General features: G+C 41.1%; 1 protein-coding gene across 1 annotated transcript; it reads right to left on the reverse strand.

Moving 5' to 3' along the window:
- Positions 1–4,330: 4,330 nt before the first annotated feature.
- Positions 4,331–50,418, reverse strand: LOC149297928 (serine/threonine-protein kinase 10-like). Its single transcript, XM_089488052.1, has 19 exons — positions 50,263–50,418; positions 36,936–37,100; positions 23,612–23,660; positions 22,892–23,041; positions 19,628–19,700; positions 19,309–19,503; positions 18,502–18,583; positions 17,492–17,623; positions 16,670–17,215; positions 9,557–9,687; positions 9,192–9,315; positions 8,720–8,899; positions 8,459–8,551; positions 7,594–7,723; positions 7,098–7,222; positions 5,905–6,093; positions 5,021–5,146; positions 4,597–4,710; positions 4,331–4,468 (listed from the first exon to the last, which is right to left on the reverse strand). The coding sequence occupies exons 1-19, from the start codon at positions 50,416–50,418 to the stop codon at positions 4,331–4,333; spliced, it is 2,898 nt and encodes a 965-aa protein (XP_089344178.1).
- Positions 50,419–58,920: the final 8,502 nt, after the last annotated feature.

Genomic DNA, 58,920 nt, shown 5'->3' on the forward strand with positions numbered 1-58,920 from the left:
ACCTGGATCTCTTGCTGCATGGCACGAGTGGCATTTTGCTGCTCCTCTCTGAGCATTCGATGAGCTTCAGCTTGAGCTAATGCAGCTTGCCTGATCATAGCCTCTGTGTTTTCTTTTTGGGCTAGCACCAGTTGCTGTAGTGCAGCGATATTCTCCTGCTGTATAGTATTAGTCTCAGCTGCCCTTTTGTTAGTTTCTTGCTGCACTGTGGTGCACTGGATAAGTGCTTTAATGACATCCTCCATTTTCTTTAGTCTCTTTTGCACCTTACCGACTTGTTCGTGTGTTACCCGCAATCTCCACCATATGTGACACAATACCCCTTCACTTTGGAACTCTGTCCGGGAATCTTTACTTATACACAGTCTACCAGGCTGCAGAGACGACTCAGACACGAGGAGGGTAAAATAAAAAGGCTGGGCCTGTTTTATTTTGTCACCACAGGCATTACAGAAAATAAATAAATCAAAACAAAAAGCCTTGCTCTCGTGAGCACTAACTAGTACAGGATTCTTAACCTAACTACAGTTGGGCGGCTTATCTGTTCCAACAAACAAAATTGCATGTAATATTGGCAGCACTCAGTATTTTAGCAGCTCTCTCCCTCTCTCTCAGGGAGCCAAATGATCTCTCTCTCTCTTGCTCTGAGATCCGGAGGCTACTTAACTGCCTCTCCCATTAATTAGTAGATACAGGTGAGTGTTTAGGAGAGTAACCGTGAATCTCCGGACTGGATTTCCACCTGCTGGTCTTCTGCTGCTCACAAACTGTGGAGTGGAGCACTGGCCCGCCCTACTCTCCAAATGCTCCACCCCAGGGACCCAAAATACACAAATAACAAATATCAATAATTACATTCTTAACAATACATCTCCCTGGGGCTAGTAGAAACTATTGTGGGTAACCACCCTGCAAAATATAAGGGGATATATAAACTCCCTCCATTATCATCCCCTGCTTTCTGTCACAATATATATAAATAATTAGTACACTAAAAAAATATATACTTTCCTCAGAAAGGATGAGGGAGCGGAAAGGCTGTCCGCGGGCTGCAGCAGGAAGAGGGGAGGAGCAATCGGAGAAAAACTATTCAGCTCCCACTTTGCGGTCGGGGAGTAATACTAAAGTACATGCCGGACCGGAGGCTGCCTGATGGCCCTGATTGTTGCAGCCACGGTCCTGACAGCCTGCGGCTCGCGGATTGCTGCTACAATGTGTAAGGCAGCCCCAGGAAAGTGAAATTTTCCCGGTATACCTCCAGCCCGGCCCTGACCCTCTGCGACCCACCGAAGACAGTGTCACGACCCATGAGTTGAGAACCACTGGTCTAGAGGGAGTTTAAACTAAAATAAACTGTATTGAGGGTTTATATTATGGCTTAAGCCTTTCTAGTCCCATTTCATCTGTGTTGTACAGTCCCTTTCAGAGGAGGTATTTTTTCTGTTCTCTGAGGGAGATCAAAGGTATTTGATCCATGCATGCACAAGAGACAGGTTATCTTGAAACAGGTCAAATCCAATCTGGATTAAAAATGTGAATTTAAATCAGCTCTTCAATCAAATCTACCCATCACATTTTAATAACATATCGCTGGTATGCCCACCATAATTTTAGCGAATCTGTTGCAAACACGCATCAAGCGAATTTAGTAGTATAACAACAAGATTCCACACTGATAAACTCAGACCTATTAACATATAGACTTTGCATGGATGGTGATTCAGGACATGTATTCATGTAAAGGTGCTATGCAGATATAAACATTGTCCACAGTGCATGGTGGAGGGGAAGACACCCCTTCAATTGTTCTGGCTTTGCATGTTTGCATAGGCCTTGTTGGGACCACTTAGAAAAAAAGAAAGTACCTACACAAAGGGTGCATTTGAAGATGCTTGGTACCTAATGTGTTATGAGTTATTGAAGATGTTTGGAATGTAATGTGTTGTGTAAAAGGATGTTCTCCAAGAACCACTGGTGAGGGAGAGCAGGATATGGTACATGACTGTCCCACATTCATCCACAACCTGCTAAGGGACAATCTTTTTTTATGGATAGTCTAGAAGAGGACTAGTCTCACTCCCCCTCTTCCACCCTGTGTATACCCCCAGTCCAGACCCCCGTCATACGCCACTCCATGGATGAATTTTACAGAAACTAAAATAAGTTTCCAGTTAAACCCCTTCTCTAGACAAGAGGGTCACTGATCCTCTGATTAAGTCTGGGTTGCTTGCTTCCACCCAAGGACTTGATGTCCACAGTGAACCAGCAGAGATGGCTTCTTATGGTATGCAAACATTACTGCATACGTGTAGAGCGTGTGAGTATATATTTAATGCACCAAAAACAGGGCTCTGACCAACCTTAGTTTATGAACAGTGTATATTTGCAAATGACTGGTCATCTCAAGTGACATGTAAGTTGCATGATTATAGGCCCTGTTGGTCACAAGCAAGTGTACGTAAGTATGCTACATACACAGACTGCAGTATGAATTTCTAAAATTAGGAATTGGATTTAACTAAATGTCTCCAAAACAATTAAACTAACAGAAAATACGCCACCTATAGTTAGATGTAATAAATTAATCCCATTATACTTAAAACTGTGGGGCAAAAGTCCCACCGTAAATCAGTGCATTAAATGTAAAAGAGCTTTAAAATGAACTAGAGCACACTCTACTGGTCACAAATACAATAAAAAAAATACATTGCATCTTTAACGAGCTTTTGCTGTAAAATACTGGTAACGTTAAAGGTAAAATTGAGAAGCACAAACAAACTATGGCAAAAATATTACAATTTAATCAAAATTATTATTATAATAATGATGTGAAGTAATCTGCAGTAGAAATCTTACATGAATATTCATAAGGACATCTTAGCATTTAGGGAAATAAAAAAATAAAAAAAAAAGGTTCTCAAAGGAACGCAGAGAAAATTAAGTAGGGGATGGTAGAGAGCTCCAACTTATGACACGGTAGAAACATACACCGACAAGAAAGAAAATATACAACTGTCTTATTTCACAAGTTACTTTATTAGAATCTTATTTACATTATACCGTGTTTTAACCCAAACGCAACCCTTATCAAATAATAGACTCTCTGTACACAATGTGGCGCAAACCATCTTTTATCAAAATATCATTGTCATAAAGACATCATATTTCACAAATATACTCTAGATTTGTTTTTTCTAGTTTACAGCGCTGTTAACACTTTGGGTCAATAAAAAGGAATGAAGATAGAAAGTACATAGTGCACCTTGGTGAAGCTACAGTGATTACAAGGTTAAACCTTGTTTTAAACATAAATGTGATGTTATAATTTAATGTTTACAAATAAAAATCTATGACTATATAGAGATAGAGATATATATATATATATATATATATATATATATATATACTCTACAGCTTGAACGCAAACATAAGGGTTAGGTCCAACTGCAGTAAAATGCCTTTCCAACGTCCTCATTGTACCTTGGGGGTGTCATAAATATAAAAAAAAGAAAAATGTACTTTCCATGGCGATGTCTAATAATATCAGTTAACACCAAGAAAAAAAAAATTCAAAGAAAGCAATCAATGAGAATGAAATTATGACATGGGATTATCATTGAAGGCACAAGTAAATGTTATATCGTAGAATGCATATCAATGCTGCGTAGAGTGGCTCACGCCACGTTAACCAAGATGTTATAGTATTGTCCAGCCTTGGTTGGTTAAGCTTCCTACAGCAAAAATGTAATGAACGTGGCCCTTGAAATACAGACTGGCCAGCAGTCCACTCACATTAAATTGTTAGGCAAAAGTGCTCTTATTTATGTCATAAAATAAAATGTTACATCTTATTATTAGACGTGCTCTGCATTAGAATGTCATATTAAAAAAAAAGGTCTATATATTGCTTGGTCCCTTCTAGTTTTTTTTTTTTATTATTTTTACAATTGTTTCTTTATACCAAGGCAAATAACGACAAGTCAGAATTGAAACAATGTACCAACCATTCACTCCGTACTTAGATGTTTCTAGTGGGGGGTTTCTGCATGGGGGGAGCATAGTGTATGGGGCTTGGGAAACATGTGTGTGCATTTTAATATGAAATGGCCCAATTGTGTGTTTCCAGTGTTACTTTAGTGTGCCAAGGATATAATGCCTCCAAGGGGACCTAGAATGAAGACACAAAATCTTATTTCGTTTATAAAGCTTAAAGAATAGAATATTGTTAAATCATATCGTTATTTTATAACTGATTTTCACATTTTGGAAATTACAGAAATAACAGAATTCTGTTAAACAACGTTTGGTTTGTTCACTGGTCGGCCAAAGCCTACGACGCCTCAGCAGAAGTGTAAGGATAGAATTTGGCAGGCTTGTGAGGAGACGTTGTTTGCGCTCCTGCTTCTTCACTCATTCTGAAGAACATCTCCTGTTCCTGCTTCTTCTGTTCTAGATCTTCCTCTAAAGCCTGTAGGAAACATAAAACATATTTTTATCATACACAAAACACTTGTAGTAAAAGCCTTTACCAAAAGATAAGTAAAGACTTAATCTATTTATTAGAATGGCACCTTTTAATCAGCCTACTTTGCATACCTTCTTGCGGGGCCTAAGCTTCTCCCGCCAGTCTCTCAGCATCTGACCATGGCTTTCATCCAAGGCCTTCAGCTTCTGGGTCTCATGTTCTACTAAGAGGTGACACTTCTCGTTCTATGAGCAAATAAACAAGCAGTAAAGACAACAGAGCTTTAAAATAATATTCAGGGTTTTAGTATAGCTGAGAAATATTAAATGCGATTTATTTTTTCATTATTTCATACAATAGACAGGAGGCCTGTAGACAGAGAAACCAACTGTATGACACAGATGTACAATTATAATGAGCTGTAAGCCGAGACTGCCAAGGAACACGGTACTCCAAAATAATAAAGCAGGGTCAAAAGCCTAGCTAGCAAGAGCATCCTGTCTCTAGAGGCAATCCCACCATAAACCCCATCATCCTTCACCATGACCATGTCACCTGAAGCTGCTGCAGTTCTCTGGCATTGCTCTCACACTCTGCCTGCATTTCCATCATCTGTTGCTCATGCTTCTGCTGCTGCAGCTGCCTCTCTGCTCTCTGACGCTTTTCCTCTTGCTGAGAAAACTGTAAAATAGAGGTGACACGGCTCATCAAGCAGGTGAAGAATATCTATGGTTATTAAATGCCCATTCACACAGTCGTAGCTAGCTCCTTTTACACCCGATGCAAGAATGGAAAATTGTACCCCCCAGCAATATTTTTTTTTATTTTTTTTTTACAGAGGTTGTTTCATTTACACTGCCCTTACACACTACCTTTACACACACCTGTCTATAAACCCACATACACGCTGGCTTTACACATACCTGCCCATTAACACACATATACGCATACACTGCCTATAAACACACATATACACACACGACTGCCCTTACACACACACACATACATACACATACACTGCCCTTACACACACCTGCCCATTAATACGCATATACACATCCATTGCCCTTTCACACAGGTTTAGACTTTACACACATCAGCTTACAAACATACAAATACCTACACTGCCCATAGACACACATATACACACAAACACTGCCCTTACACACACTTTTCCATTAACACATATATACACATACACTGCAGTATCTTACAAAAGTGAGTACACCCCTCACATTCTTGTAAATATTTTATTATATCTTTTCATGTGACAACACTGAAGAAATTACACTCTGCTACAAGTAGTGAGTGTACAGCCTGTAAAACACTGAGTTGGAGTTGCTAATCTCCACTCATGTATCTTATTGGAGATAAGAGTAATAAAAGATACAAGATGGGAGGTGACATTGCATTATCAATAGCTCAATCACAGCAATCACCTGTTTTATCTTCTCCCTCTGTTCAGCAGCATTGCCACTTGAACTGATATGAAGACTCTTCTTGTAAATGGTCATTCGCGTCTTCCCTTCGCTCCTCTGTATCTTAGGAAGCCTGGCCTTCTCTTGCTGCTGCCGTAGCCGGAGCTGCTCCAGCATGCGCTGGTTATAGCGCTGCATCTGTTCTTGCTCCTGGAAATTCAATACACATCACATTTTCTCTGAATTTATATTAACACAAAGTAACAGCCATCAGCATTTGTGACCTTTGTATATTAATATCTATAAGCCCTCTGCCACTCGTGCAGTTTAATAAAGCCTTAGTCGGAGATTTCCATTTCCATGTTTACACAACTCGCGGCACCTTCATTTATGTTTGGGGGAGAGCTCATTAGAAGAAGAAAAAAAAAAAAAAAAAAAAAAAAAAAACTTACTCATGAGCTTGAAATGATATCTAATTATGGATCCCTAGGTGGCTCGTCAACAAACCAATAGTGTCTCTCTAAGCACCGATTGTCTCTCTGAGCACTGATTGTCAACTTATGCATTGCTAAGGGATGGAAGACAAGAGTACCAGTTATAGAGTAGGTTCCCAACAAAGCTGACTTTCAAACAGCAGCTCAGACTGACGACATTCACTAAACCTTTTGAAGGTATGCACACCCCAGAATGTTTGTGATGGGAAGGGTTTTAACTTTTTTGTTTTCTAATCCCTTCTTTTTTGTACATATGATTGCTGGAAAGCAGTGGTTGGTGCACAGAAAGATCTATAGCCTTAAAGCGATTTGGGAGGTGGAGCTCATATTTACCTACAGCAATGGTACTCAAGATTGAGTACATTGTTGCTTGGCCTCTACAGTATTTCTAACCAGCTATTAGAACGCACCAAATAGCAGTTTACAAAACAAAAAAGCAAAATGGCCATTTCTGATCGAGTGACCTTTCAACCTTTAGTCTACAAAAGACTCTGTAAACCCACAGAAGTACTTGGGAAGTTCATGGGAATCATACTTCGGGTTAGTAGCAGTGGGCAACACACTGCAGGAGTTCCAAAGGTTTTATTGTGTAGAAAAATAGCATCATAATACATTCTTCTAATTCCTTGAGAAAAGCTCCATACATAGTGACAATTCATAATACTTAAGCTAAAAAATTGGAAGAATTACTCAACAAAGGAATTTGCACTCTCACTGTACCTTGTCGTGCTTTCGCAGGAGTTCATGACGTTGTAGGAAGTACTGATCCTTCAGCTGCTGCTTTATCAGCTGGTGTTTTTCATGTAGGTGACGCTCTTCCAAATCCCAGATGAATGCTTCTCTATCTGTGTGAAACACGGCAGCAATCAAGTGCCAGATTCGGTTCACAACATTGCAATTTAACTTGTAGAACTTGTAAATGTGGGCACTTTATAGGTAAAAACATATAAAACACACAGAGCAGGAATGTTTAAAGTCAACCCGTCATATTGCACAAATCCTGCACATCACAGCATTTATACATTTAATTTACACATCAGCCTAATCTTTACAGATAAATCTTATCTGTAAGACAGTGAAAGCAGACACCTTAGCTACTCCATAGATACAACAACCTCATAAAAGCATTAAACTAAACAGCTATAAAACATGACACATTAACTTCAAATAATACTAAAACAGCGGGGGACAATATGTCTGCTTCCCTTAACTTTACCTCTCAGAAGCTGCTGCTTCTTATTCAGAAACTCCCGCTCTTTGTTATATATCTCGATCTTATTCTCCATAATTATTGCCTTCATGGCCATGGCCAAATCTTCTTTCTGTTTGCGTAAAAACTGCTGTTCCTGCAATCAGAGAAACAAAATATCAGAACCATTTAGGTGATAAATCTATGCTACAAAAAAACCTATTTTCCTCAAATTGCATCATAGAAAGTGTTAAGACTTAACCAGGCCCAATTGTACCAGATTGCAAGGGAGAAGCAGTGCTGTGCATGGTACAAACCCATCCACTAAAACTGCCTATGTCACATTCTGCGTACCACCTGTATATGATGTCATATCCCGGCAATCTGCAGCAGCAGGTGATGCTGAGGACACAAGAGTGGATGTGCAAGTGGAAGGATCAACACTTTCTACTTGCAGTATTTATCCACAAGAATACAACATCCCTGATCAGACACTTTCTAAAGAATACTTTCATTAAAACAAAAGGTTTATAAAAAGGATACTGAATCGAGTAATCCTACCGTCTCTCTCATTCTTCTGCTGGTGGTAGTAGACTCAACACTATCTTCTACCACCTATAACATGTCTATAAATTGCAGCTATTCTACAAAAGAAGGTTTACCAGAAACAATTCAGCTTTCTGAGAAATGAACAAAGGAAGGAAATGTATGAGCCCCTTTGACTTTTATTAGCGGTTTTAATTAGAGCAATTAAAAAAAAGATCAGAAAGGACCAGGTTATGTATTGTTTGCACAGGCCAAATGGAACAATAGCTGTACTACCATTTTATTTTATATATTTTTTTTAACCGAATCGAGACAGGTGGGGCAGGACATTCTGTACAAGACTCACCTCTGTCTGCTTTTTCTGAGCAAATTCTTCCATTTTCAGCTTCATGCTTTCCCTACGTTGCTGCCTGGGCATCTTCTCTATGGCCATCTTCACCTATAAAATGCATCAGACAAAGGGTTAATGCAAGCTTGCATGTGGACTGGGTTGTTAGGAGTACATTTTACATTTCTGTCAGAAAAAAAAACCCCAGAATGAATTATATACTCTGACCAAATACGGTGGACCTTTTAGTGCATGTGAGACACAAAGGGCACCAATTACCTCCTTCTTTATGAGCTTGAGATGATCTTGGAACTTGGCATACTCCCGCTCTTGATCAGTTCGGATACGCTTGGCTTCATCCCGTCTCCGTATGGTGTGCTCTTGCTCCATTTTTTCAATCTGCTGCTTCTGTTGTCTCTCAAGGATTTCCAACTCTGTGTCATAGAACTTCTTCTTGGCCTGTACATGGGAGAACAGAAGACGCATATCGTAAACACACACACGCACCAACTCACAATTTAATAAAAGCTGCCAGGCTTAAGGCAAGAGATGTATAGGCCAAAGACAGTCTTCAAAATTTTGCTTTCCCTGAATTAAATAACTGAACTTTATTCATTGTAAGTTTGTCAGGGAGCAATTATTTCTCAACCTATAGTAACTAAATTTGTCAAGTTCACTTTTATAAAAAGAAAAATATTTGAGATTTCTCTATGACTTTACACAACGGCGAGTGTTACTGCCTCCAACGTACGCTCATTTCTTGTTCAAAGCGGCGAATCATGTGCTCCAGCTGCAAATGGTGTTTGGCGGTCAGCTGAACTTGGTTCCTGTGCGCCTCTTTCTGCAGCAGCCGCAACTCCCGCAGTTCCTGTCTCCTACAAGATACCAAATAACCAGACACGGAAACGTGAGTGGATGGAGCCCAGTCCCGTACAGAAACACATCTCATCGGGAATCCTATGACACATTCTTACACCACTCTCTATAACCCATAAGAACAATCTGTCTGAAATGTGCTTATGAATGAATCTGACTTGTCAGTCACACAGAAATAATTCTGTTCTGTCTTAATGAACGACTCTCTGATTAAAACAAATTCTGTTAGTAACATCATACCTCAAGAAGCGCATTTCTTCATCCTTTTTCTCGTCTTCACTTATGATTTTTGAGGTAGTAACGCTAACTTCCACTCCGTCCACGACAAACTTCCTTGTACGTTTCAAGGTTTTGTTTTGAAGTCGGGATTCCTGAGGCGAGGAGAAAGGACAATATATTATTACCTGCTGTTTGTTCTCCATCTCTTTCTAGTCAGTACAGCTTCTGAAAAACCACCAACCACCATTAGAGGGCGATCTTTATCAACAAATGAAATCAATTAGATGACTTCCACGTTGACCAGCCATCAGCGCTTTCTAAATAACACCTTATAAAATAAGGAAATACTGGAAATCAGAAAAAATGAGTGACCATTCAAGCCTTTGTAAACAAAAGACCCATAAGTTTGAGCTTTAAGCTTAAGAAATGCTTTTCCATCACCACAGTTTGAGCTCAGCAGCAAAACTTCTGTTAGAGTTCAGTTGAACACCGCAACCATCCATAGGTTCACTGGTAGAGCCCATGAGCTACAATTCCCTTCTCAGATACAGCCACATTAGTCTAAAATGTGCTCTCAGATTTTATATTTTTCCCATGTTGGCCTAATAAAAGGTGTAGGAGTCATCACATAAGCTTTTGGGACCCCCATGTCGCTTCTTCTTCACTCTAAAGAAGAGAGCTCCGAGGTCCAGAAAGCTTCTATGACTACATCTTTCTCTATGCTGACTGAATAAAAGTTATCAAGTAAGAACACCAACTTCTAAGGGCACTGTATATTTAACTAATTCTCATTTCACTTTTCTTAACCCCACTTTCTGCACCCAAATCGGGGTGATCGGCATCAGGGGCCATGTCTGGTCACTCCCTGTGGCGTCAACATCCGCCATACACTTTTAACCCCTTCGTGACAGGCTGATTTTACTTTTTGTACCCTTCGTGACAATTGCCGTTTTAACATTTCTGCGCTGCTCGTGTTTAGCTGTAATTTTCTTCTTTCCCGTTTACTGAACACACACACATTAGATATTGTTTTTTTCAGGACAAGAAGGGCTTTCTTTAGATGACATTGTTTTGATTGTATCATATTATTTACTATTAAAAAAAGTATAAAATATGGTGAAAAATGTAGAAAAAAAATGACTGTTTCTAACTTTTAGTTGAAAAATCTTTTACTCATCTATAAAAGGTAATGAAAAAACCTGCTAAATAGATTCTACTATTTGTCCTGAGTTTAGAAATACCCAATGTTTTTATGTTTTTTTGCTTTTTTCTACACATTATGGGGCAATAAGTACAGGTAGCCTTTTGCCATTTCAAAGCCATTTTTTCCAAATCTGGTAATTCTTCCCCCCATGTGCCATTTCGGGTATATTTGAAGCCGGCCAATGCAATTTACCCCATCAAATCATATATTTTTGAAAACTAGACAGCCCAGGGTATTCCAAATGCTAGTATTTTAACCCTTTCCAAGCACTAATTCTACCATCAGCCTTTGTCAAACTTTATGGTAGTTATTTTTTTGCATTTGTTTTTTCACACACATTTTACTTCAGGTATGAATAAACAGGTTCTGGTATATGGCACAATCATAAAACACCTCAATATGTGTTTAGCAACATCTCCTGAGTACAGTGATACCTCAAATGAATGATTTTGCCTGGCTGTTTGGGGGCAAAAGGGCCACATTTGGGGCATGCGCATTTTTCAATGTTGAACTTTGGCATTTAGGGATCCACTGCCCATGCCCTATTTGGTACATCTTTGAGCTGGGCCATTTCAGTGTGCCCAACAAAACCATATATTTTTGAAAACTAGACACCTCAGGGTATTTTAAATGCTGGTATTTTAACGCTTTGCATGCACACATTTTACCACCAGAATTTTTTCAAAGTTTGCAGTAGTATTTTTTTGTGTGTATTTTTCCCCCCACACACCTACTTTATGTATGAATTTACAGCTCCTGGTTTTTGCCGCTGTCACACGACACCCCAATATGTGTTCAGCAACATCTCCTGAGTACAGTGATACCCCACATGCATGGGTTTATCATTTTTTGGGGGAACTAAAAGGCCACATTTGGTACGTGTGCATTTTTCTAATTTGAAATTAGATGTGTGGCCATCCTTCCCCCCGTGTTATTTGGGACATTGTTGAACCCAGCCAATTCATTTTACCCCATCAAATCATAAATTATTTTTTTTTAAAGTAGACACCCATGGGCATTTAATATGCCAGTATTTTAACTCTTTCCATGCGAGAATTGTTTTAAGCTAATATGCTAATTTTAGGACTTGCTCACAAAAATATATTTTTTATATATATATATTTTATTTTTGCCTTTTTAAAAAAAAAAATGTAAACATTTTTTTCAACTTGAAGGTTCCCCTGAGGTAAGTGTTTGGTGTCGCTGGATGCCTCCTGAACGAGGCATTCCAGCGACACCATTTAAGTTTAGGAGGTGATCGTTGATCGCCTCCTAAACGCTTTTAAAACGGGCGTCCGCCGCCATTCAATGTATGGCGGATGTTGACGCCCGGGGAGGGGCCACACATGTTAACGACTTGATTTTCCATGACGTGCCCGGAACGGCAATTGTCATCAAGGGGTTAAAAGAGTTTATGATGCTATCAAAATAATGACATCTAAAAAAAGCCCTTATTATTCTGGAAAAAACAAATATATAACAACTTGTGTGGGTTCAGTAAACGGAGGGTACAAAAAATAAAATCAGCCATTGTCACGAAGGGGTCAACCCGAGGAAGAGATATCCCAACTTCTGTAGTTTATACAACTATTACATATAGAAAATGTCATTTCACCCCATTAGGCTGAAATAAAAATATTTTTTTTTTTACACATGTTGTTGGCCTGTACATAATTCCTGGACCACGGCTACTATGGAGAAGGGTGCAGGGTATTGCAGTTGCCGGGACAACTTGAGAGACTATTATTATATTAATAGAAAAGGTCCCAAATATGTCCTGGCATGGAAAAGATAAGCAACAATCATGAATGATCATAACGTTTTAGTAAATCGGATAGAAGAATCAGGAAGATGTAATATTGTGGAGAACGATGCCAGCACGCAAAAATCAATCATTAACAGGTGTAAACAGGACAAAAACGAACTAATGGCAAGACACCAAGGTATGTAGAACTAAACATTAAGGACATATTGAATATTTGCCCTCGTGACTAGTACACCGGGAATGATTCCGCACCCCCTACGCAAACAGAGTCAGGCTTCCCTCTCAAGATAAATAAATATAATGGGAAACAAGTGGTTTCGCAATATTTAAGCTCTTTCTAAACATTACAGGTTTCTGCGTACAGCTGCGGCACGTTCACAGGAAATCCTGTCGTGTCTCAGCTGCTGGTGCAACAGGTAGTTGAAGAGGCTATAAGATTCAGCAGCACCAGAACAAGTGGAAAAGCGCAGGCGGAAATGAATTGTTCATGTTTGGAGGAAACTGACACTTCTTGAGAAGTCCGTGGAACACAGCATTCACTTAAGCTCTGTGGCAACAGTGCCCTATCAACTAGTCACCTGCCCTGGAGGCCTCTATTTTCTTCTCAATGGAAGCTGTCGCTAAAGGGAACAGGGAGGAACAACAATGCAGAACCCTTTTCCCATGGTATACATATAACATGGGTTTTTAAACATATTTACTATAAACAAACAGTATTACATAGTTATGTTTTGTGCACTCAACTGTGAAACGTAGGGTTGAGGACCAAATTCAGTTGCCTATCAGATTTTACTAGACGGTACTTCTCTCCAAGCATTCTACATACAATTGTCTTCTTAAACCTGTTAGGTTAGCAGACCTCATGATGACAAACACTGACATGGCAACAGAAGGTGGATCAAGCCATCCGGCACCAAGAACAGCCTGTGCGTTTCATAGGTAGCTTCCCATTGTGTAGTGACAGGTCATGATGCAATAGCCTTAAATCTTTTTGACAGCTGGTAGTTCCTATTTAGCATCCTGAACCTCTTTACAAGAATTTTCCTCCATCTGCAAACCATTGTCCACGCTGTGAATATGCCACCCCTCGCCCTCGATCTATACCAGGCACTCCAGGCTGTGCTGTAGAAGAGTCGTTGGTATTTTGTTTTAAACATTAAAAGGAATCCGAATCTAAAAGGCTGCCCCGAAACACCCCAACGTCCAATAAAAATAATTGCCGTGATCACGCACAGGACCAAAGCACAGAGCTGATGTTTGCCAAATGGAAGGCATCCAGAACAGACTAAAGGGTGAGTGAAGAGGTTAAAGGGACTGTTAACTTAACCACGAGTGTTTAAAGACATTCTATCAGAAGCAAAGTGACCCCCTCTGTAGAATATGTAACATTATAACGGGGGCCTGGGATACTATAAAAATATGAGCATAGATAACCACAAAATGACCCAAGCACAGCATGGAGATACAGGGGGAGTTCATAAGACCAAGAAAGTAGTTAGTACACAGCTTCTAAAACAGCATCAAGTGAAGATTCTTCAAATATTAAAAAATATATTTGAAATATATCCTATTCTGAGTAAATGGCAAATCGTTAATAGAGTTGCACTGACCAAACATTTGCTATTGATTCATGCCGCAAGAGGTGTTACCAGCATTTCCTATATGAAACTTAAACAAAACATCACAATAAAAACATATATAGTTTAACCCCTTCGAGACAAAGGCTGATTTTACTTTTTGTACCCTTTGTGACAATGGCCTTTTTAACATTTCTGCGCTGCTTGTGTTTAGCTGTAATTTTCTTCTTTCCCGTTTACTGAACCCACACACATTAGATATTGTTTTTTTCAGGACAAGAAGGGCTTTCTTTAGATGACATTGTTTTGATTGTATCATATTATTTACTATTAAAAAAATTATAAAATATGGTGAAAAATTTAGAAAAAAATGACTGTTTCTAACTTTTAGTTGAAAAATCTTTTACTCATCTATAAAAGGTAATGAAAAAACCTGCTAAATAGATTCTACTATTTGTCCTGAGTTTAGAAATACCCAATGTTTTTATGTTTTTTTGCTTTTTTCTACCCATTATGGGGCAATAAGTACAGGTAGCGTTTTGCTATTTCAAAGCCATTTTTTCCAAATCTGGTAATTCTTCCCCCCATGTGCCATTTCGGGTATCTTTGAACCCGGCCAATGCAATTTACCCCATCAAGTCATATATTTTTGAAAACTAGACAGCCCAGGGTATTCCAAATGCTAGTATTTTAACTCTTTCCATGCACCATATCTACCACCAGTCTTTGTCAAACTTTATGGTAGTCATTTTTTTGCATTTGTTTTGTCATACACATTTTACTTCAGGTATGAATTAAAATGTTCTAGTTTATGTCACTATCACAAAACACCCCAATATGTGTTCAGCAACATCTCCTGAGCGCAGCGATACCCCACATGAATGATTTTGCCTGGCTGTTTGGGGGCAAAAGGGCCACATTTGGGGCATGCGCATTTTTCAATGTTGAACTTTGGCATTTGGGGATCCACTGCCCATGCCCTATTTGGTACATCTTTGAGCCGGGCCATTTCAGTGTGCCCAATAAACCCATATATTTTTGAAAACTAGACACCCCAGGGTATTTCAAATGCTAGTATTTTAACTCTTTCCATGCACCATATCTACCACCAGTCTTTGTCAAACTTTGTGGTAGTCATTTTTTTGCATTTGGTTTTCCACACACATTTTAATTCAGGTATGAATTAAAATGTTCTCGTATATGTCACTATCACAAAACACCCCAATATGTGTTCAGCAACATCTCCTGAGTACAGCGATACCTCACATGAATGATTTTGCCTGGCTGTTTTGGGGCAAAAGGGCCACATTTGGGGCATGCGCTTTTTTCAATGTTGAACTTTGGCATTTGGGATCCACTGCCCATGCCCTATTTGGTACATCTTTGAGCCGGGCCATTTCAGTGTGCCCAACAAAACCATATATTTTTCAAAACTAGACACCACAGGGTATTTTAAATGCTGGTATTTTAACTCTTTGCATGCACATATTTTACCACCAGCATTTTTTCAAAGTTTGCAGTAATATTTTTGTGTGTGTATTTTTCCCACACACACCTACTTTATGTATGAATTTACAGCTCCTGGTATATGCCGCTGTCACACGACACCCCATAATGTGTTCAGCAACATCTCCTGAGTGCAGTGATACCCCACATGCATGGGTGTGTCATTTTTGGGGGGAACTAAAAGGCCACATTTGGTACGTGTGCATTTTTCTAATTGGAAATTAGATGTGTGGCCATCCTTCCCCCCGTGTTAATTGGGACGTTGTTGAACCTGGCCCATTCAATTTACCCCATCAAATCATACATTTTTTAAAAGTAGACACCCCACGGGCATTTAATATGCCAGTATTTTAACTCTTTCCATGCGAGAATTGTTTTAAGCTAATATGCTAATTTTAGGACTTGCTCACAAAAATATATTTTTTATATATATTTTTTTTTTTATTATTTTTTTTTTAAAAAAAATTTAACATTTTATTTCAACTTGGAGGTTCCCCTGATAGTGACATCAGTGGGAAATGATTTTTACATTTTACTGTTTTTTTACTATTTTTTTCTAATTATTATTAATTTAATTTTATTTTTTAATTTATTTTTACTAATCACACTGTGATTAGAAAGCTGGGCTCCATTGACTTGCATGGTGAATGCAGTACCTGTATTCAACCTGCAAGTGGAGCCAAAGTTCTCTAGATGGTCTGGACCATCTAGCGAACTTTTAAAATTTGTGGTTCCTGTTACAGGACGGCGGCCATCTTCCTTGATGGCGAAGATTGCCGGCAGCTGCGGCTGTGACCGCTCTCCGGAGCGGTCACAGCCCATCAAAAGGTTAGTGTTTGGTGTCGCTGGATGCCTCCTGATCGAGGCATTCCAGCGACACCATTTAAGTTTAGGAGGCGATCGTCGATCGCCTCCTAAACGCTTTTAAAACGGGCGTCCGCCGCCATACAAAGTGGTTTTTGGTTTTTTTTGCGGAAGAAAAAAAAAATCCAACATTTTGTGATTATAGCCATTATGCACAAAAGTGCAAGGAACTAAAATCACTGATTTGTGACAAAATCAGCAACAGAAAACTTCCTTACCCTGACAGATAGAGAGCCGGTTTCTTTGTTGATAGAGAAATCAGCAGACAAATTCATGGTGAGGTCCATACTGTCGGAGGCAGAGTTACTGCCTGAATCCGAATCCCTCTTGGATCGTGTACTAAATGAACGTCCAGTTGCGTCAAAGCTTCCATTGGGAATTAGTTCCACAGAGAGACGGTCAGAGAAGCTGCTCTTTGGCCTGTGTCCTGTGACCGATGTGAGATCCTGACTGTATGGCCTGTTCTGGCTGGGCTTCTCTGCCATGGAGTCCCTCTTGTGGTCCAAGTTGTTAACGAGTGGGTTGACAATGATGATGTCAGGCTTATCATCAACAGGGGGTAGATTCTGTACACGGTCCTCCAGAGAGCTTTTTTCTATTTTATCTGATCCGCTGCTTGAACCTTGCTCATTCTGCTTCTCTGTGCTTGACACCTCTAAGTCTGTATGAGGTTTTATGCCATTCCTCACAGGTTTCTCAGGCACGTCCTTGGCTTTGTTGACCTCAAATGAGTATTTGCTATCATCCTTCTTATTTCTAGGTGGCTACAATATAAGGCAAAAATAAATTGTTACATACACACAAAAGACATTCATTAATAAAACACTAAACTAAAAAAATAAGCCCTGATTCCATGCAAAATAAAATACACTCATTTCAATATGGCCATGTCTAAAGATGACCCTGCTCAAAAAATAAAACCTACATTGCCACATTTTCACAAATTACAGGAAATAGGAAAACCCTGTTACAAAATATTCCTGTGTTACCAGGTATGTTATATTTTATTTTTCATAAAACAACTCCATGCATCAACTTACAGAAAGTGGATCTGGTGAGACCTCCTCTTCTACTTCCCCATTATCCTGGATTTCATCCAAAACATCTGCCTTGGCTTCTGCCACTAGATCTCGCAGTGGTTTGTTACTGGTGACTTTATTCACAAATGGATGCTGCAAACACAGACAGGAATGAATGAGATTTACAATCAGTGAGTTTTAAGAGTCTAAACACACATTACCTGAGCAAGATCACAAGAGTGATAATGTATACATATATATACATATACACAAACACACACATATGCACACATACATAGATACAAACAGAGGCATTATAGCAACAGGCTTCTCATATAGGTGTAGTACAGGCTTTGAGTGTTGTATTTTAATGTGGTTTTACAAACAGGATACTTGGTTGTTTATGTCTCTACTACTGCAAAATCGTAGTTAACTACCGCAACACATTAATTATTAATTTTGGCTGAAAAAGTATAGGTTATAACAAAATGCTTAGATGTATGTCATGCTCCAGGTGGCCAAATACTGCGATAGGAAGGCCAGTTACTCTATACACTACTATCAAGTATATTAGGGACCACAGAACTGGCCAGGAATCTACTCGATCTGCAAAAAACATACAGTGGATACAGATGATCGGTCTCAATATCATAAGCATTATACAGTAATGTGTAAAGGGTGCAGTTCCAGAAATGTAAACTATCCATGGAAGTGCCTACTGGGAGAGGCAAATGCTTGTGTGGCCATCGAACAGTATGCTCATTGGTACTGCTGGAAAAAAACAGCTGAAGCCATTATGACTTTTGATTAGCCAGAGCTTCAGAGTTCTTATAAAAAGGGAGTGAGAGACTGCTCATCTTGCAAGGTCAATGTATCATGTATTTCTGAAGCATTCTTTCTTGGACTCAACGAGGCAAAGATAAATGTTCCCTCTGGGTCAGGCACAGAACATTGAATGTTTATAATGACTGTACAATCTGTATGGCAATTTAAAAAATAAACCCCCATCAGATCCAAGAACATTTGCTCACCTCCAGAAGCTGCACAGAACTAGGCCTGGTCTCTGGGTTCTTGTCGAGCGCCTTCTTTAGGAAGTCTTTGAACTCGGGGGACCTATCAGTAACAAAACAGTATAATAGAAATGAAGCCCCATTTGTCCTTCACCTATTCGTTTGCCTAACATAAACGGCCATAATAAAATCCGCAACAAAATGTTGGGTCTCTACCTTTTTTATGCAGTACTTCTACAGTACTTCTTGTTTTTGTCTAATATTACCATTATAAGGTCTTATAAGCTTACTGATGTACAGGTCTTTTTATTTATGTATTATTCAGGCATATTAAAATAGAAACGTTAAAGGTCAAGTTTTAGTTAAATAATAAGGCATGAATGATATCTTCTGTTTTCCAAAATCAAGAAATGATTCTTGAAGGCGAAGTATTATTTCTCTGCTTGCCTTAATTTAGACCTTTTCCCAGTATTGTCATCTTATCTACAACAGCCTAATGATGGTTGACAGTACAGCAGGCCTGACCTGTTTTGTCTCTATAAGGGTTCCATTGTTTGTTGAACACACTATATTTTAGTTTCCTTTACCCGTGTTATTTTATGATACATATTTTTTTCTAAAGATATGGTGATAAGTATACAGGTTTTTATGATGGCAGAGCAGTAACAAAAAATAAACAGAAGAGCAGCCCATGTTTGGCCATTTTCTAGAGGATTTACAGTACATACAAAGGATAAGAATGAGAAATGGAAGATTTAGGTTTTTCATTATGGGTTTTTTGAAAGTGAGAAACAGGACTAACACAAAAACACTAATTCAACTCCTTACCACTTTGAAGGGGCAACAAGGGTTGGTGGCTCAGACTTGGCAATCTTGAGTAGAACACGCATGGGGTTAAGCTCATGGTGAGGTGGTTCTTTCTCAGCCATTTCAATAAGCGTTATTCCCAGGGACCAGATGTCCGCTTTATAGTCGTATGGAGCATCCTTCATGGTCTCGCACATTACCACTTCAGGGGCCATCCTGTTAACAAAAAACACATTCTACAGCATTTACATTTTTAATATAAAGACTGTACAAACTAATGGGATTAGACAGTTTACTTCATGCCAAGGAACGTATTTTAGGAAGGAGGTTGCACTTTTACCAGTAGGGAGTCCCGATGAAAGAGCTTCTTTTCTGCACCGTCCTCACATTTTTTGCAGAAACCCCAAAATCAGCTGAAAGAATAAAACAAATATGTTGATAAAACGGTGCCCTTGGCATAATACCTCATTCTGAAAAGCAGCCACTTGCCTATAGCTACGTGTAGTCACAGAGGAGGGTTCTCCTGCGGATGGCTTTGTTCCATACATTGGGGATTATTTACTAAAGGGAGAGTTGAAAGGATGGTTGTGGTTTCAGCTGCCTTTCTTCACTACTCTTTTTCAAAGGCCAACACTAGCAAGTTTCTCCAGCAAGATTATTTAATAAGTGATTTTGCTGATTTAACTGTACATTACACAGGGCCAGCCAAGCTCTCCCTGCACCAGAAGCTCTTCATGTTTGAGTAAGTCGGGTGTAGGGGTCCAGAAATCTGTTGCCAATAGATAAAAACAATCTTATAATAACTAAAGGACGTTCCATTAAACTCCAGACACAAAAGTGAAAATTGCATATGAAATCAGAATAATACATTTAGCAGAGCAGATCCCCACCAATTTACTTAATCCCACATCCTGGAATTGACCTATCTTGCTGTTCTGTAATCCAAGGGGGGCCCTCGATGAAGATGAACACAGAGGACAAAACTTTGAGGGCTACTAATTCTGCAAAAACACACCATCCCTAAAGAGAAGAATTCAACACCACACATGGCTCACTTAGCACAGCCTTGTGAGACTGGTAGGTCTAGAAGCTGCAGCCCAGGTGCTCTGCATTCTTCCTAAACCAATATCATACAGTGTAACGGTTGTTTTAAGCCTTTACTGTTAGATTACAACTAATTCCCCAAATGCTCCTATAACAAGAAGCTCTTTTATGAACCTGCTCTCTTCCCTATAAAATGTCTTATGGAGTGCTTTTTTCTTTTTTCTTTACAAGAGCCAGGCATTTATGATTCTTAGTGGTTTCTGACATTTTATGCTCTCCGCAAAAGAGTATGCCCGACGTGACTGATAAAAGGTATGTTCCTGTCTGAACAGAGCCTTCTTTTAGACAGCAAAGTGTGGGACTCAAGCTCATATGAATGAGTCCAGCTAAGGAAGAAAAGGCTGATTATAGATTTATAGCTAAAACTGCCTTTTTCTAGTACCTCTGTTGATGCAAGAAAACCAGAATTAAATAATATGCTCCATAGGAGCACACAGATTTTAACCATAGACACTGGGCAGGCCATGGATAGCTAACATGTAGCTGCCCAACATAACCCCATGACGCCCATTGGTATGCTCCTTTTTGATAAGGTTCTACCAGAGTTCTACAACAGCTCTAGAACAAATTGTTGGCTACCTTGATAACTGAATACAATACAACTGGGATACTACGATGCTGTACCAGTGACACAGTCATTTCAGTAGAACTCAAAATAGTTTCTCATGAATTTCTCATGCAACAAAGATGGGCTACATAATGCATAGATCGTCAATATCAATTGAGCCTACTAGATGAAACAGTGCTATTTTTCTAGAAGCTGTGATAGCTTATATAGCACAATGTGTGTGATCAGAGAGCACGTACTGCGTAGTCTGTTATTTAGCGCAGTGTTTTTTTATACCGAGAGAGACAGCTTTATGATGTTTCTTTAAGGCCTAAGAATGTTCACCAGGAAAGAGGCACAGTTCCATAAAATATCCTGCTTGCAGTATGCAGAAGCATTTGACACACTCCCATTTTAGGCAAACCCTTAGCACGCTTCCATAAATTAAGATTATGGAAGGTTTCGTCCGTGATCAACGAACAGTATCTGTACAATGTATATCCTTTTCCGATCCATCACTTAACGTACTCCAGATTTGATTATAGGAAGGAGGTCACACAGGCTGCAGAAACCAAGAATGTGTGCTGTAGTGTAAAAACGTTCAAGCCAAATTCATACCAAGTCAAGGTCATGGTCAAAAAGTCAGGAACATTGTCAGATAAAGAAAAACAGAGAATGTCACCCAACTTGTTCTGTAAATACAGTGTTGACAGACGTGCTGCTTGCTCGTAATCCAGTAAAAGAAAACACATAGAACTTGCTCTAAAAACAGGTACAGGAACATAACACCAACGCAGCATGAAAATACAATGACACAGGTACAGCTCCGTGAGAATAACCCAACGGGTAATAATCAAAGACAATTACTTTCAGTTATATACTACTTCTTATGCCCCGTTTACCCATTGTACAGCGCTGCTGAATATGATGCTGCTATATAAACACCTTACACAAACCTCCTCCACATTACGTTTTACGGCAACAATCTGAAAGCCTGTACGTAAATTAAAGAAAAATTTTAAGAAAGTGACATCCTATTTTAATTTTTTTTTCTCTCCAAATATAAAAGCTGTAATATTTCAGCTGCATTCTAGGCAGCAAAGTGCAGGCCAACTAAAATTCACAGGGTTAAAACTATTTAATAAAAAACAAACATATGTTTAGAATTCAGCTTGGCAGATATCTGTTTCAATTTCCATGGCATTTAAAAAAAAAATGAAATATTTAACATTCCCTAGCTCTAGATCTTTGTGTTAAATTCCTCCATATAAAAGTTTACTGCTGATTGCTTTACTTAAAACACAATTAATTACTAAACGAAGAACGTCTGGTGGCAGTTTGCCACAGTTTTAATGGAATCACACTATTATATGCTTTAGGTGGGAAAAAAAAATAAGTTTCCATTTACCACACAATTTGGCTTTTTTTTGTAATGGTATTATGTCAGCAGCAGCACAAAGAACATTGCGGCAGTTAATGCTGGCTTTGATCTGCATGGGGACATGGGAAACGACTGGAAAACCGTAAATATTGAAGGCACAGCTAAGTCAGTCCACGCTACCACAGGGCAGTATGTTGTAGACAATATTTATTAATAAAGTGACTTCATGCTAACTTTCTACATACAAATGCATTATGTTTACAAGAACATTGGCAAATAACTTGCCACAGCAGTAGACCAAATGTCTAGAAACACTCCTGACTACTCCCTTCACAAAGACTACGACAAACAAGAATACTAGATATATCTTGCAGATATGTAGGTCCTGATGGACATTAATAACTTTCCTCAGGGAAACCATGGTACCCTTTCACAGGAAGAGAGCACACCACCACACAACAGCCTTGATGGACACAAGATGCTTGATGAAGACATCCGCATTACACCAGCGTAATATAGTTTCTACCGATTGTCCCTACAAGAAGGATGAACCTTAGAAGAGAAATCTTCACCTAGCTTAATGTTCCCATCCTGTGTCAGCAGCACATTCCCAGCTTTCAAGTCACGGTGGATGATCTTCATACTGTGGAGATAGGCACAGGCTTCCAGCATCTGTTTGCAGATGGTCTGAACCTGAGGTTCTGTGAGTGCACGATCCAGTTCTGTCACCAAAAGAAATCATAAGACTAGCAAAATAACCTAACCAAATAAGAGCTGTGTCACATCCCTGGGTTTTATTTGGCTTCTGGAGGCTCTAATTTATATAAATAGATCAAACTGTAGCTCTAAGACCCTCATTGGCTACCTCAGAGGATATGGGGAGAAAGATATATAAAACTAAGTATTGTGTTGCTTATTTTATGTAAAATTCTTATTTTCATCACTCGCAAGCAGGTTAGTCTAATATTTTGGTTCAGGGCCCCTAAAAGCATACAGTTGGGATTGACCAGTGTCACAGTGGGGTCACGGGCCATTTGGGGAAGAAGTGCTATGCAGGACTTCTCTTCAAGTCGTTGAATATGTCAAGACGAAAAGATATTATGGATTTTGCAGGCTTGTCATACTTGTAACCTTTCAGCATGAGTATTTATGAGATAAGGAGATTGTTAAAACAAACTGTGCTTATATTGTGAAACAGTTAAAACTGAGTGGAATGCCGCTCATCAAATGTGCCAACTGCACTTACACAAAAAGACACAAAGACGGTTTACATAATATTATGTGTCACATACCGATCATTACAGCGTCCACGGCACCTCCTTGACAAAACTCTATCATAATCTGAAAGAAAAGAAAATGAAAACAAGCAGCGTTAGGCTCTTTTCTTATAAAGTACTAAGATTTTGTTGTTAAACCATTCAGCAATTGGTGAACAACATATCAAGGTTTATTTCTGTAAGGACAGAAAGAAGAAAGCCAAAATTCTGTCACAATGCCACTTAGTAGAAAGCGTAGTAGCCTGTACTTTCTACATGATGAATAGGATATATAAAACCACTGCTCAGGTCACTGGGTAGGACTTTCATCGAGTGTGAAGAACACTAAATGAGGTTGCCATGAAGAATAACAGGATAAGTCACTAAAATGTCATATATACCGTATTTGCCCGATTATAAGAGGAGGTTTTTTTTCCAGAGCAAATGCTCTGAAAAATACCCCTCGTCTTATAATCAGGGTCGTCTTATAATCAGACCTCAAATAGGTCTGACTATGAGACTAAGATCCAGATCCCCCGCAGCGATGCAGGGGACTTGGTTACGCCCCCCCAACTTACCGGTTCTTCTGAGCCCCCGGTGCTTATTCCGGGCAGCGTGTAGAGCTCTACATGCTGCCCGGACTAAGCACTGGGGAATCAGATGCAGGGGGCCTGGATCCTCCTGTGTTATGCCCCCCCCACACACACACACAACTTACCGGTGCTTCCGAGTCCCCGGTGCTTAGTCCGGGCAGCGTAGAGCTCTACACGCTGCCCGGACATAACAGCCCGGTATAACAGCAGATAAATATACACTCATACATACACACACATATAACAGTATATTTGGATTTCTGCCAAGATCTGGCTATTTTACACAATACACATGAATGTTGACCTGTCTTACAGACAATTCCTAACAGATCTATACATAGTGTGAACAAAGAACAATTCTAAGGAGGTGAGGGGGGCTTGGAGTGAAATATGTTGTATTAATTACTAGCAATGTCAATCTTTCCTAACATTTAAACTGTGTTCCCTTATAGCATCGGAATGATGTTCTTTAAGAAGACTGTATATTTTACCCCCTCGCGCAGCACAGGATGTCTACGTATGCAGCGTAGGCTCACTGCCTGCTTTCATGCTGCATCGCCTGCTACCATTGGGACGGCGTTGAGGGATGCAAGTGCTTCCTCAAGATAACTGTTTGGGTTCTTGAGAGGAAGTTACTTAATTTAACACCCACTCTGAAAGAATGAAAAACAAAATTGTCTTTGACCCATGCTGTACTTCCTATAACTTCTGAACTATACAGGAGATCTGGGGAAACTATTAAAGGCTCTAAAATTTACACTGCACACCTCGACTTTGTAAGGCCAGGCTTATCTGCCCTGATAATTACCTGCTTGCTGACAAAAGACCAATTATTTCAAGAGGTTGATGAAGTGGCACTTATGCCTTTGCCAGTATTCGCTGTGCTGTGTTAAACTGTTATGTTGGAACTGGTGCCATAAAGTTGGAATCATACAACTGTCTAAAACAGGGCTTGACAAATTTGTTGTGAATCTAGGCGCCAGGTAAAAAAGTTAGGAGCCAGGATTTTTTTAAACTAGCAGTTGGTTAGGAGTGATCGGATCATCATCAGCCCACTTACTAAACTCACAGCGTTTGACCTGGAAGCACCCTGGACTTTCAGGTCAGTGCTGTTTTTTTTATTATTATTAATTATTTTTTTTTTAACTCTTTCGATGCTTATGTTCCATTGGAGCACAGCATTGACTGATATTTAGTCCCCACAAGCTTGTGGGGGAAAATGTTAACCCCTGCAATGCCACGAATGTGTCATACACAAGTGTGGCATTGAAGGGGTTAACGCTGCACTGTCGCTCTCATGGAGCGATCAAGTAGCAGGGGGGTGTTGGGGCTGGTGTCCACACTCATGTGGAGACCAAAGAACCTTCTCCCCTGTCCCTGAAGCTGCCTCTGGCAGCTGGGACTCAATTGCTGGTCTATAGACCAGCCATTGCAGGGAGGGGAGTCTTTGATGACTGCTGTAGGCTTCCATGCCTACAGGAATCATCAAAGGGCTTGTGGGGGCTCGTTTTTGCTGTTGCTGGTCTGCCTGGGCTTCCAGGCAGACCACCAGCAGCAGAGCCCCGTACAAAACGGGAATTAACCCCTAAATGCCGCGATCGGGCAGCAGGGGGGTGTTGGGTCAGGTCCCCACACTTGTGTGGGGAACCAATCAACACACAACCCCCTTCCCTGAAGCTGCCTGTGGCAGCTGAAAACACGATTGCTGGTTTTGCAGCAACCGCGGTTTCAGCCTACAGGATCACTCCGTGGGAGTGATCTCAGGCTCGGGGGCGGGCTCTGAGTGGCTGTGCTGTCTGCCCAGACTCCTGGGCAGATAGCAGCAGCAGCGCCCCCGTGTGGTTACTCAGCCTCTTACATCCACATTTTTTTTATGGATGTAAGAGGCTGACAAAACCTAGGCGCCAGGACAAAATTCTCTGTCGCCATGGCGACCTGGCGCCTGGGATTTGTCGAGCCCTGGTCTAAAATGTCTTTGTATGTTGCAGAATTATCATTACACTTCACTGGAACTAAGGGGGCAAAACCCTGAAAAACAGCCCCAGACCTCCTCCACCAAACTTTACACAAGGCACTTTGCATTATGGTTAGTATCGTTCTCCTGAGATCCTCCAAACCGAAACTCACTTCACTCCCAAATGAATTTGGCTCTCACCCAGCTGTGTGTTCAGCCAAACATACCTCCATGCATATGATATACTTACCTCCACGCCAACGCTGGTGCAGCAATCTCTGCCATGGAGGGTATATTCAGACCTATATTTACATGCACGGGATTTGCTTGCATTAAAATCCATGGGAGAGCTTTCCTGAAACCGACTGGCATTTTCTAAAGAATGCTCACAGAATACTTTAATATGCATCTCTCTTAATGGGCATTCAACCCATGTTTTCAGATGCTCCCAGGTTACACGGATTGAAGAAATTGCCTTAAGAAAGAATGACACTCTACAAATTATTCCACCTCTCAGTAGGATAATGACCCCGAGCACAAGGTCAAAGTAACAGTCACTGAAGAAAAGGGAATGTCTAAGAATGACCTAGTAAAGTCATGACCTCCGTTTTCCATTGACAATCTCTGGCACTATTTGAATAATTGAAATAGACATCTGACCGGGCTAAACCTGGATCAAATCTGACAAGAAGAATGGGCCAAAATCACTCAAACATTGCGTGCAAAGCTGGTACATATTTTCCCTAAAATACTAAAAGCAGTGAATGACTGTCCGACCAAATATTGATGTGTGTGGGTAGAATGCTTATGAAAGAGGGAATTAGTAAGGCGTCTGAACACTTTTGGAAGACGCCAGTGTCTGTACGGCATGTAGAAAAATGACTCAATATTTTTTATACAAAAGAGGAGGTGCGACTATCTATTAATTCTCAAATTTCAATTTTATTATTACAAAAACACTACTTGTCCACGGATACAACATTTAAGGCACAGTAACGGTTAAGCTCAATAAGTAGAGTTCTTGAAAGCGGTCATCTAGCAGAAGCACTTTTAAAATGAATAGGGGACTTTCAGGAGAAGGACACAAGTACTTTTAAGCAGTGCATGTTAAGCAGTCTGAAAAGCCACCAAAATGGAAGGCGGTGGGGGCTGAGATATCCTACGAGCATCCACTGCACTTTCACACGATCCTCACAGACTGGCAGGACACAGATAACGCGTTTTACTGTATTCTAAAGGGATGGACCTTTGGCAATTCGAACAGAGAAGTGACGTATCACTAAAATAACCATTTGATATATGGTTACTACTTTGATACTATGTCTCCTCTGCCAAAGCCTAACTACAAGTGTCTCAAAAAGACACAGAAGACTCCATATCATAATTTTGATGTAGATTATGGTACTTTAGCTCTTCGGTTGCTGTTGGACCACAGTTTCTGTAGCCTTTGGCATGCTCCTGACAAGAGGGCTTTCAAGAGTTAACCTGGGAGCTACTTGTGGCTTCCCCTGTCTCAGGCTGAGCAATGTCTGCGTTAGTTACTGGTACAGGATAGCAGAGTAGAATAATGTACTTATTCATCAGATAGCCCTGCACAAAATATTTGTGTCATTTACAAAGTAAACACATTGAAGGTAGGGCACATGCACGCGGTACAAAGTTTTTATGCACAAGAACAGGAAACTTTTACTTACTTGCATGCAGAGGCATCTAACGAAAACAAAGGCACAACGCTGCGGATTTCATATAAGAAGGCTATGTAATGGTAGCAAAAGTTGCACCCATAATCCATCTCCAACTAGCCAGCACAGTTATATAACAGATCAGAGCCTAACTTCATAAGGACTGGCTTCGCACTTGTCCGGTACCGTATAATTCCAGCAGGTTCACGCTAGGCTGATGACACGGCTGAATGGCGTCACTGAACATCCAGGAGCCCCCTGAATGGCCTCTGACTTCAGTATATAAGGGGCATCCATGCTATCACTAACATACACACACATGCCTCACAAGCTGCCACATACATCCATGACTGGGAGTAGGCACAGGTAAACTGGTACCACTGCCCCTCAGATGGCAAATTACATTTATGCGCTCAATGCGGGGCTTGACAAAGCCCATGAGCCAGGTCACCATGGCAACTACAAACCACTTCTTGGTGCACAGGATTTTGCATGGCTATCATCATGGATCCGGTGCTCCAACCTTTTCTGCGGGGGTGTGGTGCAGCCGGTGCCATGAGGCCAGAGTCAGTATGTCAGTGGTATTGTAGTCCCAGATTCAGTGTAATTTTATATATGTATACTGTTAGCCAGTGTGTGTGTGTGTGTGTGTGTATGTGTGTGTGTATAAGTGCATGGTGCTACCGTGTATGGTGTTGCTTATGTTATAGTATGGCATTAGCATGAGTGTGTATGCGAGCATATAGTGTTAGAGTGTGCATTAGTGTATGGTGTTGGCATGTGTGTGTACATGAGCGTAGAATGTTAGCATGTTACTGTAAGGTGTCTTTGTGAGCATAAAATTTTAGCGTGTCTGTTACTGTTTGGTGTTAGAGCGTGTTAATGTATGGCAAGGCTCGACAAACCCTAGGAAAACAAGAACATGATTGCGGAAGAAAAAAAAGCTGGCTCCTAACATTTTTGTCTTGCCCCTGGCCTAATGCCATTTGTTGTTTTGCCCACCTCCCTTTGTTTTTGCCAGCATCAGCAAGTATGTAAGAATAAGAGGATATAGCCTTACATAACACGGGATTTTCACAAAAGATGAAGAAAATTTGTACTATTCATAGAAACGTCACCTTCAGTTAACGTGTTCCGAAAATGCAATCAATGCACGTGGAAAAACACGGAAGAACATTACATTTTTCTTGCTCATGGCTCATTCATCTGTCTTTCCTCTTATGAGACACTATGGGTCATACTTCACTGGCATTCAGAGGACAGCAAGATTTAGTCACCTGATTAACCCACTGAGTGCACCATTAATCCTCGGGACATATATCCTAGTGAAACCCTAGTGAACCTTCTCAACTGACAACAACACAGCTTTTGTGTGTATATTTGTCCCAAATATCCTGGTTTTACCACAGCCTCTGGTGTCCATGGGTTGACTACACGAGGCACCAAAGATCAGATCTTATGCCAGCTGTAAAATGTGTCAACCACATGTAAAGTTGGCTGAGCAATAAGGCTTAATGGTACATTTTGTTGGGCAAATAGCATCCAGCTTAAGTACTACTCCAGCATCTTTTGCTTTCAGAAAACAAATAGTTGTAAAGCATATGTGCGTAGGTGTCATTCTGGACCCAGCAGGCAACAGAAACTCATTCTCAGTCTATGGAGAGAATGTCTGCATATTGTTGAAGAATGCACTTTAATGTGTATTCACCTTAACCGCTATAGGGGGAAAAAAATCAAATCACAATTATTAACCTTGAGAGCCTCTGCTGGACCACCACCTCCGTGGTCCTGCTTGAAGCTATGAACCAATGGAAGGAAGGTGTTTCTGTTAGATCCCCTTAAAACTCTTGGATGAGCCACTGCAGGAGGAGTAGAGAGGGCATCGGCTGCAATTAAAATCTGATATAGTATACACCCTGTGCTGCTCAGTGTAATTATTACTCTCAACAGCAGTTAAGCTGGACATCTCGTAAAGCCGTCAGGCAGACTAGATGGGCCGCCGAATGTTTCTTATCTGCCACCTATGTTTCCACTAATGCAGCTTGCATATTTCTTTTTATCTAGCATCAGGACCAGTAAATTGATTGCCAGGCTCATTTTCAAACTCTCATGTGAGTACCCAAAAGGTTACACATATACTTTCAGCGGGACTGGTCCTTTCAGTAAATAGCCAAGCAGGCAACTTCATCAAGAGTCTACCAAGTGAAAATAAACATCATTCACAGCTGTTATCACCCAGTGCTACACTGAGGGAGGCAGGCATCCAGCATCCATATACTCTCAGTTACTCCCGCAAGCTCCAAGCAAAGTAGCGTGCACACCCTGCTTGCTTTCAGGGAATTTTTGTGATTCCAGTGTAAGATGCGGTCACGCTAATAGGATGGAAGCCCAGCATTCCACAAGCGTACTTATTCCGTGACCCTCTGTAGCAGCACAGCAGATCTGCATTCCACCGGGCACACAAAGACCTTCAGGTTGGCAAAATGGGGTCTGGTTAGGGGGAAGATACTGGAGTGGGGGAATAAAACCCTACACAGTTATATAGTCCATCCGACAGCCTGAAAACAACATTCGATGGACAATCTAAATGAAAACATCACACGCATTTACTTGACAGAAAACTATGGATTTTTGTTCTCATTTTCCTAAATCCTAACCTGATTTGAGCCATCCATCCTGTCAGGATTAGAAGAATAAGTCCTATACTCTCTGGTAGAAGATGAATTGGACAGGCAGCCTGTGGAGAGGCAAGATAAGAGAAGACCTCAGAGGCAAAAGGGTACATCTCTGCTACGATGAAACGTAGAAACAGAGTTCGACTGCAGATCAGAACCATCCAGCCCATTTAGTCTGCCCATTTTACCTGATAGAGAGAATCAGTAATCAGTCCTTGATCTTGCCTTAGACTCAGGACAGCTTTATGCCTATCCCATGCATGTTTACATTCCCTTATTGTATTAGCCTATACCACTTCTGCTGGGAGGCTTTCCCCTTATCTACCACCCTGTTAGTAAAGCAAAAACTTTGCTATATTACATCTAATCCCCTGACCCTCTAAATTTTAGACTATAACCTCTTGCCTGTAGTTTGTTAATTTTAGTATTTAAATGTCATATTCTATCACATCTCCAACGCTTCTTTCTTCCAAGCAATTGAGCTCGCTTAGCCCTCGATATGTTTAGATCCAGCTAGTGAAGATAGGGCACGGTATGGCGTGATGGTTGTATACTGAGCTAGATAAACAGAGGTTGCAGTCTGAATCCAATAAAATAAGGAGAGCAAACCAGAAGTAAATATTATGTTATGGCATTTCTTGGAGAAAGACGATACGAAAGGATCAATCCCAAGCAAACGACGTTGGCAAGCAAATTGGGAATTATACCAACACACAGAGAGGAAATTTCATGTAATGCTTTATGTCTGCACATTAAGCTACAAATCTAAAAAGACAGGGGCGATTAAATGGAGTTAATACTACTCAGACTTCAACCATTGACCTTTTGTCACAGTTTATGTTACAGAATGCTGAGTACCGTATTTGCTCGATTATAAGACGACCCCCCAAAATCTGAATATTAACTTAGGAAAAAAGAAAAAGCCTGAATATAAGACGACCCTAAAGGAAAAAAGTTTTACCAGTAAATGTTAATTCATGTAAACTATTTTTTTTAATAAAAGCTATGATTGAGAAAAATATTTTTTTTGTTTTTATTTCTTGTATTTTCCAGCCTGTCCCCCAGTTACGCACATCTGCCCCCAGGCTTGCCACACCAATATGGCACTGTGGCCCATGATATGCCTTTTAACCCTCTATATGCCACTGTGCCCCATGGTATGCCTTTTGACCCCCTATATGCCACTCTGCCTCCAGAAATGCCTTATACCCCTATATCCCATTCTGGCATTTAGGGGGTTAAAATGCATATTATGGGGCAGAGTGGCATATAGGGAGGTATAAGGCATTTCAGGAGGCAGAGTGGCATTAAGGGAGTTAAAAGGCATTGTATAGAGCACTCTGCCTCCAGAAATGCCTTATACCCCTATATGCCACTCTGGCATTTAGGGGGTTAAAAGGCATATTATGGGGCAGAGTGGCATATAGGGAGGTATAAGGCATTTCAGGAGGCAGAGTGCTCTATTAAATGCCCCCTTAACGCCACTCCAGAAATGCCCTATGCCCCCATTTAACTAACACACACACACACACACACTCTCTCCCCCCCCTCCCCTCTCTCCTCTCTCCCCTCTCAGCCCTCTCTTACCGGTGCTTCCAGCCGGGGCAGCGGGTTGACGTCGCCTTCTGCTGCAGCCGGAAGGAGGTGGAGTTGGCAGCGGGGGTTTGTATGCGTCCGTCGCGTATAATTTCCCCGGCTGTCAGAGATCAGAGATCTCTGACAGTCGGGGAAGGTCTACGCGACGGACGCAGACAACCCCCGCTGCTAGCCACACCTCCTTCCGGCTGCAGCGGACGTTGTCTACGCGGATCGCGTAGACGTCAACCCGCTGCCCCGGCAATACAGCAGGAAGCACCGGTAAGTGTGTATGATGGGGGGGGGGGGGGGTGAGACAGGAGGATCCAGGTCCCCTGCAGCGGTGCGGGGGATCTGGATCTTAGTCTCCTAATCAGACTCTATTTGAGGTCTGATTAGAAGACGACCCCGATTAGAAGACGAGGGGTATTTTTCAGAGCATTTGCTCTGAAAAAAACCTCGTCTTATAATCGAGCAAATACGGTATTTCATAACTGGCAGGAAACACTGTCCAAAGCAAGCAAAGTGTGAGAACCGACTGTTACTGTGAAAGCAGGAGAGATCTCAACCAGCAACAAACCAGAGGACTGCATCGGGATGTCAAAAACCTGCGGGTGCCGGCGGTATTCCCTGTGTTTTGGGCGGGCTCACAATGGTCATTAGTGGGTTTAAGGACAACCCGTTGTCCTTAAGGGGATAAATGTGACAAATAAGTAAAAATAGAAGAAATCAGAAAGGGGGGAAATACCTTTTGTACAAAAATAAATTTAAAATAAAAAAAATTAAAATAAATTTCTTTCAAAAAAAAAAATATTTATGACAATCTTTCAGTTGTTTATAACCCATTTTCAGCTGCAGAAATTTACATTTTCAAAAGTCCTACTTGACAAATTCTATTTTTGTGACATTAGAATACTTCTTTAATAAAAATGGCACTGACTATAATGTTCTCATCCAGCTAATACCATATTTTATATTTGCTGACATGTTGACAATGTCGAACCCTAGTGGTCTGCGACCGACATCTAATTAAAAAAACTGTACTTTGATGTCGGAGATGAGCATGATCACATGCTTGATGCAGGACACTTAAAGGAGGAAGTTCACAGCCTGAGTGCCCTTCTTCAGTCTACAGAGAGGGAACAGACTAAGTGGAAAATCATTGCAGACTCACTGGAAATAGATGTCAATGTAAAAAAAATAACACCATAGAGGCGTTACAACAGCAGCTTGGGGACATGGCAGCCATGTGTTCAAGCCTAGAATACCAGCAGTCACACACCACAGCTGCCATGGATGAACAGCAGAGGCTCTTTCATCAGCAGCAGATTGAAACCAAAGCCAAATAGGCTGCTGATATGTTGTGCAAAAAAGGTGAAAATGATGGAGAACGCAGAAAAGCGGCTACAGTCTCAGGCCCAAGAGGATGAGATGGTTATCAGGCAAATAGGGAACCAGCCGGATGCTTTGGAGGAACTGGCAGCATACGGACTCATAATTACAAAGGAGTATAACACTTTGAAGGAGGCCCAGAAAGAATCTTTGAATGTGACTGAGAAGTTAAAAATTGCAAATGGGTTTAGCTAACATTTGGGCTCAGGAAGCTGAAATGAAATTTCAGAATTCACAAGAGGAGCTCAATGCCATCAAGATGTCTCTCAGTGACATCCAAAAAGAGGTCACTATCAAAGAAAAGGAATTAGAGAATGCAAATTCCAACATTGTGAGCCTGAAGTGCAAAATGGATACTTGGCAGAAAAGCTGTAGCTTACAACCCGCAGCCAAGAATGCCATCAGTCTTTCTGAGTCTGAAACAGCTAACGCAGGACTCCAGTCACCAAAGGCCTGCCCCCCCCCCCCGTAACTCCAAGTTCCACCAAAAACTCTAAGAAAAGTACCAGTACTCTGGCTGCTGAGAAGCCTGCGTGCAATGGACACCAGCGTCAGAAACAGAGAACACGGCCAGCACCCTAATATGTCACCAGCCGTCCTGAGTCCAAAGCACCAGCTCCCACAGGACTCCAGGGGTCAAAAGATTCCCTCCCCGTAGCTCAATGTTCATCCAAAAACTTTGAGAAAAGTAGGAGTCCTCTGGATACTGAGAAACCTGAACGCAAGGGACACCAGCGACAGAAAAAACAAAGCACACAGTCAGCACCCAAGCATGTCAACAGCCGTCCTGAGTCTAAAGCACCAGCTGCCACAGGACTCCAGGGGTCAAAAGATTCCCTCTCCACGTCTCAAAATTCATCCAAAAACCAGGAGAAAGTTAACAGTCCTCCGGAAGCTGAGATGCCTACTTGCGCTGGAGCCCAGTGACCCCGCTGTACCCGTCAGAGATGGTACATTCCTTAATATCACCTGCAGTATTGAACATTTTAACTATATGATCTGCAGTGTTGAAAAACTGAACTATTTGACATTTGGTATAGAAATGCTTGTACTATTTACTGGCTTCAGATAACTAGAGGCCAAATCATTAATATAAGTGTGTGCTATAGAAAAAGTATATATATGGTCAGACACCGGATCTACAGGTGTAGATATCAGGATAGGGGAATACCCCCAAAAAGTTATCAAGAATACGCAGTGAATATAGCCAATCTCTTCAATGTATCCTCACCCCATTCTCTCTAGATTGTAATCCTGCAAGCAGGGCCCTCTTTCCCAGTGTATAAATTTGTCTTAGTTGGTCTTGTCATTCTTCTTAAATATGCTCAGCATAAATTGTTGGCGCTATATAAATAAAAGATGTTAATAATAATATCCATGGCATGATCCTGGGGGCATATTTTATAATATATGCAGGTGTCCTCTCCACCCCAGAGGCAGGAGTTACAGTGCTGAAAGATCTCGGACACACAAGCAACCACTGATAAGAGGTATGTGCACAAAAAGAGGCCTCATAGCAATGTGGGAGCAGGTCGAGCTATTGCTAATCCTGTCCCTTTTGTCTGGTTTATGGAGTTTGGTCTTTATACAGTTGACAACAAGTGCACCTAGTGTTACAAAGATTTAACAGGTATACACCGCTAAATAATGGATAATGGAAATTTGTCAAACTCTTTTGGCTGCCATGTTCATAATATCTATTTATTCTCCTCACTCTCTTTCCTCATTATGGTCATTAAATCACCCCTGAGAACACACTACTCGACTCCCCTTCTGTCTGTAGATACATCCAAAAGTGCGTCATTGGGAAGAACCAGTAAAACAGGAGGAATAACCAACAACTTTAACAATCTCTAAAGGAGAGATTACACAGCACTGATCTTTCTCACTTGGGAAAGCATGCATAATGACAGAATAGCCGCGACTGCACAAAATGTTTTCCCAGCTCCTGCCTGACAATATCACATCGGACCATCCAGCTGATAGCTCTTTGTGCTCCTGCGACCGGGTACAAGTACGCTGTAGGTGGGAAGAGAAGAATAAGGTTTTTGTGAACTGCTCAAAATACCAGGACCAGGGAACTTACAATGTCCTTATTCACGCACGGTCTTATCTGCCCACTTTCTACAGTAGATTCATACATATGAATAGGTGAAGCTTCCTAGGGTGGCATTAATTCAGCAAACAAAAATGTCAAAACCCATTCCCTGCCAGGAGGACCACAGGCACACTAGATAATACACTGGCACAACCTTTGGCAAATCAAGATATACCCTTACGTGGTATGACAAAACTTTAGTACTTCATGTAATTCTTTTATTCGGATTGAGTGCTTTTGTATTTACAAAGCACTCAAGAAAACATTCAAATATCATGTATAGATTGAACACATACCCTTTTTACACAGGTGACGTTGCTCTAAGTAAAAAGTCTGAGCATTAACAGGGAGACACGTGCCCTGCCTCAGTTACCACTATTTCTGAATGATCAAGCCCATTCACACCACCACAAGGGCCAATCAAAACAAAATCCCAAAAAGAGAGAACATAGGTGAAGTCAAATACTCTTCAAAAAGGTGGCGCACACAGCAGACAGCGCAGAATATGCAAGTCCAGAGGTCCATGTATAAGGGAAGGTACGGATGATGGTGGTCAAGAGGAAATGGACAACTGGGGACCAACTGGATGGTGTTGCAAAAGGTTTATAGGTTTTTAAGGCCATGACATATGCCCAATTCAAAGCCTTGCTGCTTGTATACCACAATATGCAGGTCTGTTAATTAAATATATATTGTATAGACACTAATCTGACCTGAGGTTTCCTAGAGCAAAGTACCTTGCAGAAGTTCTGACACTTTGAAAGGCCACCTCTTGATTGCCTTACAGAAACAAACACAGCACAGTACTACACACACGTCAAAAAGTAGCAGCTCTAATAATTGACTATTTAAAGAAAATAATAATAATTGGCTGCCACAATTATGTAAACAGATACCGGATAAAGCAGAGACAATAAGTCAACGAAACAGGATTTGTGAGTCACCACACAACACTCCTATGCAATTAAGAGGATTAACACAGTCATTGCTAACTAGCCTAAGGCATCCCTGAGATGCCGTGAACCAGAAGAGAGAAATGCTACACTTGCCAAACATGCTGCAAGCTCACACACCACCGCAGTACTTCTGACGTCTGTCTCAGATCTCAGAAACCAACAAGATCGAGATGCAATCCTACACTTCCGTACCACCAGAGCATTTTATTTTAGAGACATATGCCACATCATGATAAAAGTGTTTACACACACACACATATATATATATATATATATATATATATATATATATATATATATATATATATATATATATATAAAAAAAAAATTCAGGTATACCCTTGTGTTCCCAAAACACATCTATAGGGTGAACTTTCTCCCACAACAGAGACAACAAATACTAAACTCCATTTCGAAGAAAGTCTTGTTTCTTACCCATAGATTGTTCTCAAAGTAGAAGGCACCAAGCAGCTTTACAATGTTGGGGTGGTTGCAGCTGGCCAGGATGTCTATTTCAACCATGTAGTCCTCCAACTCATCCTCGCTTGTGGTTTTAATAACCTTAGCAGCTGCCAAAACACCAGTTTCCCTGTTCTTGGCCTGGGAAGAAAAGGATGAAATAAGTACACATATTATAAATAAAATGGGTTTTTATTTTTACTGCAATAGGTAAGCTACAGACGGAGCATATTTATTATTATTAATTATCTTGTATTTATATAGCTCCAACAATTTACGTAGCACTTCTTACAATACATACTGTACATTCAATGGCTATGACAAAACTAGAACTGACAAACTAAGACAAACCGATACATTCAGTACGGAGGGCCCTGCTTGCAAGCTTACAATCTAAAGCAGGGGTGTCCAAGTTTTTTCTGCAGCGGGCCACTTCATCAGAATTGTATACGTGTGAGGGCCGCACTCATTTTTCACTGTGAGAAAATATGGCCTTTAATAAAATATGCAGATTAAAATAAAGTAAATGACACAAAACCTTTACTTTTCCTCTCACTGATTTCTGGGCTTAGAAAGGTTTGTGACTGCAAATTCAGGATAATTAAAAATGAAATACTTCTATTTATTCTAGGGATGCACCAAAATGAAAATTCTGGACCAAAACATTCACGGTTCACTTAGCCAAAACCGAAAATTACCCCCCACCTTTAAAAATAATAATAAAAACTCAAATTTTTTATAAAAGTAGGTAACACACCACAATTGGACAAAAAAAAAATAGCAATATGACTTGGCATGATAGGAGTGTGATTGCTAACAGCAATCACAGTCCCATCATCCCTAGGTTCCAGCACTTACACATCCATGCTATCACACACACTCATTCATTCATATACTCATTCATTCACAGATTCATTCCCTCAATCACGCATACTCATTGAAACACCCTCCCCACCCCCTTACCTGCACTGCAGCTTCTCGATGCCATTCACAGACTTCAGCAGAGGACGCGGCCTCCCTCTGCGTTCTCTGGTACTGCACAAGGGAAGCAGGACTGGAGCAGAGTCATGTGATGTCACGTGAACTCTGCTAGGCTCCGCTTCCTCTATGCAGTACAGAAGACCCTCCCACAGGTAAGTAGCAGGGCTCGAGGTGCGGCCCGCGTAAGATCGGTTGCCCTGGCTGCCGATCTTCCGCGGGCCGCACCTCGAGGTCTCGCGGGCCGCCCCTGATCTAAAGGATCAAAGTAAGCAGTTCCTGTCATATGTTTATTGCAGGCAATAGGAAAAAAACCTGCTTCTCTTCTTTAGCCAAAATTAAATACATAAATTTTGAGCCCACCGAAATGGATTTATTCACCAGGCTGAAATTATGTGTACAAGCAAACAAGATTATTCGCCTTTCATGTTTGTTGGTATGAAACACTTAAGTGATCCAACTATAATGTTGTACATAATGGGGAGTTCATAATGGCAACAGGGCTGTAAATAAGGTGGACAGGTTATCTGAGAAGCAGAATTTGCTTACAGGACATGGTAAATGTATACACATTTGTGTGATAACTATCCACAGTGCAAGCTACACATTACACTTTTAGTGACATGGTTCTGTGTGTAAGCATGTAAGCGTGTGTGCATGTGTACGTGTTTTTTCTCTAATTTCTGAATTAAGACAGAACTTTACGAGAGGAAGTCTCAACTTAATCACTGCAATGTTTACATGTCACCAGTAACACCTTTCATTAAATTGATGGTTCGGAAATTGTTGAACACCTCCTATTTAAACATCCTTTTTTTGGTTCCAAACAAATAAACATATAATTCAAGAATCAAAGACGCTTCAATGATTAAATAGTTATCATTCCACTCGGAAACAAAAAGGGCAAAGTATAAGTGTGATGACTGAGGACAGGGGAAAGAATAACCCCAAACCCACTTAAAGCCAACGTTCTATTCTTGATTGCTCAGTGTCGACTGGGTTTAACGTCCACTAAATATTTTAAGGCATAATAAGTCCCATGGGATGTAACCTTCTTATTAAAATAAAGTGTGGGAACAGAAGGAAGAAATAAAAATAGTTTTCAAATGACAGTGAAACTATAGTAAAAACCCAAACTGGGAAATACACCACAATACCATCCATATAACAAGCAGCTGTCACACACATAGGAGAGCGCAGACTATAACCGACCAGCACGCTGGAGCATTAGAAATACAATAATACAAACGCAAAAGAAATTAAACAAACTGATTAGCCGGGGACCATAATCCGGCAGACTGAAAAAAACTTGCTGATCTAAGCTAATCTTTTTTGACATGGAGACAAGACAAATTAGACAGCAAGAAGCAGACACAAAACAGAACAATGGGGGCCGCCTACACAAACAGATCTTACACGTTCGGGAAACGAGGCTATCCTCTGCAGACAATAATCTGGCTTTTCTTGGGCTGCGAGTATCAGGTCCGTTATCAGCATTCCTACACACAGAGCTCTTTGCGTGCAGCACATGGCACCAGATCGCTGTGCACTTGATACAACCAGACTGAAACTTCCTTTACAAGAATCGTGTGTGCAGATTATGATTTTATGTTGTGTGTATATGCATACACACACACACACACAGATAATGTTGTTTATTCAGGGTCACATACAATCAGGTAGGCAGTGTCCCCATTGTATCAGTTTATAACACACCTGTAAGTGAATCTCTAGATGACCTCACAGCAATGCATGAAACGAAGTCATAAAGAACACCATTAAAGTCACTCTCACACTTACTGGAGTTTTACAGCACTGGAGTTCTTAATAAACTCATGCAACATCTAGAAAAGCTCCTAAAACAGAACACTCCTCAATAAGAGAGGCACTTGTGGCGGTGCGGTGCGGGCTACGAATATTCCACTAGTCTTAGAAACGGATACTGCCACACTGGCAGCAGAGAGAAGTACAAAGAAATTAGTGATACATTTTAGTGGACCATCAAAGCAGTTAAGATGGAGTTACAAGCTTCCGAGACCCAACGAGTACCTTATTCAAACAAATATATTCAATCGATTATTGCTTTGTTTCCGAGTGTGTCAAACCGTACATACTATGTAAAGCTGTGCAACAAATGGCCTTGAAGTCATAAATTATAACATTAACATAATTGCAAAATGGCTGTTTCCTTTTAGAACCTCCAGCAGCACATTTAACACATACAAAAATGTTCTGAGGAAGATAAAATGACCAGAGCTGTTTCAACTAAAGTTAAGCATAAACAGTTGAGCCAAAAAGACCTGACATTTTTCCACGGATCCTACTGACCCCAATTGACCTTCTAGTTATTACTTCCTTTTCAGAAATATACCATAGTGTCCTGACCACCGGCTGCACCCTTTAATCTGGAAGCCCTGGGAAATCCAGGTCCGATTAAGGTAAATTTGGTTGAGCGCCAACTACAAGCTACGTGTATTGCCACCTAATTATGCATAGCTATTGAACGTATCATAGAGAACTCGGAAATGTGTATCTGTTTAACTGAGGTCTACACAGCACTAATCACAAAGGAAGAACTTACACTCACTGGCCACTTTATTAGGTACACCTTGCTAGTACTGGGTTTTGCCTTCAGAACTGCCTTCATTCTTTGTGACATACTTTCTACAAGGTGCTGGAAACATTCCTCAGAGATTGCTGCAGATTTGCCGGCTGCACATCCATGTTGCGAATCTCCCGTTTCACCACATCTCTAGTTTCTTTTTTGGATTGAGACAAGTCAGGTAGGCTGTTGCATTCAAACGATGTTCAAATGGTACTAAGGGGCCCAAAGTGTGCCAAGAAAATGACCCCCACACCATTACACCACCACCCCCAGCCTGAACCGCTGATACAAGGCAGGCTGGATCCATGCTTTCATGTTGTTTATGCCAGTCTGACCCTGCCATCTGAATGTTGCAGCTGGAATCGAGACTCATCAGACCAGGCAACGTTCTTCCAGTCTTCCATTGTCCAATTTTGGTAAGCCTGTATGAATTGTATCCTCTGTTTCCTGTTCTTAGCTGACAGGAGTGGCACCTGGTGTGGTCTTCTGCTGCTGTAGCCCATCTACTTCGAGGTTCGACGTGTTGTGTGTTCAGAGATGGTATTCTGCATACCTTGGTTGTAAAGAGTGGTTATTTGAGTTACTGTTGCCCGTCATCTCAAACCAGTCTGCCCATTCTCAACAAGGCATTTTTTGTCCACACAACTGCCGCTCACTGGATATTTTCTCTTTTTCTGACCATTTTCTGTAAACCCTAGAGATGGCTGTGCATGAAAATCCAAGTAGATCAGCAGTTTCTGAAATACTCAGACCAGCCCGCCTGGCACCAACAACCATGCCACGTTCAAAGTCACTAAAATCCCCTTTCTTCCCCATTCTGATGCTCGGTTTGAACTTCAGCAAGTTGTCTTGACCACATCTATACGCCACATCTAAATGCATTGAGTTGCTGACATGTGATTGGCTCATTAGCTATTTGCGTTAATAAGCAATTTAGGTGTACCTAATAAAGTGGCCAGTGAGTGTATGTATGCATGTATGTATATATAAATATGCCATGCTCTACCTCCAGGTATCGAGAGAAATACATAATTTCCTGGAAAAGTCCAGGAGTTAATACTGTCAGGAATGACTAGAAGGATTGTACGATATTGAAAAATAAAGCATGCTTCTGTGCAAAAGGCTTACACTAAGTCTTTGCATGCAGGGACATAGCTCCACACAGGGAATGGGGGGGGGGGGGGCAGGTTCAAAGTATAGTTATAACCACAATTCCTTACATTAAGGCATCTACTCTGAAAACGACAGACACCAAGTATTCCCAAAAGAAGAGGCGGTGTCTCTTTGGGAACCAAATCCGTCTTTTCATCTCCTTATGTTCCTGTTTTCTATGAGCTATTTGCTAGATATGAGTGTATGGCAATGCAAAATGTCATGTCTCTATCCACATAGTGTAAAACAATGATATCCCACTTTGGCCATTTAAAATGCTTGGAGGTTTGGGGAAATTATTTTGTTATACACCCTCAGGCTGTGTACATAAATAACAGACCAACAGTCGGGTAGACCAAAGTAAGCCTAATAAGAATGAAATCTGCATTCCCTGGCTGAATTTCCTAAAATGCTGGCCGGTAGGGAGTTAAAGAATGACAAAGGGAAATCCCACATGGCATGGCTCTTTCCCTCAAGGGATTACAGAGAGGGTGGAGCGACCTGGTGTGCGCCGGCCATCAGTCATCATGTTAATCAAGTCTGAAATACTGCACAAAAAGCCCTGCATTAGTGTCAACAAATGCCTGTGTTTACATTGTGCTTATTATATAGTTAAATTTGCCCAGTACATCTAAAAATGGAAACCTCTCAGGGCCAGAAGTCCCTTGAGTCGTACGTACATAAACGGTTTGTAAACTTTCAATTGTGTCTTTTGTGTTCAATACGAGGATATAGGGTACTGGCTGAGAGAGTGCCTTTATTTATACATCTCTCCATTCCCAAATACTTTGTTTCCGACACCACACAATGGATGCGGTTGTACTCAGTTTCCAGAGTATCCCTTGTATGGTTTTAGGCGAAACTGCATTTGCACTGTCCAAGCAAAATGTTTTTCGTTAGCCCATTTAGTAATTTTAGTAATGTTAAATGGCAAGGGGCAATTTAACCACTGTTGCGTATCTTGAATAGCCAAAAAAATAGTTGGCATTAGGGAGTTATTAGACGTGTGTAGGAAACATCCATTTCTTAACGCAACATAACACGTAACAGCGCTCTAAATTAACAAGCCTAGAACAGCTCTCGAATTGTTCATACAAGGCCATCAGACACATTCTGCCTACACACGGCTGGGCACCCAAGGGCCTATTCATGTGATAATATCCTCCTCCACTCTGACATTTCACACATCTGTTTCTTAAAGGACTTCTCATTCTGGAGCCTTAATGGATTTACTGCTTAAAAGGCCAAAGGCACAAGTTCACAACAAAAAAAACATGTTGACCTCAAACAGGGATAGGCAAAGTGTCCATGGCAAGGCTTGTGAAGGTCTACAGAACATTCAATTGTCCACCACAGACCCCAGTAAATGTCCACCATGAGCAATGTTGGTGCCTACCGCCGGCCTCAGATTTTCCTCAACAATTTCATCACCTGGCATTTGATTTTGCCAGGTCAAACGAATCACAAAGTGTTAGAACAGACTGACCTAGTCCTTAAGTAGCTTAATTATACAGTGGTAGCCAAAAAGCCATTAAATTCAGTCAGCAATTTTGACAATACGTTTGGGGTAACAAACGTTTGGGCTACATGCAAAGTTTATTAGTGACATACAACTGAAGGCTGAGTACAAGTTTTTATAACAATTTTAGTGCACATTCACATTTATGAATGCATACTATACACAAGTGTTTATTATACTCGGTATAGTACAGAAATCCTCCCAATGTCAACTGGCGTGCAACCGCAAGAAGTAAATGAAAGGCCCACTGTAAAGTAATAGTCTGAATAGTATCAGTTCCGACGCGTGCAAAGGTTATTTCTGATCGTTTACAACACCGGATTAAAAGTTGACCGTGACATTTTAAGGCGGTCATATGAACAGCAGTGGCCAAATGAAACAGAAAATTATTACATGAGTATTTAATATGATCTATGAAAGGCCATCAGACCCAACTACTTTTGTGGCACTAAAATATGTTCAAATCTTCTACCAAGACCCTGTTTAGTTAATAAACCCCCGCCTGATTCAGATGAGAGGCTGAGCTAAAATCAACAAGGAGAGGTTTACAGCTCTGCTGAAATCTCCAGAATAGACCCCAAAGAAACGGTAGCAGAAATGGGGGGGGGGGGGCTCTGCTGGGTGTGTGTGCTTTGCTTGGTTGCGCAGGAACAAGGTACTAGACACGATACTGCGCTTATCAATAGGAGCAGCACTGCCCCATGCATGGTGATAAGGTTAAAGGAGGGTGTGCACAGGATTTCAGTTTCAGTTCACACAGTGAGAGATCTCTGTACCGCCAAACACAAACAAGTTCATTGGTTTAAGGAAAATGGGGGGTTATTTACATAAAGAATAGTTTATAAGAGAAGCTTTAAAAAGTAAATTTTGGAGAATTTGGACACTGAGGTGTTACTGAAAGAATAACTCGAGAGTCCTTTCCTTGGCCAACACATTTAAGTAGTCAACATATAGAATGTTACTTTGCCCTCATAAGGATTGGGTCAGCATAAAGATGTTTTAACGGATATTAATAACTGTCCTATGGACGGTCAGCATGTTTTCTGGAGAAGGTAGAATGTTACTTGTAACTACAATGCATTCTAGAATCTTGACCTGTGGGCTAATATAAAGTACACAAATTTCCTGCTCTGTAAACCACATTAATCGGTGTATATTATATATATATATATATATATTATTTTTTAACTCAGAACACATTAAAAATGTCACCCAGCAACATAAACACGAATTACAGCATTAACCTGGCACAGGGAGAACTACTTATCAGCATTAATCCTGGAAGGGCCGGGTGTTTACCAACAGTAAAACAATATACAACCTTTTAACCCGATACATCTACACTGCAGGGCAGGGCTAGAAATGCCCGGTAATCTGTGACAAGCAAAAAACTAAACACATTAGGACCTGTAACATATGATTAAGCGATGACGATTTTTCTAGATCACTAGTAAATGTTTCCCTGATGAAAATGAAACCACGGCTTTTCAGTCAAACTGCATGGACATCACGGGGTTCTAGGCCAGTCCCACCAAGACATTTTACTTTGGAACACATCCAACCCATGGGTGTGCATGAATCCCTAACTTTCGGCCAAACAAGGTGTATTCCAACCCAAGGGGCATGCAAGTATGGTTGTGGGGCTCAGGTGTTATCAAAATTATTAAAGCTTTTAGCTTGTTTTAGATGCTCTCATGTTTACAAAGCCATTGTTTTAAAGTATAGATTTTTGAGTGCTAAAAATAATGTGTCCTCCACCAGCTGTGCTTACGATAACACACATGGCATTTCTTATCAGAACTCTTAAATGGCAAGTTATTGTATTTTGCACATTTGTTTAAAAGGTCTTCATAGCAATGAAATAGACCCTTTAAAAGGCCAGATATTAGACGCAGAGCTCAGCTGGCACTCCTAGACAAGGAGAGCTTAATGGACAGCACGGGATCATCTATTGTGTGAACTATATCATGATCAAACAAACAGAGGGGTACAATGTAAATCCTGAAACAGTAAAAGGTTTCTAGAAATCAGATGAATGTATAACGGAATTAGGATTTGGCCTCCTATCTGTAACTAAATGCTATTTAAACAATCACTAAAAATGTACTCTTGTACAGTTTGGTGGCTTGTGTGACCTCATCATTCTACAAAATACCCTTCACATGACCATGCGGTGAGATTCTGTGACACTTTATGTTTTGAGATTATTGTTGGTTCTCCTCAACCCGTTTCTACTGCAACCGGCAGCAGGAGGTAAAACGGATACTAATCAAGCAACAAATTATAAATAGCCATAGAGGAAGTTCACACACCAAATGTCTAATCTATAGAGCAGGAGATCAAAACGTGGTCTTCTTAAGCAGGAATTCAATGAGCGTTGGGTGTGCCTGCTTTTATCTTTTAATGACTGGGGTGGTTTACGTTAGAATACAAATCCCATGGGCACAAATATTGTGCCGTCGCATATTTTATTCTACATACATGTTCTGCACATTTCCTCAAATTAATCTATCTTGTAGTGCCAGATGGCTCTCACAGTCTCAAAACAAATGCCCACACCCAACTTTCACACTATTTGTGGTGGCACACCTCTTATAAATCTTTTTAGAACTTCCGCCAACTCTGGTGGCATCTCAGTGGAGCCTTGCCTTTAATCTGCCGATCATTCCTGTTATGTGTAACGCCACAGACATTATTTAATACTGAAAAGAAAGTCACTATGTAAAGGCACTCGCAGTATGGAAGCCATCATGACACTTGCTTTCAATCTGCTCTCATTGTGTATCACACCTAACCTATCCCATATAATTATTATCTTTTATTTACATAGCGCCAACATTTTAGGCATAGCTTCTTACAATACATATATATTCAAAGAGTGTGGCACATCTACAACTGACAAACCGATGAGGTGATGGGGTGTAGAAATAAACAAGGTATAGAGAAAGAAGGAGAGTGCCATAGATGATGTATGGAAGTTGTATTTGTGGCAGTTAAGATTTGAAGGGTTTTATTCTTCTTCTTTCAAACAGACAGACATATGTGAGGATAAGAAGAGATGTCCCCAGAAGAAGATATTAGTAAGAACAGGTTTGCTTGACCTCTTGAAGGTTTTTCGCTGTGGTATTGGGTAGAAACAGGAAGGGTCAGGAGACCAGAGATTTGGAGAAGTTCAAATGAGCATGGTTGGGAGTGAAAAGGTTACAGGGTAGACAGTTATGTTGGTGCCATCTATAGGTTAATGGCCTGGAGTGGAATTAGGTCAGGTGATCAGGTGTCTACATAAAGAGCACAGGGGTAGGTTGGTTGTATGCTTTATGAGGGATAAAGGAGGCAGTGTTACAATACTGTTAGAGTGGACAGGGGCAGCAAATGGAGCAGAAAAAAAGAAAAAAGAAATGTACTGTTGTTACAGTACTAAACTTTATTCATGGCTTCAAAATGTACTCTGCATATTCTTCTGCCTCTAGAAGGGTTATAGAGGTCTAATTTCTAAAAGGTCTATACTCAATATACATATTCAGCTGTACTTACCTTATCCTAGTTCCTGAGAACATGGAATCTGTGCAGAAGACATAATGCATGTTTCTTGTGATTTAATTAGTGGGAGAAAACACATTTCTTTTTAATAGAAAGTAGGTTTGTGTTCTGTTCACACGACTTTAATAGAAGACTTTGGGTATTATGATATATATATTAAAAGCAAATCGGGTGAAAAGACTAAAGAGTAGTCTTCAACACAGTCATTGTTGAAATAAGAATTCTCTTCTCCACCGAATATGACATAAGAGCTTTAACTTTTCAGAGCTAAATGCAAACAGTTTTCTCCAGTTCCGTTATTTCCTCTCTCTGGTAAACCAAGCGGCCCCTAGTATGATGGCCAAACTGAGCCTCCAGCACAAACCAATGTTCTCCTGTCTGTTTTATCACTTGCCACTTAATGATGAGAAGAGCCCTGGATTTGTCTAAGTCTCTCCATTCTAGTCTCCTCATTCCCCTGAAGCGTTATATAAATAAAAGATAATAATAATTACAACTCACACATGAACAAACTGACATGGTGGCATCTACATGCTGGAACACAGCATGGCTGTTTTTTTTATGGGACTTGGTATATTACAGTTACACAAACCATGATGTGGTTGGATGACTGCACCGGTTCAATATACGTAATTACGTCCCCACTTGAGATCCAGCAATTTCAGATCCAAATTTGCAGCAACGATCAAGAGCCCTTAGGTCCATCACATCATGATACATTTTATGAATTTTTGTTCCCTCTTTTGGCCTCCTCGGTCTCTTCTCTTTGCTATACATTCCACTTCTTCCCTTTCTCCACTTTGACTCTCCCCATTCACTCCCCCTTTCAGCTAGCTGTAGAAGCTGTCAGCGGGATACGCAGTGGAGCAGTACACGCTACATACTGCCACTATGTGAGCAAACAAATTGCTTATGGTCAGTAAGAACCTTATGGGGGGAAAACAACACATTCAGTTATATATATATATATATATATATATATATATATATATATATATATATATATATATATATATATATATATATATTTTACAGGGGAAAACCTGAACTATACAGATACCCATGGTGGCATCCATTATATATAGTATACCATGGTAGTATAGACATGTACTGAATTTACATACCATTCCAAGAAAGCCCAGATGCTTACCAAAGTAGCAGTAAATTGGAGATAAACAATCATTGTTTACCGTCCCAAGGCTACTTATACACACCGCTTGAACGCCTCGCTTATTTTTATGTCATCTACCTATAGGATCAGCAGCAGGGGCATTACTCTCGCCATAATGGTTAGACGGGGTATCATTAGTTTACAGCCAGCTGCCCAAGAGGGGCCAAAGCACTATCCCACAGAGATACGACCATCGTCACATTTCTCATAATTAAAAAACGAACATCTGAATGTCAGAACCAGTCACACTGCAGTGAGATCACTGAACATTTTGAGAGAGACTATGCCTGTATAACCTGTACAGCAAAGCTAAACAGAGGCACACTGTGATCAAACACTATGCTTCAATACAGTTACTATATCAGCTCCCGTAACAAGGTCGCGGCTTGACACAGGTCTTACGCATGTATACAGACGCCAGCTTACGTGAAAGCTCTACTGAAGCAGAATTAAAGGGACGGCGATCATCATAAAGAAATGTGACCACTGCATTCCACGGGTGAACATTAACCTGCCAGGAAACGAGATATCGCAATTAGTGTTCCCGCTATTTACCAACCTTTTTATATTATTTTACATGACTTTATAACACCAATAACTCGTCTTTACAGAAGGCTGAATATTGAGCAGCGGCAACAAGCCACACTTTATTTAAATATTTATTTTGTAATCACAGGTCTGTGAAGCAAGTTGTGCTTGTGGGCTGAGATCAGATAGAGTAATTCGACGTGACTACTGCTTTAACTATACCTTTAAAAGCTAGCATGTCATACAGATAGTGTTGGGGGGTATCCGGCTCGTGTCTATTAAATTCACAGATACTAAGTCAGGTGGAACTTCTTAAAGGTCAGACACTACACATTATGTGGCTCAACCCTCGGAATAACGGATAATATAAGGAAAAAGCCATCTTTAATCCCACCACTGTAATTAAACTCCTTTCACACACACTAACAAAAGAAGAGCGATTTTAGTGAAACCGTGAAAACCGTGCGAATGACTGTGAAAGCATGGGAGGGGTGATCCTTCAGACACACAAGAAGTAATTGTGACATACCCCCCACACACCCACCCCAGGAAACGACAGCGTTTACTACATCAGGGCATTTCTGTTCCCAGAAAAAACTTTCTTAAGTACTGGAAAATCTAGCTATACATTAATTTCAGTAACTGGGCGTGAGAAAAGGGGAAGGGAAACCAGGTTATGTATAAACAGCAATTCTGGCACAAAGCGGTATAGTTAGGGATTTGCATTTCAGCTTTCCTCCAGTCGCTATGGCAACTGCATCATAATTATTATTAACCGAGCATTTGGCAGGTGTTTCTAGAAAGGCACGGGTTAATATATTCCAGGTCTGTGTCACTGTAATGATTAAGAGGCTAAGGTCTCAGCACCATGAGGGTTGCTTAACGCGAGACACACGTTAGAAGAGCCCGTCATTCGTTGCTCATGCGCTCAGTGCAGGGCACGTTGGGGGTTCTCCTGGGCAAAGGTGCAGCTGTCACTGTGACTCACCTCATTCATGCACCTGTGCTTGTTTCATGGAATTCCGGCAGTGTAGGCTGAGGACCTGGGGCTGGAATTTACATTGGATTAACCCTTTCATATAGACATGTACCATGTTAGCCAAACGGGCACATTTTTCTTTGGAGACTATCTAGGTGTCTTCAACAGGCATATTATATCTATCAAGTATATAATATGGCATATAGAATGTATTATGTGCCTGAAGAAGAGACCTAGACAGAGTTGTTGATTAAAGCAATAAAAGTACGACTTTACCAGATTCGCTCTTCTGCTGACATCACTCTGTACTCAGAGGCATGGATCCGGTCCAATTGGAACGGGTCTCAGCTTCGGTTCAATGACAGCAATACCGTAGATAAGCCGTTTACTGGGAATAGTTCGCAGCACATGTTCATAATCGCCACTGGATATTCCTAACTCAGTAACAGTAATGAGCAGCCCCCAGTATGTACCTCCACTCTGAATCCCCCGGTAAAATCAGCCCGGAACCGTGACCCCACCGGCTGTCACTACCTCTGGAACCCCCGGTAAAATCAGCCCGGAACCGTGACCCCACCGGCTGTCACTACCTCTGGAACCCCCGGTAAAATCAGCCCGGAACCGTGACCCCACCGGCTGTCACTACCTCTGGAACCCCCGGTAAAATCAGCCCGGAACCGTGACCCCACCGGCTGTCACTACCTCTGAAACCCCCGGTAAAATCAGCCCGGAACCGTGACCACACCGGCTGTCACTACCTCTGGATCCCTTTGCACGCACTTATTCTATCCGGGTAAGCATGCCCACAGACCCCATCACACACAGCCTTACCTTATACACTTTTCCGAAGGCTCCGTCCCCGAGCTCCCCGATGATCTCCCACACCTGATTGGGGTCCACATCCCTCCGAACGTGTTCGTACTCTCTCAGCCTCCTCTTCTCAAAAGTGGAAAGCCGCAAAATGCGGCGGAAATTGGCGAAAGCCATAACCGGCCGTGGCTCTCAAACTTTCTACCGACTTGACAGGAGAGAGCTGGAGAGAGCTGGAGCGGCCCCCCACCCCACAGCCGGAGGAGGGTTTCACCAAACAAACTGCGAGCGGCCGCTGTGGAACGAACGAACGGCTCACCGCTAGGCGGACCTGGAGCCGCCGGAACCCCGCCCCAAAGGCGTGGCCTAGTAGAACCGTCTTACCAGATAGCTTACTAGATACCGGAGTTAACCCGATGAGGGTCTCCGAGAGTAACTAAATGAGAGAAAAAGCTAGGCGCGGCTTTGGCATTGCATCTCTTTGCATATTTGCTCGATTATAAAACGACCCCCCATAATCTGAATATTAATTTAGAAAAAAAAAGAAAAAGCCTGAATATAAGACGACCCTATAGGAAAAAAATTTTACCAGTAAATTTTAATTCATGTAAACTATTACATTTTTTAATAAAAGCTATGATTGAGAAAAATATTTTTTTGTTTTTATTTCCTTGTATTTTCCAACCTGCCCCCCAGTTACGCACATCTGCCCCCAGGCACTGTGGCCCATGATATGCCTTTTACCCCTCTATGTGCCACTCTGCCTCCAGAAATGCCTTATATCCCATTCTGGCATTTAGGGGGTTAAAAGGCATATTATGGGGCAGAGTGGCATATAGGGAGGTATAAGGCATTTCAGGAGGCAGAGTGGCGTATAGAGGGTTAAAAGGCATTTCTGGAGGCAGAGTGGCATTTAGGGGGTTAAAAGGCATGGTATAGCGTACTCTGCCCCCAGAAATGCCTTATACCCCTATATGCCACTCTGGCATTTAGGGGGTTAAAAGGCATATTATGGGGCAGAGTGGCATATAGGGAGGTATAAGGCATTTCAGGAGGCAGAGTGGCGTTAAGCGGGTTGACGTCTACGCGATTCTCTGCAGCCGGAAGGAGGTGGAGTTGGCAGCTGGGGTTTGTCTGCGTCCATCGCACAGACCTTCCCCGGCTGTCAGAGATCAGAGTTCCCCACACCAGTGCGGCACCGGCACCGGTGCGGGGAACTCTGATCTCTGACAGTCATGGCAATCTCTGACAGCGCAATGGACGCAGACAACCCCCGCTGCTAGCCACACCTCCTTCCGGCTGCAGCGTAAGTTGTCTAAGCGGATCGCGTAGACGTCAACCCACTGCCCCGGCAATACAGCAGGAAATTGGAAGCACCGGTAAGTGTGTGTGGGGTGGGGTGGGGGGGGGAGTGTTAAATGGGGGGGGGGACAGAAGGATCCAGGTCCCCTGCAGCGGTGCGGGGGATCTGGATCTTAGTCTCATAGTCAGACCTCTATTTGAGGTCTGATTATAAGACGACCCCGGTTAGAAGACGAGGGGTATTTTTCTGAAAAAAACCTTGTCTTATAATCGAGCAAATATGGTAATATCCCATGAACATCGATTTGGCGTTGGGGGTCCGTGTAGCACCGGCTGAGGAGGTGCCATCCTCTCATTGTAGGATGTGAAGGTGTCAGCTCCAGACGGGGCCACCCTGACAGTCCCAACATCTCACCTGAGACAGGAGTGAGAACCTATAGAAACCCAAGGTCTCTGTAAATCACGCCATTTAAGATGTCCATGATCAGGCATGGCCCGGCTTCCTACCCTTTACTTTTATGAATGCATCTTTTCCTCTTTGCCTGTCCTTGTTTCTTTCCAAACCTGACACCCGTCCAATAAATGAACTAGAAAACCATTCTTATCTTAAAGTGAAACCGTCATAATAGAACGCAAAGGAAAAACTCATACTCCATATTTTGCCCAAGACACGTTTTTTTGTTCATTTCTGGCCCATTCTTTTTTGGGCAACAAATAACATTCCCTACCCAATCGGTTTGGACAAAAGTCAAGGGGGGACATTTTAAACTCATGTGCCATTCATTCTCTCACACTCTCATTATCCTTCACTCTCACGCTCTCTAAATGTTTCCCTATCGTCTCTGTCTACCATATCTTCATGTCTTTTATCTTCTTCCCTTTATCTTCTATATTCATCTCCACGGACATAACCTGGCACAAACTTTCCCCAGCGAAATCTCCACTATTTGGGAGGAAATTCACCTTCACCTAAATCGTGTCACTTTCAGTGATGTCCCCTCCGCCGATTCCCTCTCTACTATATACATTATATTTAATAATTTTATTCTTTCGCAATGTTTGATTTTTCTCTTTTGTGCACTTCCTGTATAAAACCATATTCATTTTGCCATATTCAAGACCACAATCTTAATCTGAGATTAGAAAACCAAAGCGTTTAGCAAGCTTTTCATTTGATGGTAAGTATTGACATGTTTGTTCGTGAATATGCTAAGCCACACGGACAACTGCATGTGACTGATCTTCTGCATATTCCACTGAGGAGAGCAATCAAGAGTTTATGAGTCTATTGTAAGCATCTAAGATTTCAGACTGTTAGGAGCTGAATTATTTCCGAAAGGGTTAGGGTGTAGCCAACAGGTAGTCACCCAACTCTAATGATGCTCAGTCAGTCAAAGGCACAAACCTCCAAAGATTTTAACAAATTCTGGGAATTACTTGTTAGCTGCCGCTGTCATAAAATTACAATGTAATATTCTAGTTCCTCGTGTTTGACGATTTGACAAAAATTTTAAAAAGTATAGCATATGATGGCGCTATATTAACCCCTTCGAGACAAAGGCTGATTTTACTTTTTGTACCCTTTGTGACAATGGCCTTTTTAACATTTCTGCGCTGCTTGTGTTTAGCTGTAATTTTCTTCTTTCCCGTTTACTGAACCCACACACATTAGATATTGTTTTTTTCAGGACAAGAAGGGCTTTCTTTAGATGACATTGTTTTGATTGTATCATATTATTTACTATTAAAAAAATTATAAAATATGGTGAAAAATTTAGAAAAAAATGACTGTTTCTAACTTTTAGTTGAAAAATCTTTTACTCATCTATAAAAGGTAATGAAAAAACCTGCTAAATAGATTCTACTATTTGTCCTGAGTTTAGAAATACCCAATGTTTTTATGTTTTTTTGCTTTTTTCTACCCATTATGGGGCAATAAGTACAGGTAGCGTTTTGCTATTTCAAAGCCATTTTTTCCAAATCTGGTAATTCTTCCCCCCATGTGCCATTTCGGGTATCTTTGAACCCGGCCAATGCAATTTACCCCATCAAGTCATATATTTTTGAAAACTAGACAGCCCAGGGTATTCCAAATGCTAGTATTTTAACTCTTTCCATGCACCATATCTACCACCAGTCTTTGTCAAACTTTATGGTAGTCATTTTTTTGCATTTGTTTTGTCATACACATTTTACTTCAGGTATGAATTAAAATGTTCTAGTTTATGTCACTATCACAAAACACCCCAATATGTGTTCAGCAACATCTCCTGAGCGCAGCGATACCCCACATGAATGATTTTGCCTGGCTGTTTGGGGGCAAAAGGGCCACATTTGGGGCATGCGCATTTTTCAATGTTGAACTTTGGCATTTGGGGATCCACTGCCCATGCCCTATTTGGTACATCTTTGAGCCGGGCCATTTCAGTGTGCCCAATAAACCCATATATTTTTGAAAACTAGACACCCCAGGGTATTTCAAATGCTAGTATTTTAACTCTTTCCATGCACCATATCTACCACCAGTCTTTGTCAAACTTTGTGGTAGTCATTTTTTTGCATTTGGTTTTCCACACACATTTTAATTCAGGTATGAATTAAAATGTTCTCGTATATGTCACTATCACAAAACACCCCAATATGTGTTCAGCAACATCTCCTGAGTACAGCGATACCTCACATGAATGATTTTGCCTGGCTGTTTTGGGGCAAAAGGGCCACATTTGGGGCATGCGCTTTTTTCAATGTTGAACTTTGGCATTTGGGATCCACTGCCCATGCCCTATTTGGTACATCTTTGAGCCAGGCCATTTCAGTGTGCCCAACAAAACCATATATTTTTCTAAACTAGACACCACAGGGTATTTTAAATGCTGGTATTTTAACTCTTTGCATGCACATATTTTACCACCAGCATTTTTTCAAAGTTTGCAGTAATATTTTTGTGTGTGTATTTTTCCCACACACACCTACTTTATGTATGAATTTACAGCTCCTGGTATATGCCGCTGTCACACGACACCCCATAATGTGTTCAGCAACATCTCCTGAGTGCAGTGATACCCCACATGCATGGGTGTGTCATTTTTTGGGGGAACTAAAAGGCCACATTTGGTACGTGTGCATTTTTCTAATTGGAAATTAGATGTGTGGCCATCCTTCCCCCCGTGTTAATTGGGACGTTGTTGAACCTGGCCCATTCAATTTACCCCATCAAATCATACATTTTTTAAAAGTAGACACCCCACGGGCATTTAATATGCCAGTATTTTAACTCTTTCCATGCGAGAATTGTTTTAAGCTAATATGCTAATTTTAGGACTTGCTCACAAAAATATATTTTTTATATATATATATATTTTTTTTTAATTATTTTTTTAAAAAAAAAATGTAACATTTTTTTTCAACTTGGAGGTTCCCCTGATAGTGACATCAGTGGGAAATGATTTTTACATTTTACTGTTTTTTTACTATTTTTTTCTAATTATTATTAATTTTATTTTATTTTTTTATTTATTTTTACTAATCACACTGTGATTAGAAAGCTGGGCTCCATTGACTTGCATGGTGAATGCAGTACCTGTATTCAACCTGCAAGTGGAGCCAAAGTTCTCTAGATGGTCTGGACCATCTAGCAAACTTTTAAAATTTGTGGTTCCTGTTACAGGACGGCGGCCATCTTCCTTGATGGCGAAGATTGCCGGCAGCTGCGGCTGTGACCGCTCTCCGGAGCGGTCACAGCCCATCAAAAGGTTAGTGTTTGGTGTCGCTGGATGCCTCCTGATCGAGGCATTCCAGCGACACCATTTAAGTTTAGGAGGCGATCGTCGATCGCCTCCTAAACGCTTTTAAAACGGGCGTCCGCCGCCATACAAAGTATGGCGGATGTTGACGCCCCGTGGAGGGGCCAGAGATGGCCCCTTCGTGCCGATCGCGGCGTTGCTGAATGCCTCGAGGTCGAGGCATTCAGCAACGCTTTTTGGGTGCAGAAAGCGATAGTAGATCGCTTTCTGCACCCGTTTAAAGACGTGCCGGTCCTGGCACGTCAATTGTCGTAAAGCACATGCTTTTCCGTGCCGTGCCAGGACCGGCAATTGTCATTAAGGGGTTAAACAAATAAAAAGAAAATGCATAGAAACGGATGCCTTTGCTGCTGTTCATGCAGAGACATCCGTACTCAACCAATACATTGTACAGTTTTGAAAAAGGTCTTGCTTTCAAATGAATTATAATGGGATCCTCTGCAGGAAGAACTGAGAATTACAACCAGCTGTGCGTATTCTCAGCTTGATACCTTATTTCCCTGTATCGGGGAAAATTCAGTCTTGTACCATATGGCTGGATGTTTCTGTCTACCAGAACACTGCATTGTAATATTGGCATTTACGTTTGTACACAAATCACAGATATGGTCAGGGGCGTCCGCAGGATTTTTCCCGATGGGGGCCAAAATATCATCCCCCCTTTGCCCAATGCCTCCTTACTCATTGCCTTGTTGGCTCAGAAGAACGGTTGGAGGCAAATGTTAGTTACCCACTCATAGGAAAAATGATTTGACCACAGTAGTAGTAGCTACAGACCAGCATGTACCTGCGCAGCATGCGGGTGGTAAAGATTAGCCACAACTTCCCCAGTCTAGATTGTAAGCATCCAAGAGCAGCCTGCAACTGTGTCTCTGTCCAAGTGGGGACTCTGCCTTTATGAAGAAGTAGCTACCAGAGCAAAGGAGAGCAACAAGAGATGAACATACCTGAGAACTTGCGCCCCTTGCGGGACGCGGCCAAGACTGCGACGCCGGTGGGCCTCCCCTCTGAGGTCGATGGGTGTTCCCGCTGGTGTCAGTGGGCGTTCCCGCTGACATCACGGGAAATACCCCCATTTAAAGGAAAATGGGCAGGGAGCGGGGCATGTCAAACCAGGAGATTTCCCATGTATGGAGATGAACTGTACAGACCAAACCACTCAGCAGAGGGGTGCACAGAATTAAATAAATGCTTTTTTGCCTGCTCTTCCCATCCGGATGCCCATGGATACAGTCATACCTTGGAACTCTCCAGTTTTGTTCAGAGACTCTGGGTGAAGTGCTGCTTCTCCGGGTCACTATGGGTCGTGGGAGAGGCCCTGCTGCCTGCCCCACTCCTTGCCCTCTTCCCCATTGTAAATACTGTGTGCCCAGCGACGTCAGCGGGACCGTCCACAGCTTCAGCTCCCAGGTATGGATACAGTGTATTCTATTATCTTGTTCCATAAAAAACCCAAAACTTTATTTGAAAAATATTGTATTCCTTCTCACAAAGTAAGCAGTGCGTTCTTTCATTTTGTAAATGTGAATAAACTTAGATCCAGCTGTGAATGGAATGGAAATAATCCATGTTAGAATGGCTCATACTGTTTAAACTGTACACATGCTAGGTTTCTCACAGTTTATATTATTTGACACCTATAACAAGATGAAAGTGAACATACACTCATTTCTGCAGAAAATTGAAATCGCTTTGTTTAATGTATGTAGGAAATGCCAATTTGTTAATGGAGTAATTTCAGCTGCTTAATGTTCACCAAAAGAGCACACAGAAACCCAAGACAAGTCTCACTCAGAAAATGATTTTCATTCTATAACGACATTTTGCTGTGTTTTTAAGTACATGTAGAACTCGCCACATTGATGTCCCCAATTAATCTTGCTGCTCCTTCCATACTTCCCTTGCAAGCCCTTACGATTCCATATCTTTCTACTATCCATCCCACTTCCTATCCTTCGCTATGTAATGTCCTGTCCTGCCCAGCCCTTGTGCTTTTAGATTAGATTGGCAATCATCACTATCCGGCTTTATCTCTTTTGCACCATACCCTGTCCTTTGTATGTGCATTGGCAAACATCATTCTTAGAAAAAAGTAGACTTGTGCATTCGTATTCGAATACCGGACATACGAACATGGCGGCGGCAAAACGTATATGAAGACGAAGACACGCAACACGAAGAATCTTCGTGTTCGTCTTCATTTACTAAGTCCCTTGGTTCCTTCTCCATCTAGCCTACCTTATCTATGCAGCATCGCAGGGGTTATTGTTATTGTATCCCGAACAATTCTTCTTGTAGTTGTGGCTGAAATCTTTCTTGGTCTATCTGACCTTGGCTTGATATCAAGAGATCCCTGAATTTTGAACAGTAATTGAACAGTACCGACTGGCATTTTCAAGGCTTTGGATATCTTTTTTATATAATTTTCCATCTTTATAAACTTCCATTACCTTGTTACAAAGGTCTTCTTTTCTGCTCCCCATGGTATCTAGCCAGCTCAGTGCATCTATGTGAGAGCTAACAAACTGACTATTTAAACACAGACAATAATTGCAATTTAAAAAGCAAAAGGTGTGGGGAAATTAGCCTTTAATTGCAACATAATTAACTTATGTGTGTTACCTTGTGTGTCTGTAACAAGGCCAAACATTCCTGGGTATGTCAACTTTTGATCACGGCCATTTGGGTGATATCTGTTACTATGATTTAAAAAAAGAGCCAAACAAATATGTGATAATAAATGGCTTCATATGATCACTAGCCTCAAGTAAAAGACTCATATTTTCAAAATCAATGCCAACACTTCACAATTTCTGCCAGGGAATGCAAACTTGAGAGCAACTGTATTATAGCTGATAATAATAAGCTGGAGGCCCCATGGTCTCATCACTATAACTCACACTCTTCTTGCATTTCCCAAGTGTAGATGCAATCTATTGTGGTCTAACAGGCAGATGTGCGTCTCTGTCAACGCATATCTCTTCTACGTGCTCACAAACAGTCCATAGGGATACAGCTGCAGCTAAGCTTATAACTGCACACCCTGCAAACAACCATTTATATGTTACCGCAATGAGTACACAATAGACAATGTCCATGGACCAGGATATTTTTACTTAATTGGAATTTTAACTTTTTTAAAACTTTGCTCAAGTTAATTATCTGGTAAGAACACTTGGAAATCCAGTTCTGCTTAATTTCAATTATATGATTTTTAGATCTCTATTTTAAGACTTTCAATTCTACTGTTTCTTAAAGGAGAAATCACAAATAAAAATGAGATTTGAAAAAGTGTATGTAAGTGTATAGGGTTAGAGTGTGTTGTTTACATGTATGTGAGCGTATGGTGTTACCTGTAGCATGGTCCGAGCTGCATCACAAGCAGGGGATCTGAGTGGCTGTACTCATGCTCAGTCCCCTGCTATTCCTGCACACAGACGATCCATCCTGCACTATTTCTGCAGGACGGATTTATATCTGTCCCTGCCACCGGGCTACAGTGTTAGCATGTATGTCAGAGTATGCGCATGTTACTTATGGTGTTAGCATGGACAGCAATGTATGCAAACTAAAT

Source organism: Sceloporus occidentalis, unplaced genomic scaffold, assembly GCF_023333645.1.
Source record: "Sceloporus occidentalis isolate IW3139 unplaced genomic scaffold, rSceOcc1.0.p SCAF_36, whole genome shotgun sequence".
NCBI classification, from domain to species: Eukaryota; Metazoa; Chordata; class Lepidosauria; order Squamata; family Phrynosomatidae; genus Sceloporus; species Sceloporus occidentalis.

Excerpts from the sequence above, each read along its gene's own strand:
- LOC149297928 (XM_089488052.1), bottom strand. The coding sequence starts at position 50,418 with ATGGCTTTCGCCAATTTCCGCCGCATTTTGCGGCTTTCCACTTTTGAG. Across the intron at positions 37,101-50,262 it reads CCTTCGGAAAAGTGTATAAG|GCCAAGAACAGGGAAACTGG; the intron begins GTAAGGCTGTGT and ends TTTTCTTCCCAG. Across the intron at positions 8,552-8,719 it reads TCAAGCTCATAAAGAAGGAG|GTGAAGATGGCCATAGAGAA; the intron begins GTAATTGGTGCC and ends TGCATTTTATAG.